This window comes from Oncorhynchus gorbuscha, linkage group LG19 (assembly GCF_021184085.1).
Source record: "Oncorhynchus gorbuscha isolate QuinsamMale2020 ecotype Even-year linkage group LG19, OgorEven_v1.0, whole genome shotgun sequence".
NCBI lineage: Eukaryota > Metazoa > Chordata > Actinopteri > Salmoniformes > Salmonidae > Oncorhynchus > Oncorhynchus gorbuscha.
In genome coordinates, this window is record NC_060191.1 from 25,301,086 (window position 1) to 25,354,182 (window position 53,097).

At 43.7% G+C, this 53,097-nt stretch overlaps 1 protein-coding gene across 2 annotated transcripts; it reads right to left on the bottom strand.

Annotated features, from left to right (window-relative positions):
- Nucleotides 1-760: 760 nt before the first annotated feature.
- Nucleotides 761-19,704, bottom strand: LOC124005492 (protein eva-1 homolog B-like). Of its 2 annotated transcripts, XM_046314804.1 has the most exons (4): nt 19,396-19,704; nt 5,912-6,103; nt 2,911-3,010; nt 761-2,688 (listed from the first exon to the last, which is right to left on the bottom strand). In XM_046314804.1, exons 3-4 carry the CDS (start codon nt 2,975-2,977, stop codon nt 2,258-2,260), a joined length of 498 nt encoding a protein of 165 aa, XP_046170760.1. In that variant the 5' UTR covers nt 2,978-3,010; nt 5,912-6,103; nt 19,396-19,704; the 3' UTR covers nt 761-2,257. The 2 variants fall into 2 exon arrangements, with proteins under 2 accessions (XP_046170760.1, XP_046170759.1); XM_046314803.1 differs by lacking the exon at nt 5,912-6,103 and having other exon boundaries at nt 762-2,688.
- Between the last annotated feature and the right edge of the window lie 33,393 nt (nt 19,705-53,097).

The following is a 53,097-nucleotide window of genomic DNA, read 5'->3' on the forward strand; positions in this document are numbered from 1 at the left end:
TTTGACCATGATAACTTCAAGTTTAGATAGCTAGCTAGACTAACTATAGTAATTTACCAATCGAAAATGTTTTAACTGATATGGGCTAATTGAGTGAGTGTCAGTGAATGACATATAACAAGAGGAAAACTGCTGATGCACAACGAAGTTTTGAAATTGCACCTTGTGTATTCTACTATAACTCTCATCAGCAAGTTGAGAGTTATAGTATTTTTTTTTTAAAATCCAGAGGTCCAGACCTCCATGTCATTATATGTAGCTAGGACCTTGGCCACATAAGGGTTTAGCCCTGACCTCAACAGAGAAAACCTTTCCAAGGCAAACCTGCTACCCTGTCTGCTTTTCCAGCACATTGTGTACTTCGAGGAGGTTTAAGACATGTTTCAGAAGTTCTTGGCTGGTTTCCTTTACAAGCAATGCCTTCCTCCTCGCAACGTTGGCCTGGCCTCTCAATACATTGGTGTCCAGCGCAGTCAGACTCTAGCTCTAAGGCTTCTGGCTGCTAGGTTGGCCAAAAAGTCAAATGGATATAAAGCATACCTACTAATCACACACTGGTTGAATCTATGTTGTGTCGAGATTCAAGTTTTAATGTCACGCGCACGAGTACAGTGAACTGTCTTCCTTGCGAGCTGTAAACCCAACAATGCCGTGATCAATATAAATGACTGCATTGGTTCAACATCATTTAAATTGAATTACGTTGAACCAATGTGGAATTGATGTCTGTGCCCAGTTGGAGGGCCAGGTCTTTATTTGGTTAGTAACCTGTACAGCTAAAGCCCAAGGGAACCAAACTGGATAATGATCATACCAAAGATACAAACGTAGATTGTGTTATTCATGTTCAACATGTTCAACATGAATCTGTTGGCAATCAAATATCCTTTTGTCCTGTGTTTTATTTCAGACAATAAAATAAGCCTTTATTTAGTTTAGATAGAACACTGGGTTTTGCCAAAACATTTAGCAAACAAGTTTTCAAGATATTGTATTATAAAAATCACATCTATTTAACATTTCAAGGCACACATGGTAGCAATTGGTTAAGATGAACAATTAACAATGAGTGACCTTACAATCCATTGTAATTAAATGGCTCAACTGAGGTCTTTCAGTTGTTAAATTTCACCCCTAGACAATCTTTATATTGTACAGAATATTCAAAATACATAGCCCAGGGACATTTTAATAAGAAAGAGTATTGTTTGTCTAAAAGACATTATGTGTAACAGAAACAACCACAAGGCCTTTTGAGTTTAACACTTTAATTATTTAATTTCCCCAAGTGTAATTGGTTCTGAAAACAGCCTAAACTGTGTCCATAAACTGAGCAAACTGAGCAGCCCAATTCCAAAATGACTTGACATCAGGTGAAAAATGGTCCCACTTCTATTTTCTTACTTAGGTGAAGCAATTTCCTCACAGAAGGTTCCAAGACCACTTGAGGATAATTTCCTAATATAATGACAAACAGTTCACGGAGCTGTCCCTCTGTAAACTCACCAATGTGTTGTGGGAAACATGGCCCCATAGCAAACAAAAGGAAGTGACTTCCCATTGCAAAATACTTGGTCCTGACTCCCTACAGTATCTCTGGCTATTTATCAATAGCTGTATTAGTCCTTCCTTACTCCCTTTGTGCTTTTCTAAGGGCAATACTTTATTCAGGCATCTCTTTACACTGTAGACTCCAATTATGATACATGTTCCCATTGAACATGCCTAGATCACAAAGCAGCAGAACTGGTCTCAAAGGTGCCTTGTGGTGTAACTCCATTATGGCAGTGATAGTAGGTGACAAATGTTGATGGGGGAAATACATTCACAAAGCACACCACTATCACATAGTGTTAGAGTCAAGACTTACACTTCAGGGGCCTGCTCAGAGGGATGTCACGTTACAGAGCGTTCAGATAGAAACGTATCGTGTAGAACAGATATGATTGTCTTTCAGGTAGAATAGGGAATTGTGTACGCTCTAATCATTCCTTTTCTATCTGCAACATTCAGAATATTTCACATCACTGAATAAACACCAGATTGAAGTAGCATGCCATTTGTGACCTGCCTGTATGCAACAGCATCAGTAACACCCCTCATGGGTATCGTAAGGTCTCCCTCAGGGAACTGACCCACCCAGAGGTCTGATTCTAAGTCTGTCTTTGGCGGGTGTGGACCACAGTGTACACCCCTGATTCCATAGCACCATAGTTCTATATAGTATGTCCATTCAGTGGTCCCGTAGTACTGGGCGTTAGTAGTAGTGCACCCGACCTATAGTGCCTGTTCCTGAACCCAGGATATCAGGCTGCCCATTCCTCCAGATCTCCCGTATGATTCGCTCCCTCTCCTCCAATCGCTGAGCCCGCTCCAGCTCCTCTGCCGACGTGAAGACGTTAACGCTCAGTGTCCCGTCCGATTGGCTGTGGTTGTGGTGGTTGCCAATGGGAATCTCTGTGGTGGGCAGGGGGGCGGGTGCTTCGACGTCACCCTCCTCTTCCTCATCCTCGCTATCTTCATCACATTCGTCCTCACTGAAATCCTTTAAGTGTTTCTTCTCGGGTGTGGAGGCCGGTATGTTGGTGCGGGGCTTGCAGGAGATACGGATGACCAGGAGGCAGAGGGTGAGGACCAGGCCGAAACAAACCCCGATTACAAAGTACAGCCCAAAGCTCTCCGGGTTCTCTACAGGACAGAAAAAGATAATTGGTAAATTCACCTAGGATTTTAAAAAACACCACAATATGTCAAAAAGTAATTGTGCTTTTCCTATGTGGTAGCCTAAATCAATATTGTTATGTATGACTGGCACATTGGCAATTTTGTTTCATTGATTCATTTTGTGGTACTTTAAAAGCAATGTGACAACTGCTGTTGTTAAAGTGATTGATTGATTGATTGACTGACCTTTGATGTGTGCGTAGGCAGCTAGGCTGTTGCTGAGGAGGTCCATCTCTTTCCTCTTTGCATCCATGCTGACGATATGTCCAGTAGCCCGTTCTTATACCTAATACAAATAAACACAACACACTGCATCAGAATTCCTTGCGATCTCAACTACTATGCCATGCATGCAATGCCAAGTACTGTCTGCATTAATGTATGCATGAATTCAGTTATTCCCACCATGTATCACAGAAACTTCCACACAACCTCAAACAAACTGACACAATGAGGTTTGGCCAAAAGACACATGCTACCCTCATGCACCCCACAGCTACCCTCACGCTACCCTCATGAACCCCACAGCTACCCTCATGCTACCCTCATGCACCCCACAGCTACCCTCATGCACCCCACAGATACCCTCATGCTACCCTCATGCACCCCACAGCTACGCTCATGCACCCCACAGCTACCCTCATGCTACCCTCATGCACCCCACAGCTACCCTCATGCTACCCTCATGCAGCCCACACCTACCCTCATGCTACCCTCATGTTCCACACAGCTACCCTCATGCATGAATTCAGTTATTACCACCATGTATCACAGAAACTTCCACACACCCTCAAACAAACTGACACGATGAGGTTTGGCCAAAAGACACATGCTACCCTCATGCACCCCACAGCTACCCTCATGCTACCCTCATGCACCCCACAGCTACCCTCATGCTACCCTTATGCACCCCATAGCTACCCTCGTGCTACCGTCATGCAGCCCACACCTACCCTCATGCTACCCTCATGTTCCACACAGCTACCCTCATGCACCCCACAGCTACCCTCATGTTACCCTCATGCACCCCACCGAAACACTTCTGCTACCACAAACCCCCATAATTACCCTCCCCTTTACAATGTATTTAAAGTGTTTACGAATGCCTCCAGTGCCACACTAGATGTTTTCTCGTTTGCTATCGCGCCAAACACACTGACCACAGCATTACTCCATAGTAACATTCAAGTGACATTTTCTCAAAATTGGGGTTACAAGTTAATCAACTTTCAAAGCAGAATTACTTTCACATTGTTCATCAACTGTAGTGTATGATATACCATTTTCTAGCTCTAAGTCTACTTTTATCCAATGTAAAAAAACACAATTTCAAATTTTGCTACACTGGACCGAATCGAGCCGGTTGGTCACACATGTCTTTGGGTGGGTGAGGACAAGGCCTACTGGTCCAGCTGTGGCAAACAAAAGCTCCACTGTTTCGTCCTCAAATACCAACAGCGCAAACTGGGATCATGACGCATTTGGCACGTTTCTGCCTGTGAGCTGGGACAGGCCTTTACAGTGAGGGGCCAGGGGTCAACTCTCTCCTCAGAAGCCAATGAACAGCACTTCCTCCAACAAGCCTCCCGGATCAATAGGAGCACGGGCCAAGGACCTCTGTGTTGTTTTTACAGTACCTTGGTTGTTCACCCTTTTAATTTCCCCGACTGACACAAATGGGTGAAGACCTGGAGGACCTGTGTTGCTGTTGTTTAAATATCTATTTTAGTCGCACTTTGACTGTCCCTGACTGAAACAGAGTCACTGGGTTTTCCTTTCTTGATCTTGTTCTGAAGGCAGCTCTGCATGGAGAGCAGAACCAAATGTGAATGATTACATTTAGGCAAGTCATTTGATTGGTTTAAGTTTTGGCCACTGGGCTTATCCCTGGTGACGCTTTCTGGTCGTCTGAGTCTTTTCCTCAGCGTTTCCTGTCGCTCTGTTTGGCTCCATTGTGTTCCTGCAGGCTGTCTCACTGTCCCGGTCATTACTCCCTCGCCTCAGGCTCCCCAGGAAGTCTCAAATTTCCCTCACAGAGAACCTTGCGGCGCCATGCCTCACCACGCAACAACAGTACAACGCCTGGTCCTGCTTCTTTTCCTATGTGGTCAATTACATAGGCTATTACAGAGAGCCCCCCTGCACTTTTGAGAGAGCAAGCGAGAGAGAGAGAGAGAGAGAGAGAGAGAGAGAGAGAGAGAGAGAGAGAGAGAGAGAGAGAGAGAGAGAGAGAGAGAGAGAGAGAGAGAGAGAGAGAGAGAGAGAGAGAGAGAGAGAGAGAGAGAGAGAGAGAGAGAGAGAGAGAGAGAGAGAGAGAGAGAGAGCGAGAGAGAGCGAGAGAGAGAGAGAGAGAGCGAGAGAGAGAGAGAGAGAGAGAGAGAGAGAGAGAGAGAGAGAGAGAGAGAGAGAACCTGTTTCCAATTGAAGTGAGAGGCTGTGTGGATTCTCCCATATGGAACACTCTATCCAAAGGGTCATGTGGCTCCTGCTGGGTCTCTCCCGCATTTCCTGTGCAACCCCCTCTCTTCACCCTCAACCCTTGTCATAGCCCTTTCCTGCTGACTCTGCCCTTTTCTCGTCCGCTCCACTATGACATCATCACTTGGTACATGCAAGGCACATGGCACAGGAAAACCAAGACGTGATAGATAGCGACACAGGGGCCCTGCCAATACGAGTATCCCTGAACCTTTTGATGTGTTAGCACGTTAGCATTAGCCTCCGATCCCTTTCATTCTACACGTGGTTCTGTGTTATGGCTCCCAGGGGAACAAACATGTTGTTCAAGTATGGAAAGATGGCTGACTCTAGCACAGTCACAGACAGTACTAAACCGTGGAATTGCACGTCATAGCACATGGCCTACAGATCATTGACATCAAAAAATGGCACAGTCCACCTGTTTTTGTTTTATGTCACCTCAATTTTTGGGGGGTGATCTCTTCAGTCTATGGATTCTACGCTAATTGGAATCTCGAGGATATTATGCTGTTGTTATCACCCCCATTTGTTGATACAAAAATGCAACAAAAACATGGGTCAACCATGTGCATTGCAGCTGTTCATAGCACATGCCTGACTCTTTATAAAAAAAAGCACAATACCCTTTCTGTTGCTCTACGATATAAAGTTGGGCAATAAGAAGTACAGACAGATGTACACTTTTGTATTGTATCATTAGCCTTACCATAAAATGAAGCTGTAGAGGTAACTCTTTAGTCCCAGCTCATGGTGGAAGTGGAGAGGTTTGCTGAATGATTGAGCCTCTCTCTCTCTCTCTCTCTCTCTCTCTCTCTCTCTCTCTCTCTCTCTCTCTCTCTCTCTCTGGATCTATGCCCGTGCCCTTCGCTCCTCAGGCCGAACAGTTCATTTGGCCACCCTGAGACAAGAGCAAACACACAGACACTCACACAGCCGTCAGCCTACATCAGATCCAAAACTCACTGAGGCGTTTGCAATGCAAACAATGACTGGCCTTTTGCTGTTGCCGAGGGATACACAGTCCGGCAGCAGACAAAATGCAGGCTTAGCTTTCAGTAGTACAACTGTTCATATTTTGGATACGCAAACGCATATATATTAGAAATATTAAACACCGAAACACTGTACATGTACGGAGACTACACAACAATAAATTATGTGCAGGGAGACAGAGACATTTTTTGGGGGGGGGGGGGGGGGGTTGTCCGTGGTGTTTGTCATCAAACATGACAAAGAGTGAATTCTCTCAAGGTTTTTGTCTGTACTCCTAAGCACTGATATGCTGCTTACAAGTGATAAATGAAAGTACATAAAATATCTCTGATACAGTCACAGGCTGATGTTTTCCCGGAACAGTTTAAACATAGAAACTTAAGTCTCTGATACATCAAACCACTGTGAGATCCTCAGAGCACTTTGTCTCCAAGAAGTACAACTCCTCGTCTGTACACCCGACAGCCACAGTATATCTCACAGAAAAAGAGCAGCTCTATACATTTCAGGTGGGGAAAGAGGACCATGAAAAACGCTGCGCTGTGAATTTTTCGCAAACCCTTTTTTTTGTGTTGATTGGGAAAAGCCCAGTGCCAGCTTACGTTGGTTTAGCAGGGCCTCTTTGCTTTCCAGTGCAGGTTTTGATCTTGCTGACTCTTGCCAGACCCTATGTACACTAATGCTGGGCCCGAGAGAGTGTTCGCGGCTAGCAAGGACACAGGGAGCAGTCGCCATGGCAGCATCTCTTCACTCCAGGCCACCGACTCATATGGTCAGCCTTTTGTTTTGGACCACAGAAGCGGGATCCATCCTGTATGTGCTGTATGTATAGCCAACTACAGTCCTCGTAATAATGTATTTATTGAGATTTAAATGTTTTTTTAGAGTGAAGTACATCGAAAAAATCAAGAGAAAACTGCAAGACTCAATAGAAGACAAAACAAGGAACAAACTAAACAAGACAGGCTTTTGAAAAATTAACTATTTTTTTTCATAAAATTGTACAGTTATCTTAGCTAGGTGAATTGCTAGCAGAATTGTTTACTTGTTGCTAAGCAGTTGCTAGGGACTCTCCTGGAAGAAGCTAGCTAGCTTACAAAGAATAACAACAAAAAATATCTAGTTAACAGAAGAAAGGAAGACAAAATAAGGACAAAAGAAGGACAGAAGAAAAAGGAAAAGAAAGAGGACAACAAAGTGAAACAGTCAGCACTTCTATTGCAACTTCGTATTTCGTCGTCTAACGTAGTCTACACTGCTATCTGCCCAGCAGCTAGCCAGCTAGCAAACGTCCACCGTCTACCGAATAGCAGCACTGTAGAAACTATTACACTCAACTGAACGACTTGATTAGTGTAGTGTTAGCTAGCTACATAGTTGTCTTTGCTGTCTTCGTATCCAAGATAATTGTGTAGTTTAGGCGTGTAGTCTTAGAGTGATTATCTTAATTTACCGAGGTTAGCTAGCCAGCTATTTGTCGTCCTTAACGTAGGAGACACTGCTAGCTAGCCAACAGCTAGCCAACGTCTACTGAATAGAACTTCCGCACTCAACAACCCGGTCGCATTCCGCTTCGCTCCACAGGTAGTATCACATTTTCATTTCATTTCATTACAGCACAACGGTTTGATTTGTTTGATCGTAGCTAGCTACATAGCTAGCTACATAGCCGTCTGTGTATCAAAGATAATTGTGTAGTCTAGAGCGATTTTCTAGGTTAGCTAGCCAGCTATTGTCGTTCTTTTAGCAGCGTAACGTAATCAACACTGCTAGCTAGCCAGCTAGCCCCGAATAGCAGCACTGTAGAAACTACTACACTCAACGGAACGACTTGATTAGTGTAGTGTCAACAACGCAGCCACTGTCAGCTAGCCTACAAAGTCAACAACGCAGCCACTGCCAGCTAGCCTACTTCAGCAGTACTGTATCATTTTTAATAATTTTAGTCAATAAGATTCTTGCTACGTAAGCTTAACTTTCTGAACATTCGAGACGTGTAGTCCACTTGTCATTCAATCTCCTTGCATTAGCGTAGCCTCTTCTGTAGCCTGTCAACTATGTGTCTGTCTATCCCTGTTCTCTCCTCTCTGCACAGACCATGCAAACTCTCCACACCGCGTGGCGCTGCCACCTAATCTGGTGGTCCCAGCGCGCACGACCCACGTGGAGTTCAGGTCTCCGGTAGCCTCTGGAACTGCCGATCTGCAGCCAACAAGGCAGAGTTCATCTCAGCCTATGCCTCCCTCCAGTCCCTCGACTTCTTGGCACTGACAGAAACATGGATCACCACAGATAACACTGCTACTCCTACTGCTCTCTCTTCGTCCGCCCACGTGTTCTCGCACACCCGAGAGCTTCTGGTCAGCGGGGTGGTGGCATAGGGATCCTTATCTCTCCCATGTGGTCATTCTCTCTTTCTCCCCTTACCCATCTGTCTATCGCCTCCTTTGAATTTCATGCTGTCACAGTTACCAGCCCTTTCAAGCTTAACATCCTTATCATTTATCGCCCTCCAGGTCCCCTCGGAGAGTTCATCAATGAGCTTGATGCCTTGATAAGCTCCTTTCCTGAGGACGGCTCACCTCTCACAGTTCTGGGCGACTTTAACCTCCCCACGTCTACCTTTGACTCATTCCTCTCTGCCTCCTTCTTTCCACTCCTCTCCTCTTTTGACCTCACCCTCTCACCTTCCCCCTACTCACAAGGCAGGCAATACGCTCGACCTCATCTTTACTAGATGCTGTTCTTCCACTAACCTCATTGCAACTCCCCTCCAAGTCTCCGACCACTACCTTGTATCCTTTTCCCTCTCGCTCTCATCCAACACTTCCCACACTGCCCCTACTCGGATGGTATCGCGCCGTCCCAACCTTCGCTCTCTCTCCCCCGCTACTCTCTCCTCTTCCATCCTATCATCTCTTCCCTCTGCTCAAACCTTCTTCAACCTATCTCCTGATTCTGCCTCCTCAACCCTCCTCTCCTCCCTTTCTGCATCCTTTGACTCTCTATGTCCCCTATCTTCCAGGCCGGCTCGGTCCTCCCCTCCCGCTCCGTGGCTTGACGACTCAATGCGAGCTCACAGAACAGGGCTCCGGAAGGCCGAGCGGAAATGGAGGAAAACTTCGCCTCCCTGCGGACCTGGCATCCTTTCACTCCCTCCTCTCTACATTTTCCTCCTCTGTCTCTGCTGCTAAAGCCACTTTCTACCACTCTAAATTCCAAGCATCTGCCTCTAACCCTAGGAAGCTCTTTGCCACATTCTCCTCCCTCCTGAATCCTCCTCCCCTCCCCCCTCCTCCCTCTCTGCAGATGACTTCGTCAACCATTTTGAAAAGAAGATCGACGACATCCGATCCTCGTTTGCTAAGTCAAACAACACCGCTGGTTCTGCTCACACTGCCCTACCCTGTGCTCTGACCTCTTTCTCCCCTCTCTCTCCAGATGAAATCTCGCGTCTTGTGACGGCCGGCCGCCCAACAACCTGCCCGCTCGACCCTATCCCCTCCTCTCTTCTCCAGACCATTTCCGGAGACCTTCTCCCTTACCTCACCTCGCTCATCAACTTATCCCTGACCGCTGGCTACGTCCCTTCCGTCTTCAAGAGAGCGAGAGTTGCACCCCTTCTGAAAAAACCTACACTCGATCCCTCCGATGTCAACAACTACAGACCAGTATCCCTTCTTTCTTTTCTCTCCAAAACTCTTGAACGTGCCGTCCTTGGTCAGCTCTCCCGCTATCTCTCTCAGAATGACCTTCTTGATCCAAATCAGTCAGGTTTCAAGACTAGTCATTCAACTGAGACTGCTCTTCTCTGTATCACGGAGGCGCTCCGCACCGCTAAAGCTAACTCTCTCTCCTCTGCTCTCATCCTTCTAGACCTATCGGCTGCCTTCGATACTGTGAACCATCAGATCCTCCTCTCCACCCTCTCCGAGTTGGGCATCTCCGGCGCGGCCCACGCTTGGATTGCGTCCTACCTGACAGGTCGCTCCTACCAGGTGGCGTGGCGAGAATCTGTCTCCTCACCACGCGCTCTCACCACTGGTGTCCCCCAGGGCTCTGTTCTAGGCCCTCTCCTATTCTCGCTATACACCAAGTCACTTGGCTCTGTCATAACCTCACATGGTCTCTCCTATCATTGCTATGCAGACGACACACAATTAATCTTCTCCTTTCCCCCTTCTGATGACCAGGTGGCGAATCGCATCTCTGCATGTCTGGCAGACATATCAGTGTGGATGACGGATCACCACCTCAAGCTGAACTTCGGCAAGACGGAGCTGCTCTTCCTCCCGGGAAGGACTGCCCGTTCCATGATCTCGCCATCACGGTTGACAACTCCATTGTGTCCTCCTCCCAGAGCGCTAAGAACCTTGGCGTGATCCTGGACAACAAACTGTCGTTCTCAACTAACATCAAGGCGGTGGCCCGTTCCTGTAGGTTCATGCTCTACAACATCCGCAGAGTACGACCCTGCCTCACACAGGAAGCGGCGCAGGTCCTAATCCAGGCACTTGTCATCTCCCGTCTGGATTACTGCAACTCGCTGTTGGCTGGGCTCCCTGCCTGTGCCATTAAACCCCTACAACTCATCCAGAACGCCGCAGCCCATCTAGTGTTCAACCTTCCCAAGTTCTCTCACGTCACCCCGCTCCTCCGCTCTCTCCACTGGCTTCCAGTTGAAGCTCGCATCCGCTACAAGACCATGGTGCTTGCCTACGGAGCTGTGAGGGGAACGGCACCTCAGTACCTCCAGGCTCTGATCAGGCCCTACACCCAAATAAGGGCACTGCGTTCATCCACCTCTGGCCTGCTCGCCTCCCTACCACTGAGGAAGTACAGTTCCCGCTCAGCTCAGTCAAAACTGTTCGCTGCTCTGGCTCCCCAATGGTGGAACAAACTCCCTCACGACGCCAGGACAGCGGAGTCAATCACCACCTTCCGGAGACACCTGAAACCCCACCTCTTTAAGGAATACCTAGGATAGGATAAAGTAATCCTTCTCACCCCCCTTAAAATACTTAGATGCACTATTGTAAAGTGGTTGTTCCACTGGATGTCATAAGGTGAATGCACCAATTTGTAAGTCGCTCTGGATAAGAGCGTCTGCTAAATGACTTAAATGTAAATGTAATGTAAATGTAATTGCTAAACACAAAACAGATCTCGGACCAGGTCACCTAGGCCTAATCCTTGCTTAGCTATAAGAAACGATTCTTCATCTAGGCAAAGCAGCCAGTATCCACATAGGATACTGTCTAAAGATCTTTCCAATGCAATATTATGCTTTGGTCTCAAGGGCAATAAAGTGTAAGGCCAGAGTGACTTCACCAGTTCGCCAAGGTCATGGCTAATGATTTGACTGCTAACTGCTATTTTCTCAGAGTAGAATGCACCAGAATGAAATTCATCAGAACTCAGGCATCTGAGAACGGTGGTTAAAGACAACCGGGGACTCATTTGAAGCCAATCTAAACAATAATTAACCTGAGCCTGTTGTTTTGTTGTTTTGTTGTGTTTTTGTTTTACCGGGAGGAAATGATGAACAGACGTGCTCTCGACCTCCCTCAACGCACTATCCCATGACTCAACTTTCAGTCATGTTCCTCAAGTGAATTCATTTTCTATTCATTAGCAGATCTTGCCATGTCCCTTGAATGCTGGACAGAAAAACACTGTTTACATATGTTTCAGTATTTCTGCAGTTTTTGGGACCTTGAATGTGTGCTGAAAATGTTCTGGCATATTACTCCCTTCAAGAGCCTCTAAAGAAGTTAAAATGCTGACTGGATCATTTTGCCACTACAAAAAAAAATGTCACAAACAGGTTCTCAAAGGGTTCTTAGTGGTTGTAGAATTCTATATGAAACCAAACTGGGTTCTCCTACACCGACATGCCAAATACCCTTTATGGTACTAGAACCTTTTTTTGGAAATAAATGGAGGTACACTCCAAGCTAATGTTGCGTGAGAAGGCTTCCACTTTCATGGTCTCACTCATAGATTACATCACCTCGCATGTGACCAGATAATGCCTGTCATTCATTCCTAACTGACCTCATAACCTCAGGTCAAACAATTTGAACACACAATCCACTTCCTGTGTCCTTAGTCACTTGGTGGGCATCATCAGTCAATCAATAAGTTCACATTGAAGCCAATCAGTTTTTCCTTAAGAGTGTAAGAAAAGTGTATCCTGACACCACGTCAAGATACAAAAACAATGAAAAGTTCATCCAAGTCTCAAATAACTGTAAGGCCTAAGCACAAATTGTGCTGAGACTGACGCCAATGTAAACAACATGTGGTGTTGTGAGGCCTGGGAAGAGTTCATTCTCTATTTCTGACTAACAGATGTTTACTTTGGTTGGGAGGAAAGAGGAACCAAATGAAGGAAAACCCTGTCCGTTACGTTGTGTGATATTTTTGTTCTTATCAACTTGGAGAAGAGCACAATAGCTTTTCCTTTCCTACCAAGTTTCCTCCCATACATGAAATGTAAACAATTCTAATTCATAGATGGAGGTATGGATACAATGTCTGACTGTCCATGAAGTCAACATAATAGTTTTAAAGTGGGCCTTTAAAGTGAAGGATAACATTGTCTGATTCTCTGAGCTTTGTCAGATTGTCTGAGCTAATCACACTGTTATTGTCTCTGTGGGGAGAAGCTGATTATGCCATCTCACTAGATAAAGGTACTTCCTAAATGATTGACTAGCCACATAGTGACAGGGACCAACCTCAGAAGCAAGAGTTTTTAGCTCCTATTACCAAACAGAAGCCCTTTTGTACACTATAAATCATTCATAAAGTATCTAACCATAGTACTCCTCTGTCACATCTGAGAAATCACATTAACAGCCCGAGTAGGAATTTATCCAGGGAGTGTAGCCATAATTGAATTACAATGAGAAAATACATTACAAACAACTCATCCCACTAGGGAGCGAGTACGCCTGTTTCCTCACCATAATGACACACTTTGAACCGCAGAGCGAAAGGGATATTTTCGATTCCTAGAATGTATGTGCGGCCACAATAGTACCCTGGCACAATGGACGGTCTTTCTGCGGTTTGCCTGGCATAGGTCTTCAGTGAGTTGAAAAAGCCCACATTTGAATTTAATCCCATTTTGTTGTTTTTATGCACATATATAGCCTAGTCCAACAGCTCTGGCATGGGAGATCAGAGACACACTGTAACTGGTGTCACTTTGAGTTTGAGTGTAAAATGAGGACAATTTTATAGCATTCATCAACTTTGCCCCTGACAAAGTTAATTAGTTAGTTCCTTGTTTCTTATATTTTTGTTTCAGCTACTGAGAGAGAAAATATGTCTGGGATTAATGATCCATGGGATCAAATGGACCACTGAGGAGTCATTTATTCATTGTTTTGAGCACATGAAGGCAGTTCTAAGCTCAATATATTCCACTTGACATTTGCAACTTGAATAAATTCTGTATGCTGCAATTGAACAGCCTGTAGAGCTAGTGCTTTGATTTACTTAGTTTCCCTTTTTCACAGAAAGCCATGATGTGAGATTCTGTAATTAGCAGAAAAGCAGGTTAATGGCTGTTCCCCAAGAATGCTCATAAACTGTTGTATCACAGAAGTATCCACTGGACATTTTTTTCCATACCTTTCCTATTTGAACAGCTTTCAGTAAAATAGTTTACCATGTGGCCTCAATCACGCCAGCGTATGGTCTCCCAGGCATTCTCTATACCTAAACCCAGCCAACCAAGATCACCTGACCACCAACCAAGGCAGGACAGCATCCAAGTCCAGAAAAGCCTGATGTAACTTTTCACTAGATGGGATACAGCTTTTGTCAAATGTTATTCTTTGTGAGAGGTTAAGAGAACTTATGCAGAAGGTTAGGAGCAGAGGTTAGGAAAAGAGTTAGGGTTAGCTAAAAATGTACAACAACAAAAAAAAATCGACTTTTGACATTCATTTGACAGAAGCTGTATCCCTTCTATCCCTGACCCTCTCCCAGAGACAGACAGGCAGAGGTGCATGCGATAACGTTCCAACCGATAAAAACTGACACTTTTCCTAAGAGCTAGGGCTCTGTTCGTGCCGGTGCCTGCAAAAGCATTCAGAGGGTAGGCATCTGGGGAAGGCATTTTCTGTCCATCGCGGCTGGTCTTCCTTGACGGCCATGAAGGGTTGTAAGGGCATTTTGGAGAAAAGAGAGTGTCTTCCATTTTTGTTCTCTCTTGACATGGGATCTTGGGGATCAAGCTGTGCTAAGTGTTGGTGCTGTTTTCCATTGCACCGTGCCCTGGCCATGGGCTTGTACTGTGGGGGGGATTGTTTCAGTTCGAGCCCAGTCAGACATGTGTTTGCCATCAGGCTCAGTAACACTGAGCACAAGGTAGAGCTGACCCCAAAGATGGCTGCCAGCTGAGAGTATGGGGAGCTCCACAGAGCTGAAACTCAAACTTAGAAAATCAGCTTTTTCGTTTTTCCAGGATTGCCACCCAGGGAAGGTGGTTTCCAAACAGTAGCCTTGGATTAACTTTAAACTGCCCGCTTGGCACAAACTGGGAGAATCAACCTTTTTTTCCCCCCACCAAACTTTTAACCAAAATGCACTTACATGGCTCAAAGATTGTGTTGATTTAATTTTCAATTCACGTTCATTGACAACGCAATGAAATAGAATTCAAAACTAGACGTTGTACCGACATTTGTGCACAGTGGGTGGACATATTTGAGTTACACATCATTCTCCATTACACACTTTTGCCACTTACTGCCTTGCTGACAGCCAGCCAGATAAGTTGTTGAACTTGACTTTAGACTCAATTAACAACAGCTTTTTAACACTGTAGCTTTCAAGGACCAGAACTTTCTTCTCAGTCAAGGCATTACTAAACATTCTGATCTATTTCACAAGGGCAGGTACTCAATAAGGAGGTTGTTTTGGTTTCTTTATGTCATACTTCTCCACATGAGCCCATGATTTCATTTAAATGGAGAGTGGCAACTTCAACTCCACTCCAACTTGGTTCAGCAGAGAAGCCTGTATGCTTTGCAGTACGTATGTCACTGCAACCCCGTGACAAACCGAAGCAGGTATTTTAGTGACATAAGAAATGATCTAGAGAGCAATCTCTTTACCCCGTGAGGATTGGGCTGGTGGGGGTATGGGGGGGGTAATAGAGATACGGGCCCACGGGGGTGGGGGTTAATAGTGGCCAGATGTGGGGTCTTAGGGGTTTGATGGTAGACAGAGACAAAGTGCTGCTCTCATATGGAAATCCAGAAGAGGAAACACATGCTCTATCTTCATATCGACTTATGTGTTCCATCTCTATCCACTACTGTGCATACAGAGCCCAGGACATTGATGCTCAGAATTGGAACTTAATGAGTTTGTGTGTGTGTGTGTGTGTGTGTGTGTGTGTGTGTGTGTGTGTGTGTGTGTGTGTGTGTGTGTGTGTGTGTGTGTGTGTGTGTGTGTGTGTGTGTGTGTGTGTGTGTGTGTGTGTGTGTGTGTGTGTGTGTGTGTGTGTGTGTGTGTGAGACAGAGCGTGAGAGTGTCTGTCTGTGCATGCAACCATATGTGTTTTCATTTTTGCCCCCTCGCATGCACCCCAGGTGATCCCTAAGCCTCGAGCTCCAAAAATGGAGTTGTGATCTCTGATCGATCTGGGCCAGCATGCAACAGCCGACCACAACCACACACTGTATTCTTAACACAGGACTTGTGATAACCCTATGACACAAAACGTGTTAGCCCTTTCCATGGGTGGCTGGGCAGAGTTAAGTCTCCTGTCCACAAACATGTAGACATAAATGAAGCCTAGTCTTCTGTGAAAGTGAACCGTGGTGTCATTTTTAGTCTGTATGGTATGAATTCTTTAGTTCGTCAGAGTACAGTTTTGTCGGAGCTGGACAAACCAGCTGGTGTAGACCGTGAATATTTGATAACCGACCTTAAACTATGATTCAATTATAAGATTAAGCTTCTGAGTCCAGTGTCTCTTATTTAATGTGTAATCAACTAGAGACACTTTACAAACGTCACTGTACCCGTTTCTGTGTGCTTAACCCTGTCATCTTCTTTAAAAAAAAAAATCTTTCTTCACCATATGGTTTCTCTCTTCCCCCAGATTCCCATGTAAGGTTTAAAAAAATTCAACCTTAAATCCAGGGCTTATTTATGTTCTTGGACATTCACGTGTGTGTACAGAGCGAGAGAGAGAGAGAGAGAGGCTTAGGCAAACCCTAGTGGATTTAGCACGTCAAACATCCCCCTAAGTCTAAGGAGACCAGGGAGAAGCCGCCACCAGAAAGAATGGAGCCTTTATGAGACAGCAGTGGTTTTAGTAGGAGTCTTGCTAAACACAGCTTCAGAGATAAATCCCTCATCAGCCTATTAATTGTCAATGGCGAATGTGAATCGAATACAGTCTTGTTGGCTTTACATCTGATTAGACGAGGCAGTTCATAGCTTCTGCGTCTCCTTCAAAACCGGTTTACAACATCTAATGGCTAGTGGTCTACAAAATATAATATACTGTACGCCCCACTTCGTTTAGATGGCATGTCTCAAACTCTCTCTCATGTTACACAACAAACCAATCATTATACCAACACAAATGGGAGAGTGATGTTTCACTCAACCTAAGAAATTGTCAGATGTGAGTCGCTCTATCAGTATCTGCTAGGAGAGAATAGCAAGACCAAGGCAACGGCTTAAATAGCGTTACCAAGGCCTCATTACAGGATGGTAGTGGTGACGAAGCAAATACACCACTCGTAAAATACACCCCTCGTCTTGATCCTGGGCCACGTGTGTCCGTGAAAGCACCCCGAAACACTGTTGTCTCCTGTGCAGTAGAGGGCCAGGCAAATGGATTAGAGTTTAGACAAGCTTTTCAAGTCAAATATTGACTTGTGACTCCTTAGAGGCCACAGATAAAGCAAAAACCCCAGTGATAAAACATGGGGCAGCGAGATTGAGGAGAACAAGAGGATGGAGGGGAACATAGCTGGGAGAGGTCAGATACAAGTCAACTGTCCCAAAACACGCCTGGGGGTTATAGGCATTCACACTTATCCTCTGTTATCTGTCACTTTATCAGATTGACACAGGGAGGCACAGCAAACAGCCTGCCCACTTAGATATGCTAATTAGAGGGGAACTCTGAGACTGGCTATCTCCTACTGATAAGAGGACCACGAACGGTGTATGTGTGTGAGACAAAACCATTACCCCCCCCCCCCCCCCCCACACACACACACATACGTATGCACACACACAGGACCCCTATATGTTGACGAAACGGTGGGCTGCACATTAGTGATGCGTGAGGCTCTGACCTCGGTTCCCCCTGATCGTATTACGCTGTTGATGCGGCCCTCACCAAAATACAGGATGTTTTGTATTTATTGTGGTCGAAAGTGCAGTCATTTATCACCGCAAGGTTAGCCAGTGTGCAGCTAGCTGCATCAGCCCTGCTCTCTGGCACCGATCCATCAGAAACGTGTTGTAACCACACACACTTCACACTGTAGCTCTTATTGAGACGCTCAAAAAAGGTGAGCATTGCTTCTCTTGATGACAATCCAACAAGAACAGTATACCCCCTATAAATGAGCTTGAATCACGTAAAGATATGAATATAGCTACTGAAGGAAGGAAACAAGGTACAACACACAGCGCTGGAACCTATAGCTGTGTGTTCTATTGATTGTACGGACTGAAAGGGAACCTCTAGTCATCATTAGAGTTTTAAAGTGTTTTTAAAGTGTTCGCAAACTCGTGCAACCAGAAGAGTACTGCTTTGCAGAGTTCTGAAGGAACGTAAAACTGCAAAATATGAAACGGCAGGCACTCATTGAAACTCCACTGTACCTAGACACACACCACACGTCGCACCCCCATAAAAAAATAAATCAGTTTAAGATAGAGATATCAGCATCTGCCTGTGTCGCACTTCCACATCTGCGGTGAAAGGTGAAAGAGCTGTGTTTGTCATACCATGAGACATCACGAAAATCTATCCTCCCAAATTATTATGACCCCTCTATGGAAAGATGAGACTTTCACGAACCCGATGGTGTTCTCTTTTTTGCTCTACGACCCCAATAAGCGTCTTGGGACTTGTCTGAAGTAGGTACAGCCGATCTGTAGAGTCCTAACAGTTTGGGCTACACACTAATATGATATCAGTTGAAAAAATGTATGGAAGTATTTATATATATATATATATATATATATAAATATATAAATATATATATATATATATATATATGAAGACTGTTAAGTGCCAAAAATAACGGTTTAAATACATGTAAAAAAATGTACTACTTGATCTTTCTTATATCTCTCTTATACCTCTCAGGAGTGTCACGCCTGCTCCGCTCTTCCTCCCCCTCCCCCAGCCGGCTTGCCCAGCGCCTATGTCTCGGCCGGTTCGCCCAGGTGGGACGTCGGGTGGTACCCTAGAGGGGGGGGTACTGTCACGCCTGCTCCCGCACTTCCTCCCTCTGGCGCTCGAGGGCGCCAGACTCCCCAACATCACGCACTCAAGTCACCTTTAGTACGCTCACCTACCTTTCCCCGTCACGTTCATCCACGCTCATTGGACTCACATGGACTCAATTACTTGTGAATGTGATTTCCTTCCCTATATCTGTCTGTTTCCCTGCTTCGGGATTGTTTGTCATATGTCCTTGTTGTCCCGTGTGCTGAAGCTGTTCCTGTCGTGTTCTATGTCCGTTCCTGAATAAACGTTTGACTCCCTTTACCTGCTTCTCCTGTACGGCGTCGATCCTCACAACGGCGTCGATCCTCACAAGGAGAAGCATTTCAGAACAAACTTCCTTTTGATATTTTTGGGGGGCTATCTGTTGTTCCATGTGTTTGTATAGGCTAATAGCAGGACAGCCCAATATCATTTTTCATCCCTTTTTTTTATATTTTGGGGGGATACTTCAAGAAGTCTTAAAATGACAAATCAAATAGCAAAATGATCCTTGTTATGAACTTCTTCAAAAATTCCATATAGCTTAGTAGAACCCCCTCCCCCGGCTTAGGCAGGGCTTAGACACTTATGGCTTTTAAGGGAAAAGCAAAAACTTACAGCCTTTACATTGTAAATGCAGTGATATAAATACCTCGTTGAGGTTCATATGTTATTATACATACACAGACTGAGGTTGTCACACTTACCAAGTAAAGTCGTGCTGTCAAGGTGTCTTCTTAGGAAAGTTAATTCCTGTCAAGATAAGGTAAGGCTCAATGCTAGCCTCAGTCAAAACAGTATACTTCTCGCCTCCAGGTTGGGAAAATCAACACAACAAGCAATCCTAACTTTGTCAATCTTGACGATTCCCTGTGACTACTGCTGTTCTCCAGTCCTGGAGCGTGTAGAGAAGCCTATAGGGAAGAGGTGGTAACTTCCTCTGAATAACAGACTTTCCCTCTCCCTCCCAGTCTCCACTCTCTCTGCCAGCAGCAGGAATTGCTGTCATACAATCCCTCTAGGAGAGAGAGAAAAAAGGAGGAACGAGGAACTGCCAAAAATGAGCAGGGTTTGGGAAAGAGGGAGGGAGGAAGGGATTATTGGGAGGGGAGTTATTCCCCCTCGTCCCCTCTGTTAAGATGATGAGCAGGGAAAGCACAACCCCTCGACAAATTGATTTTCCACACCGAGTACAGAATGACAGCAAACACAAACAAAAACAAAACACGAGTCATGACAATGAAGGATTGTTGTTTACCTTTGGAGCCATTAAAAATAACTGTATATCTGAAACAAAATTGTACTGTATTGCAACTTAAGCCGTTTATATGTAAAGATGTATGGGAAAGTGGAACATTTGGGGGGTAGGAAGGACATGTAATCGGAATAGTATGACAACCCCCTCACTGAAAGCTAATTGCTAACAGTTGTGAGCCACACTCAGAAACATATGGCTATCAATATGATTTTAAAATCCATTATAGAGAAGACAAGGAAGATTGAAGAGGTTTGACTGCATAGTAGGAGATACCTATCTTGTAACTATCCTTGCTGAATAACACAATAACACAAAACCACAAAGCCATGTAAGTATCCATACTCTTTTGAACACTTTTGAAAAAATAGCCTACTTTCAGGCTTAGCACTTGGCCCTGACAGCATGACATGGACATAAGTCCTACATTACAGACAGCACACACTGGTCTTGTTTTGTAACCCAGACTTACTAGCAGGGAGGAAACCCCCAACCAACTTAAGAGAGTGAGCAGTAAATACACTGGGCCACCAAGCAAAGCCTTGACCAGATTTAATTAAAGCCAGGCGGAGTGGGTGGGCATGGAGATACAGTATTTCCTATCAACATGGACCGGGTCTCCATGGGAATCCAGGGAGGGGAAGACTTCTCTACAAAGTGCTGTGAAATCAATATTGAAAAGCTGCATTAGAAAGTGCTTCATCAAGTTTCCTTATTTCTCAATGGGGTCAATGTCAGCGCAAAGCTGTTATTTTGATACACCTGCTGAGGTGGAAAGAGAAAGAAACGTGGTATTGGGATCCATCCCAAACAGGACCCTATTCCCAATGTTGTACACTATGGGCCCAGGTCAAAAGTAGTGCACTATAAAGGGATTAGAGTGCCAATTGGAATCCCGTCTTGGTTTCTGTCCACATATTTTACTCATTAACCCACGCTCACTAGAGAGCAGAACTTACCAACCCATGATGGGACACAAGCTCTTTGGATGCTCTGAAGGTGGATTCAGTTCAATTGGACTTCATCATGGAGTGGAGATGGGTAACAACTGCGCATGTGCGCTCTCAGGGGAATCCCTGCCACGTAGAAACTGCACGTTATGCCCTTATTCACAGATGCATGTTTTTTTAGGCAGAGAAGTGGAGACAGTGTTACACATTCGTTATACAAAGTAAAACAGCCTACAAATACTGTATGTCTGGTGACAAAATACTCGCTACGGAAGGGGCACCAATGATGTTGTTGAATCGTACTTATATGAGCCTGAGTATTCGGATGAAGAATTGAGGCAAATTGAGCTTCAGATGGTCGCTGCCGCTCTAGCCACCAAAGCCGCAGCAGTAGCTGAACCAAAGCCCTAACCCATCCCCCGGATCAACACAGACTGGTGGTGCAGTTGTGGCAATTGTGCCCCAATGGCACGAATGAATAATGTTTCCGCTGCAGAGAATTTGCATACGTGATGACAATTCCTACAGAAATAGAGGAACGTAAGGATGATGAGGAGAGGTAAAGGTTGCTTTTGCGACCACAGGGATTTGGCTGCCCACATAAACTCTGGTGTCCTGGAAACAATTGTCCGTATTCCAAAAATGAATTGGTGTCACAACCCTGTTCCAGCTGGGCAAAACGGAGAGTTATTTAATGAGTAGCTAAACTTTACATCATTGAATGATTGCTTATAAATCTCTATGAGCGGGACCATTAGTGGGCTTATGTTTTCACATTTGCCCAAAACACAATATAGCCTATGTTTATTTATCACAATGGTTTTAGGATACTCTATTCTGCAATGTAAGGTGACATAATATCTATTGTCTCTCACCCCTTGTCATAAATACATAGGGCACATATGCTAACCTGTAGAGCACCTTTGCATTTTGGCACTGCGCCAGATCCAGTCCATGGGAATAAAGCAGCAATGGTCGTATCTATTACTATCCTTCGGTTTTCTTTCTCCATCATTTCAGATGACATATCTCAATCATATGCATTGTCGCTGAAGTGCTTACTACGCACACACGGCGACGCAAGGTTTGGCTGTGGGGGTATTTACATATTGTTTCGGAAAACAGTGAAATTCGGTACCTTCTTCCCTTGATTTCCTGCATAAAGTGCAGCCTGGGACCGAACACTAGCTTGCTCTTGCTGCCATCTCTGTTTCCACTTTGTGTAACTGACTTTACCTGCAATATGCCTAACTCCATCAACTTTTGCACAAACTCCTTCTCCTCTCCCAAAAACTTGAATCAATCAACCAAATGGTGGCTAGGGAAAACTCCCTAGAACGCTTTAAAAATGATGAATTTGTCCACAGTTCGTGGATATCAGAATCATGAATTCACTGGCAATGGATCAGAGAAAGGGCCGCATCCAGCAATGTCAGTCAGTTTCAGTCAGTGTCAAGCCAAGTGGACTCTTTTGTTTGGTGCGCGTGACCTGGAGCCCGCTCCACTTTGATATTATCCGCTATTGAACATAGTATATTCCATCTGAAATTGTATCAATTATTTTAGGATACCTAAAAGTGGATTAGGAACGTTGTTTGAAATGTTTGGACCAGGTTTACAGGTAACTTATTAGATCATTTGTAGTCATGTTGGGCGAGTTGGAACCAGTGTATTTCTAAATCAAACGCACCAAATAAATGGACATTTTGGGGATATAAAAGGACTTTATCGAACAAAATGACCATTTGGGATGTTTCTGGGACATATTGGAGTGCCAACAGAAGAAGATGTTCAAAGGTAAGGCATTAATTATATTGTTATTTCTGACTTTCGTGTCGCACCTGCTTTGTTGAAATATGATTTCCATGTGTTTGTATGATGGGACGCTGTCCTCAGATAATCGCATGGTTTGCTTTTGCCTTAAAGCCTTTTTGGTTTGCTTTTGCCTTAAAGCCTTTTTGAAATCTGACACAGTGGCTGGATTAACAAGAAGTTAAGTTTTCTTTTGTTGGGATTTGGGATTTATGATTTTTTTTTATTTTTTATAATTTAATTTGAATTTCACGCTCTGCAATTTCACCGGATGTTGTCGAAACGTTAGCGGAACGTCTAGCCGTAACAGGTTTAAGGTAAGGGTTAAGGTTTGGGATAGGGTTCGAACAAAAGACTAAAACCAAATGTCCACCACTGGGACCAAACACACAACTTTCTGATGCAGAGTCATGGGATAGCAAAAACCAAGCCTACTTGGAGCCAACAGATAGGGCTGCCGTGCGTCTAGCTCTTAGGAAACTTTGCAGTATTAATTTTTTTGTATGTGTTATTTCTTACATTTTTAGCCCAGACATGTTTTAGTGTTATTACATACAGCTGGGAATAACTTTTGGATATCATAGCGGCAGTAACTCACCAGCTTTACCAGCATTACCACCAGGAATATGACTTTCCTGAAGCGGATCCTTTGTTTGTACCCCTAGGGCAATTGAACTAATTCCAGAGGCTGACCCTAAACACCGCCCAAAGGAGAGTCAGAGGAGAGGTTCTCAAAGTGGACATCTTGTCCAACTCAGGAGGCGCACACACCATCCACAGCTTTCAACTATATTACTCACTAATGTTCAGTCTCTGGATAATAAAGTTGATGAGCTCAAGGCGAGGATTTCTTTCCAGAGAGACACCAGGAATTGTAACATACTCTGCTTCACGGAAACATGGCCCTTTCGGGATATACTGTTTGAGTCCGTACAGCCAGTTGGTTTCTAAGTTCATCGGGCAGACAGAAATACATTTCTGTCTGGGAAGAAGAAGAAGGGGATGCATGTTTCATGATTAACTACTAATGGGTTGATTATGAGAAAATACAGGAACTCAAGTCCTTTTGTTCACTCGACCTAGAACACCTCACAATCAAATATTTCTAAGGTCTTCGAAAGCCAAGTCAACAAACAGATTACCGACCATTTCGAATCTCACCATATCTACTCTGCTATGCAATCTGCAATCTGGTTTCAGAGCTGGTCATGGGTGCACCTCAGCCATGCTCAAGGTCCTAAACGATGTCTTAACCGCCATCGATAAGAAGCATTACTGTGCAGCCGTATTCATTGATCTGGCCAAGGCTTTCGACTCTGTCAATCACCACATCCTCATCGGCAGACTCGACAGCCTTGGTTTCTCAAATGATTGCCTCGCCTGGTTCACAAACTACTTCTATGATAGAGTTCAGTGTGTCAAATCGGAGGGTCTGCTGTCCGGACCTCTGGCAGTCTCTATGGGGGTGCCACAGGGTTCAATTCTTGGACCGACTCTCTTCTCTGTATACATCAATGAGGTCGCTCTTGCTGCTGGTGAGTCTCTGATCCACCTCTACGCAGACGACACCATTATGTATACTTCTGGCCCTTCTTTGGACACTGTGTTAACAACCCTCCAGGCAAGCTTCAATGCCATACAACTCTCCTTCTGTGGCCTCCAATTGCTCTTAAAAACAAGTAAAACTAAATGCATGCTCTTCAACCGATCGCTACCTGCACCTACCCGCCTGTCCAACATCACTACTCTGGACGGCTCTGACTTAGAATACGTAGACAACTACAAATACTTAGGTGTCTGCTTAGACTGTAAACTATCCTTCCAGACCCATATCAAACATCTCCAATCCAAAGTTAAATCTAGAATTGCCTTCGTATTTCGCAACAAAGCATCCTTCACTCATGCTGCCAAACATACCCATGTAAAACTGACCATCCTACCAATCCTCGACTTTGGCGATGTCATTTACAAAATAGCCTCCAATACCCTACTCAACAAATTGGATGCAGTGTATCACAGTGCAATCCGTTTTGTCACCAAAGCCCCATATACTACCCACCATTGCGACCTGTACGCTCTCGTTGGCTGGCCCTCGCTTCATACTCGTCGCCAAACCCACTGGCTCCATGTCATCTACAAGACCCTGCTAGGTAAAGTCCCCCCTTATCTCAGCTCGCTGGTCACCATAGCATCTCCCACCTCCAGCAGGTATATCTCTCTAGTCACCCCAAAACCAATTATTTCTTTGGCCGCCTCTCCTTCCAGTTCTCTGCTGCCAATGACTGGAACGAACTACAAAAATCTCTGAAACTGGAAACACTTCTCCCTCACTAGCTTTAAGCACCAACTGTCAGAGCAGCTCACAGATTACTGCACCTGTACATAGCCCACCTATAATTTAGCCCAAACAACTACCTCTTCCCCAACTGTATTTTATTTATTTATTTATTTTGCTCCTTTGCACCCCATTATTTTTATTTCTACTTTGCACATTCTTCCATTGCAAAACTACCATTCCAATGTTTTACTTGCTATATTGTATTTACTTCGCCACCATGGCCTTTTTTGCCTTTACCTCCCTTCTCACCTCATTTGCTCGCATTGTATATAGACTTGTTTATACTGTATTATTGACTGTATGTTTGTTTTACTCCATGTGTAACTCTGTCGTTGTATCTGTCGAACTGCTTTGCTTTATCTTGGCCAGGTCGCAATTGTAAATGAGAACTTGTTCTCAACTTGCCTACCTGATTAAATAAAGGTGAAATAAATACATTTTAAAAATGTCACCGTATTACCTCCCAGGATAATTATCTTCAATTATAATCACAGCCGTGTATATTCCCCTCAAGCAGTTACCATGACGGTTCTCAAAGAACTTCACTGTGTTTACGGACATATTCAATCTCTCCCTATCTCAGTCTGCTGTCCCCACATGCTTTAAGATGTCCAACATTGTTCCTGTACCCAAGAAAGTAAAGGTAACTAAACAAAATGATCGCCTCAAAGCACTAATTTCTGTCATCATGAAGTGCTTTAAGAGACTAGTCAAGGATCATATCACCTCTACCTTACCTGACACCCGAGACCCACTTCAATTTGCTTACCTCCCCAATAGAGCAACAAATGTTGCAATCGCCATCGTACTGCACACTGCCCTATCCCATCTGGACAAGAGGAGTATCTACTGTATGTAAGAATGCTGTTCGCTGACTATAGCTCACCATTCAACACCATAGTACACTCCAACCTCATCATTAAGCTCAAGGACCTGGGTCTGAACCTCGCCCTGTGCAACTGGGTCCTGGACTTTGATGGGCCGCCCCCAGGTGGTGAAGGTAGGAAATAACACCTCCACTTCGCTGATCCTCAACACTAGGGCCCCACAAGGATGCATGCTCAGCCCCCTCCTGTACTCCCTGTTCACTCAAGACTGCATGGCCACGAACACCTCCAAATCAATCATCAAGTTTGCAGATGACACAACAGCAGTAGGCCTGATAACCAACACTGATGAGACAGCCTACAGGGAGGAGGTGAGGGCCCTGGTGTGTGGTGCCAGGAAAATACCCTCTCACCCAACATCAACAAAACAAAGGAGCTGATCGTGGACTTCAGGAAAAAGCAGAGAGAGCACCCCCCTATCCACATTGACGGGTCCCCAGTGGAAAAGGTGGAAAGCTTCAAGTTCCTAGGCGTACACATCACTGGCAAACTGAAATGGTCCACCCACACAGACAGTGTGGTGAAGAAGGTGCAAAAGTGCCTCTTCAACCTCAGGACAATTGAGAGCATCCTGCACAATTGAGAGCATCCTGTCAGGCTCTATCACCGCCTAGTACAGCAACTGGACACCTAAAGCACTGTCACAGGAAGGCCAAAAATAAAATCAAGGGCAACAACCGCCCAAGCCACTGCCTGTTCACCGCTCTATCATTCAGAAGGCGAGGTCAGTACAGGTGCATCAAAGCTGGGACTGAGGGACTGAAAAACAGCTTCTATCTCAAGGCCATCGTGCTATTAAATATCCATCACTAGCATATTCGAGGCTGCTGCCCTATATAGACTTAAAATCACTGGCCACTTTAGTAATGGAACACTATTCACTTTAAATAATGTTTACATATTTTGCATGTGTCATATATGGATATACTGTATTCTATCATATTTTATGGTATCTTAGTCCACGCCACATTGCTGCCCCATATATTTATATATTCTTAATTCCATTCCTTTACTTTATATTTGTGTGTATTTTTGTGAAATTTTTAGATATTACTTGTTAGATATTACTGCACTTTTGGAGCTGGAAACACAAGCACTTTGCTCTACCCGCAATAACATCTGCTAAACACGTGCATGTGACAAATCGCACTCACTATTGCCAAATGACTGTATATATGAATGGACAAAGCCATCGATCATGTGACACCATTCATTCCTATGTGAATTGCAAATTAAATCGGTTAAGACGGTGACTCATGGAGACATAACATGTGACATTTTAGCTACTCCAGGAATTACGTTGCAGGCTAGGTCAGTGCTGTCCCCTCTCGTTAAACTTCTTATGTCTGGGGGCAGTATTGAGTAGCTTGGATTAATAAGGTGCCCAGAGTAAACTGCCTGCTACTCAGTCCCAGTTGCTAATATATGCATATTATATAGTATATTTGGATAGAAAACACTCTGAAGTTTCTTAAACTGTTTGAATGATGTCTGTGAGTATAACAGAACTCATATGGCAGGCAAAACCCTGAGAAAAAAAATCCAATCAGGAAGTGGGAAATCTGAGGTTGGTCGTTTTTCAACTCATTCCCTATTGAAGATGCAGTGGGATATTGGTCATGTTGCACTTCCTACGGCTTCCACTAGATTTCAACAGTCTTTAGAACCTTGTTTGATGTTTCTACTGTGAAGAGGGGGCGAATGAGAGGGGAAGGAGTCAGAGGTCTGCCAGAAGGCCTTGTGATGCTCGTTCACGTGAGAGTGAGCTCTGTTCCAATGCTTTTCTACAGACAAAGGAATTCTCTGGTTGGAACATTTTTGAAGATTTATATTAAAAATATCCTAAAGATTGATTCTATACTTCGTTTGACATGTTTATACGGACTGTAACGGAACTTGACATTTCGTCTGCTCCTAGTGAACACGCTTCGTGAGTTTGGATTTGTTTACCAATTGCGCTAACAAAAGGAGCTATTTGGACATAAATGATGGACATCATCGAACAAAACAAACATTTATTGTGGAACTGGGATTTCTGGGAGTGCATTCTGATGAAGATCATCAAAGGTAAGTGAATGTTTATAATGTTATTTCTGATTTCTGTTGACTGCACAATATGGCGGATATCTTTTTGGCTTGTTTGGGCTCTGAGCGCCGTACTCAGATTATTGCATGGTTTGCTTTTTCCGTAAAGATTTAAATCTGACACAGCGGTTGCATTAAGGAGAAGTGAATCTAAAGTTCAATGTATATCACTTTTTTAAACACTATTTTCATCAACATTTATGATGAGTATTTCTGTAAATTGATGTGGCTCTCTGCAAAATCTGCAAAATCACTGGATGTTTTTTAAGTAACTCAAGTTGAATGCCAACCAGGGTACTGCAGGTTTCCATTAGCAACTGAATTATCCTCATAACTTCTCTGTGTGCTATTTTAAAATAATTGGTTCAAGGACATACATTATTGGTACCATGATTGCCTTCGATTTTATACATTTTTTCCCATGAAGATTGACCATGAAGATGAAAAAGGATTAATTCAGTTTACTGGGGGGGTTTCTTGGTTTCTGCTAATACCTGCAATGCTGCGGTCGGCCTTGGACTACTGGGGCTTCAACGAGAGGGGGCAGTCGTTCTCCCTTGCTTTTGCCCCTAGTGGCTGGTTTTGAAGGAATTTCCCAACGTCCTCAAGACATGGACAGAGGTCCAATTTATAATTCACTCTTCGCTAGAGCCTCCTAGCCCCCTACGTTTGCAATTCGTAACATATCATATTAATTGTTATTCGTAACATATCATATGAAATGGATGGACATCCACAAATTAATACATACCATATGAAATGTAACATATCATAAAATAGAGGGAGACAGACATTTACTATGTTACGTCTACCCCCGAGTCCAGGTTGACTATAAATGTTAAGCAGGTTTTGGAAGAACAAAGACCATGAAAGTATAGCCTCTAGCTCAGATGAATCCTCATAGAACAGTGTTTGAGAGAAGGGAATAAGGGTGCGCCCACGGGATCCAAAAGATTTCCTTTAAACTCCTTTGTTAATGCTTTGTATTGTGTGGATGTGTGAATGGTACTGGGGAACACTGGTCATGAAGACTGGTGATGAAGGTCTGGGTTGCTTTACAGACACATTCACACAAAGACAGAAAACGCCTGGCAAACACTTGGTGCCAACCTTATACATATCTAAATAATCTAGGCTACACATGCTTAGCAAAATGACCCTTATCCCACATGTAAGCACTTGTTACACTTTAACTGTGAACAGAACAGGGCATTAAAATTGACAGGGTTAGCTGTTATGCTAGCTAGCAGTTAGCTTCAAGATGAGGAGCATAGACTGTAATAAACAACGCCATGATTTTTCAACACAGCCACTAACCTGATAATTGACTATGATAATTTCATCAGTCAAGCTTCAATGGCAACTGAAAAGCCCAGACAAAAGTGAGACAGTTAAATCCATGGGATGAACACACCTCATACCACTGTAATAGTCATCTGTAGAAGTGCAGTACGCTGGAAATGAATATCATGGGAGAGCTCCCAAAGGGAATTAGCATACTTTGTTTTTAATCAGAAACAGAGTCAATATTTTCAAACTCCAAACACATGTTGCTCAGCCTCGGCTTGTGCTGTGATTGCTTACCTCGACTGACACTGAAATTAAAGAAATCTTAAAAAGTGAACAAGATGGAAGGAATGGAGGGAGGAGAAAGGAAAAAGCATGTACTTTTTCCAATTTACATGTCAGACATGCCAAGATGAAAATAGCACGCCAAGACACAACAAAATGCCTTGGCACCTCACAACCATTCAATTACCTAAAGACGGCTCCCTTGACAAATCTACTGGATTATTGGTTCAGTTTTCCCTGCAGGTAGAGCCCACACCTACACCCTCCACCCAGTACATAATAACACATCTTTGTCTTTTGGCCCCAAAGGCCCCTCGTAAAACTAACTGGAGGCATTAGCCAGGAGACACTTTATGACACACATGTGATTCCATGGCAGTGCCTCCACGTTCCTTACGTTTTGTGATCAGGGGATTCCACTTCCCCCTACATCAACTACTCCTATACACACACAGGCATGCATGCCAGCTAACATGCACAAACAAACAAACACACGCAGAACCCACAAAGAACACACACACACACACAGAATCCACTCTATACCGCTCCACTCCCTGCTGAGCCACTGCTTACCTTGTGATTCTAGAGTTGTGATGACAGCCAGCTCCGTACTCCTTTCCCCTGCCTCTACTGCTAAGTGAGAAGCCTCACAGAATCCTGAATTCCTCTATTACAGCCAGTTCTAACCCCTTGTTAACTGACCATATCATGGAATATCAGGGACACTGTGGTGTTAACCAGCGATTGGGGTTTTACAGCCCAATATGTTTCCGGGGAGGGACTGCAGCCATTGTGAAATGGGCACGATCTGTGAAGGTTCTGGCACACCCATGCAGCATGCAAGGAAGGAGAAAATGCTACAGTAAGCTTCAGGACTGAAGAAATGGTCTATTAGGCGGGAAAGGCTGGGTAAGCTGGTACAGGAAATGGCTCAGGGAAGACTGGGGAGGGAGGCCCCTGCACGACAGTGGGCAGTGGTCCCATCATGCAGACCTTGGGCTGAGGGTCGAATATAAGGCCCCTGTGTTCCCCTCTCCTCAGAGGGGGTGACAGAGTTTGAACTGGTGCAAGCCAGGCTCAGAACTGAGGGAGAGACGGTAGAGGGGAAGGTCTGTGTTACCCTTGGGAGAGAGGGTGGAGGGGAAGGAGAGGGGGTGGTGTGGGATTACATAAATAGTTCCACACCCTGGCAGCCAGGCATCTTGACTTCCATCTACCTCTTCCCATCTCTCCCATCCCTCCCTCCCTTCCTCTCTCTCTCCCTCCTTGACAGCCCTGTGCCAAGCCCCCAGGGCTGTAGGCCCCTGTAAGGTTGCAGCAGGTATGTTGGAAGCACTCCTCACATTCCTGTGCTTCAGCTTGTCCAGATGATACGCTAATGTTAGACTAGTTGGTATTAACTGTTTCTTTCAACAGAGTGGATTGTTGGCATGACATGTATTCTTTGTGGGGTGAAATGGTCCCTAAAAGCAGTCATAATGCATTGTCATGCGTATGTTCTATTTATTTTCTACAGAATGAACTCAAGAGACTGGACACAACTCAGTCATCACTCGTCTTTTTTTTGTGGAGGGACTAAACTCATGACAATTTGAAACATATACCTGCATATGGTCAAAATGTTGTTTTCCAAAGACCTAGATTTGCACACAAAAATAGTTCAGTGTGCGTGTGTGTGTGTTGTGTGTTGTGAGGAAATAGTGTGATGGGACTACTTCCCTGGTCAGCCTTGAGGCAGTGGGTTTGGACCCATGTATGTGCCGTTATCAATATTTAATGGGGACCGGCTTCAAACACTCACAAGGCAAAAACATTTATTATGCCTGCAGAATGGAATTCCACTCAGGGATACTACGTCATGTTCATTAGGCACCAAATGAAAGAAAACAGATTGAAACAGTGAAGGATTCACAGTAAAAGCGCAAGAGTTAAAAACCACTCTGGGTTTGTTGTTAAAATGACATTAAATGCCATTCCACACTTGTCCATGTCGTTTTTAAATAACTCCCTTGTCATTTTATACTTTTCTGTGTTGTTTTGAATGAACTCACTGAACTGGTGTCTAAATAACCTGTTTGAAAGTGTTGAAAATAAACTTGGTTTCAGATGTTAATAAAGTAAATGGGGATAAGATTGATGTTGTATGCTGAATGACTGTGATGTTACTAGCTATGCCTGTCATGGGCCGTTCGGTCACACGGTTGTTGATTAAAACCATTCTAGAACCCACTTCCTGAAAGGAGTTCAACAACTAGTTACTGATTTACTGTAGGCCGGGACACGGACAGGGTTAGAACGTTCGGAACCATGTTTGAAACACTTAACATTGTTATAAAATGGCAGTTGACAGGGCTTAAAAGGAAGGTATTATATGTTGTCATTCAGGCTTCCAAGTCTTCGATGCGGTTGGAATTTTGAAGTAGCTGAACCATTCGTTTTCACTGAAAGTGTAACTTTTACCCCTGTAGCATTTGTGCTTAAGAGAGGGAGGGATATGAAACACTTCTGTGCAGTATTGTGCAACTTGAACATTCTGTTTGACTTGAGCTTGATTAAACTTTAGTTACACAGATTTTCTGTTTTCAACTATTTTCTGGAAAACCCAGAGTTAACCACATGTTACCTTATATCTGAACCTACCAGCCAGTGCTATATTAGCTCATAACTATTTGGGACAAAAATTGAAATGAGATGCTGATGTTGACATAACATGTGGTCCTTTGCATAGCTGTGGGAAGAGTGCATCGCTGTGAGTTAGGGGTGCTAGACAGGAGGACAATTAAAAAAAAAGCAATATTTAGAAAAGCATTGCATGAATCTATAATCACATTCTATCTGAGCACACACATTTTTAGGATTTCCATGCATGGGGATTTTCATGGATTTTTTTGAAAGCAGGGTAAGGAACAAATGGGCCTTTTATAAACACAATTCATGAACTCTATGTCATTTACATGATAGAAGACATTATCAGAATCTTTCTTAAAACCACACATATGGCCGAATGCAAGCTACTGCGCAATTCACTATTCAGGTAGGATGCAGTTTTGGAACTGAATCATTTTTTCTTAGTATTTATAATAATTTGTTTTATCATTATTATTATTATTGTATATCATGGTTATTATTGTATGCCTAGTTATTGTAAAACATGCCTTGTTTCATTCTGCTGCGACATTTTCTTTGGCTAAATTATGTTTGAATCTGTCTTTTGAATTTTGTGTTCTGTATTTAGTTTAGGATAGGTTTTAAGTAGGCCTGTCGTAAAATAAATATCTTTAGCCTATTGTCGTCATGTGTTGGGTACGGTAGGCACTAGCCTTTATTGGTAATTGCGGCAATATATTGTAGCCTGTTCAAAACCAGTTCGCAAGTGTTTTATTTCATTATGTTGAGCCATTTTCCTTGGCCAAATGAAGTTCCAACTGTAATGTGCTGGTTGCTTAGATATAATATCCTGCTCGTATTTTCCCTATAAACAATGGATTGATATACTTTTGATATTACCTTAATAACGTTGAAAAACCTTTGTGAAGGTTTAGTGGGTGTGGCCATTAGCCTGTTAAACTGCATGTCTATGATATGAAAGCAGTGCACACTGGCACTCCAACTGACTCTGACAGTTAAACTTGAGGAACAATGTTTTAGGCCTACCAGGTTTACGCCTATAATCTAACAATATAATGCTTATCTTTACAATTTTTTTTTTACGAATTTGCCTCCTTCTGTATGCCTATAACTGTATAGCAGCCGCCGTGTCGGCATCGAGTAATTGTCTCTGGCCCCCTCCCAGTTAGGGGGAAGTGATGAGCTCTACAACAAAGTCTCACAACTCAATCGCTGGTTGAAAACTGTTTTCTGCCCCTCAAATAGAATTTGTAGATAATTGGCCCTCTTTCTGGGACTCACCCACAAACAGGACAAACAGGACTCCATCCTAGCTGGAGGGATGCTCTCATCTTATCTACCAACACAGACAGGGCTCTAACTCCTCTAGAGCCACAATGAAATAGGGTGCAGGCCAGGCAGCAGGCTGTTAGCCAGCCTGCCAGCTTAGTGGAGTCTGCCACAAGCACAGTCAGTGTAGTCAGCTCAGCTATCCCCATTGAGACCGTGTCTGTGCCTCGACCTAGGTTGGACAAAACTTAACATGGAGGTGTTCGCCTTAGCAATCTCGCTAGGATAAAGACCTCCTCCATTCCTGCCATTATTGAAAGAGAATAGGGCTACTTAATGTTAGATCCCTCACTTCAAAGGCAGTTATAGTCAATGAACGAATCACTGATCATAATCTTGATGTGATTGGCCTGACTGAAACATGGCTTAAGTCTGATTAATTTACTGTGTTAAATGGGGCATCACCTCCTGGTTACACTAGTGACCATATCCCCCGTGCATCCATCAAAGGCGGAGGTGTTGCTAACATTTACGATAGCAAATTTCAATTTACAAAAAAGTTTTTTAAATCTTTTGAGCTTCTAGTCGTGAAATCTATGCAACCTACTCAATCACTTTTTATAGCTACTGATTACAGGCCTCCTGGGCCATATACAGCGTTCCTCACTGAGTTCCCTGAATTCCTATCGGACCTTGTAGTCATAGCAGATAATATTCTAATGTTTGTGGATTTTAATATTCACATGGAAAAGTCCACAGACCCACTCCAAAAGGCTTTCGGAGCCATCATCGACTCAGTGGGTTTTGTCCAACATGTCTCTGGACCTACTCACTGTCAAGGTCATACTCTGGACCTTAATGTTTTTCCTCATAATCCTGGACTATCGGACCACCATTTTATTACGTTTGCAATCGCAACAAATAATCTGCTCAGACCCCAACCAAGGAGTATCAAAAATCATGCTATAAATTCTCAGACAACCCAAAGATTCCTTGAGGCCCTTCCAGACTCCCTCTGCCTACCCAAGTACGTCAGAGGACAAAAATCAGTTAACCACCAACTCAGGAAGTCAATTTAACCTTGCGCAATACCCAAGATGCAGTTGCTCCCTGGTATACAGAAAATACCCAAGCTCTGAAGCAAGCTTCCAGAAAATTGGAACAGAAATGGTTCCACACCAAACTGGAAGTCTTCCGACTAGCTTGGAAAGACAGTACCGTGCAGTATTGAAGAGCCCTCACTGCTGCTCAATCATCCAATTTTTTCAACTTAATTGAGGAAAATAAGAACAATCTGAAATTTATTTCAGATACTGTCGCAAAGCTAACTGAAAAGCAGCATTCCCCAAGAGAGGATGGCTTTCACTTGAGCAGTCATAAATTCATGAACTTCTTTGAGGAAAAGATCATGATCATTAGAAAGCAAATCACGGACTCCTCTTTGATTCTGCGTATTCCTCCAAAGCTCAGTTGTCCTGAGTCTGCACAACTCTGCCAGGACCTAGGATCAAGAGAGACGCTCAAGTGTTTTAGTACTATATCTCTTGACACAACAATGAAAATAATCATGGCCTCTAAACCTTCAAGCTGCATACTGGACCCTATTCCAACTGAACTACTGAAAGAGCTGCTTCCTGTGCTTGACCCTCCTATGTTGAACATAATAAACGGCTCTCTATCCACCGGGTGTGTACCAAACTCACTAAAAGTGGCAGTAATAAAGCCTCTCTTGAAAAAGCCAAACCTTGACCCAGAAAATATAAAAAACGATCGGCATTTATCGAATCTTCCATTACTCTCAAAAATTGTAGGAAAAGCTGTTGCAACTCACTTCTTTCCTGAAGACAAACAATGTATATGAAATGCTTCAGTTTGGTTTTAGACCCCATCATAGCACTGAGACTGCACTTGTGGAGGTGGTAAATTACCTTTTAATGGCGTCAGACCGAGGCTCTGCATCTGTCCTCGTGCTCCTAGACCTTCGTGCTGCTTTTGATACCATCGATCACCACATTCTTTTGAAGAGATTGGAAACCCAAATTGGTCTACATGGACAAGTTCTGGCCTGGTTTAGATCTTATCTGTCAAAAATATATCAGTTTGTCTCTGTGAATGGTTTGTCCTCTGTCAAATCAACTGTAAATGTTGGTGTTCCCTAAGGTTCCGTTTTAGGACCACTATTGTTTTCACTATATACTGTATTTTACCTCTTGGGGATGTCATTCGAAAAACATAAATGTAAACTTTCCCTGCAGATGACACACAGCTGAACATTTCAATGAAACATGGTGAAGCCCCAAAATTGCCCTCACTAGAAGCCTGTGTTTCAGACATAAGGAACTGGATGTTGTGTTGTTATGTGTTAATAACATTTAGACTACGTTACCCAGCAGGCTATGCGGGAGGCGGAGGGTTAAAGAATGCCTTGCATGGCTAAACATGGAGTTTTCTAGCTGAAGTATATGTTCATTAAAAGTAGTTAAACCTACGCCCCAGTTTGTCATTGTATAAGGAACAAACATAACTTGGTGTCAGATTGGTAGGCGCTATGACGAGACAGAGAAAAGAAAGGAGTAACTGCAAATTTCCACGACAAAAATTGAACATTCTACTACAAGTCAAGTGACATGAGTAGTCGAAGATGCTAGCTTGCAAGAGCGAGGGCAACGAGCCGCGAGTTGATGAACAGCATACTGAAGTAAGTGAAATTGACACTGTTCCTGTTCTCCGTCATGGATAGGTTTAGTCCTCCTACTCCTATGCAGTTAAAAGGCAATTTAGCTGACAATTGGAAACGTTTCAAACAGAGATTCAATATCTACCTAGCAGCCAGTGGTGCAGGGGGAGATGATGACAAATTGAAAGCTTCCATTTTTCTGCATGTTATTGGAGAGGATGCATTGGACATTTACAATAGCTTTCAGCAAGATGAGGCAAGATGAGGCAAACTTGACATTGACGGTGCTAATGGCTAAATTTGAGGAGTACTTTGTACCAAGCCAGAACGTCACGTTTCAGAGGTACACGTTTTTCTCACATGATCAGAAACAGGAAATCAGTTTTGACCAGTATTTGGCTGAGCTGAACACACTGAGCAAAACGTGTGAATTTGAAAATCTGAAAGACTCACTAGTGAAAGACAGGATAGTCTGTGGCATACTTGATGATGGACTCAAGCGGAGATTGCTGCGTGAGAAAGATTTAACTTTGGACAAAGCAGTGAATATGTGTCGAGCAGCTGAAACCACCAGAGCACAAGCTAAAGTGCAGGGAAAGAGACATCAGTGTATGCAATAGAAAGAGAGGAGCAATACACACAACGCCTTACAAAACAAAACAAGCAAAAGAGAGAAATCATAACATTACATGTGGAAAATGTGGATTTATCCACAAGCCAAAAAAATGCCCTGCATATGGCAAATCGTGTAACAACTGTGGGAAAAATAATCATTTCTCAAAATGCTGCAAAGCTGAGGCTACAAAGAAAAAGGTTCACACAGTGGAGGAGATGGAATAATTCTTTGTTGATTCTGTGGAAATATTCATTGCAGTAAATCATGAATGGATTGTGCCATTGACTGTGAATGAAACTATAATACTATTCAAGCTTGATACTGGAGCACAGGTAAACCTGTTATCGCTGGATGACTACAAAACACTGAAGGTGAAGAGCAAAATACACCCGGTGAAAATGAAGGTTACTGGTTATACTGGGGAGAACGTACCAGTCAAAAGGTAGCTGCATAGTAACTTTACAGCACAAAGGAAAACAGTTCAGAGCACAGCTGCTGATTGTGGAAAAGAGTGTACAGCCTATTCTAGGAATCAATGCATGTGAAAAGCTCGATTTGTTGAAAAGAGTGTATGTAGTGACATCACAGACTGAAAATGACCAAGAATCACAACTGGCACGGAAAGTAAACCTAAAACTAAACAAGGACAAATGCGAGTTTGGTGTGAAAACACCTTCGTGGGAGACGTACTTTCAGAGGACGGAGTCAAACCAGACCCGAAGAAAACATCAGCCATCAACAACATGGAGCACCTGAAGAACAAGGACGATGTGAGATGTTCATGGGCATGATCACCTACCTTGCAAAGTTCATACCACAACTGTCAGCACAGTCCGCCCCACTCAGATGTCTTCTGGAACAGGAAAATGAATGGGAATGGTCCCATGAACAGGAAAACTGCTTCAAAAACCTAAAGAAGACAATCACAGAAGAGCCAGTGGTTCTATTGATCAGGTTCTATGATCCAGAGAAAAGCTCAAGGATTTCTGCAGACGCGTCACAGTTTGGCCTGGGAGCAGTTCTTCTGGAACAGCATGACGACACATGGCAACCCGTCGCTTATGCGTCCAGAGCCTTGACAGGCCCAGAGACAAGGTATGCACAAATATTAGAAAGAACTACTGGCAAGCACATACGCGTGCGAAAGGTTTCACCAATACGTCTACGGATGAGACTTCAAAGTAGAAACCGACCACAAACCATTGGTGTCAATCATGTGTAAGTCACTGAATGATTGTCCAAGGAGAATCCAGAGAATGTTGATCAGACTGCAAAAGTATGATGTGAAGTTGATCTATACCCCGGGAAAGTTAATGTTCGCCGCCGACACTCTTTCTCAAGCAGTCGACAAGAAGGAGAGCTTCGACACACAGAAAAACACTGAGATTCAGGCCTACGTCTGTCACGCCTTGGTCATTGTATTTTGTGTTTTTGTTATATGGTTGGGTAGGCCAGGGTGTGACATGGGTTTATATGTTGTGTTTCGTATTGGGGTTTGTATTATTTGGGATCGCGGCTGATTAGGGGTGTGGTATAGGCTTGGCTGCCTGAGGCGATTCTCAATTAGAGTCAGGTGCTTATCGTTGTCTCTGATTGAGAACCGTATTTAGACAGCCTGACTTTCGCTTTGTATTTCGTGGGTGTTTGTTCCTGTCTTTGTGTAGTATTCACCAGATAGGCTGTAATAAGTTTCACGTTCCGTTCTGTTGTTTTGTATTTAGTATTCAGTTATTTCATGTACCGCGATTCAGTTCATTAAAGTCATGAGTAACCAACACGCTGCATTTCGGTCCGACTCTCTTTCTTCAACAGACGAATGCCGTTACAACGTCGACATGATCGTAGCATCACTTCCTGTGTCTTCTGAGAGAATGGAGCAGATCAAAAGAGAGACTGAAGCTGACCAAACAATGACAGAGTTGAAAGAAACAACACTGATAGGGTGGCCTGCACAGAAAAACAACTGGCCAAGGAGATTACAGGATTACTGGATGTGCAGAACAGAGCTCACCGTTGTGGAGGACATAGTGTTCAAAGGCAACAAGATTGTCATTCCCATGACACTACGCAAACAAATGCTACAGAAAATACACGAGGGCCACTTGGGTGAAGAAAAATGCAAACGACGAGCACGAGAAGTAATGTACTGGCCAAGAATGAACCAGGAAATCAGCCAGACCACTGCTTCATGTGAACTGTGTTTGACCTACAGGCCAACGCAGTAAGCAGAGAAAGCTAATGCCTCATCCAATACCCAGCAGACCCTACTACAAAGTTGGAGTTGACCTTTTCGACTGCAATGGCAAAAGTCACATTGTTGTTACCGACTTCTACTCAAACTACCCTGAAGTAGCAACACTGCCAACTACCTCCAGCAAAGCTGTAATCACCTACCTGAAATCAGTCTTTGCAAGACATGTGGTTGTGTCTGAACTGTACTCGGACAAAGGCCCGCAGTTCTCAAGTTCCGAATTCCGATTGTTCGCTAACGACTGGGGATTCCGACACAACACCTCCAGCCCCAACTACCCAAGGTCCAATGGCTTGGCAGAGAGTTCAGTCAAAATTGTCAGAGGTCTGATGAAAAAGGCACAAGATGGAAAGGAGGATTTCCTGAAAAATCTGATGATCTACCGCAGCGCACCACTGCAGAATGGACTTTCACCTGCACAAATGTTGATGGGACTTCGCATCAGAACCAACCTACCAATCCATGAGGACTTGCTAACACCCAGAGGTGCTCAAAGTCAAACTCGCAAACAGAAAGACAAACAAAACAGCAACACGACAAAAGTGCAAGACACTTACCTGAACTGAAACCTGGAGACCATGTACGACTCTGAGACATTACATTTACATTTTACATTTACATTTAAGTCATTTAGCAGACGCTCTTATCCAGAGCGACTTACAAATTGGTGCATTCACCTTATGACATCCAGTGGAACAGTCACTTTACAATAGTGCATCTAAATCTTAAAGGGGGGAGGGTGAGAGGGATTACTTATCCTATCCTAGGTATTCCTTAAAGAGGTGGGGTTTCAGGTGTCTCCGGAAGGTGGTGATTGACTCCGCTGTCCTGGCGTCGTGAGGGAGTTTGTTCCACCATTGGGGGGCCAGAGCAGCGAACAGTTTTGACTGGAGAACGGAGGAGCGGGGTGACGTGAGAGAACTTGGGAAGGTTGAACACCAGACGGGCTGCGGCGTTCTGGATGAGTTGAAGGGGTTTAATGGCACAGGCAGGGAGCCCAGCCAACAGCGAGTTGCAGTAATCCAGACGGGAGATGACAAGTGCCTGGATTAGGACCTGCGCCGCTTCCTGTGTGAGGCAGGGTCGTACTCTGCGGATGTTGTAGAGCATGAACCTACAGGAACGGGCCACAGCCTTGATGTTGGTTGAGAACGACAGGGTGTTGTCCAGGATCACGCCAAGGTTCTTGGCGCTCTGGGAGGAGGACACAATGGAGTTGTCAACCGTGATGGCGAGATCATGGAACGGGCAGTCCTTCCCCGGGAGGAAGAGCAGCTCCGTCTTGCCGAGGTTCAGCTTGAGGTGGTGATCCGTCATCCACACTGATATGTCTGCCAGACATGCAGAGATGCGATTCGCCACCTGGTCATCAGAAGGGGGAAAGGAGAAGATTAATTGTGTGTCGTCTGCATAGCAATGATAGGAGAGACCATGTGAGGTTATGACAGAGCCAAGTGACTTGGCATACAGGAACCTGTATGCAGCACGGGTGTGTGCAGAGAGAAGTTGCACCGCGATCCTATGAGATCCAAACAGAGCATGGATCACAAACAGAGTCACAGACGAAACAGAGTGGATCTAGGCTTCAGTCATTCACTCAAGGGACTGAGGATCATCAGGAGGATACTGCTGAAGCGTCAAATGCCTTTAGAAATGGACAATTCAGTCAGAACACTGAAAATGAACGCTGTCCAACTATTTCAGGAAGCACTTCAGCAGAACGACCAAAAAGGACTGTCAGAGCCCCTGCAAGGCTTATTGAGAATTGCTAAAAAAATATTTAAAAAAGGGGCACCTGGACTGAATTTTTTGTTAATTTGAAAAGTTATAGGGCCACAATTGAGTTTTGTTGGACAGACCATGTTTAGTTGAAAAAAATATTTTATTTTTAAGGAAAAACAATTTGGGGAAAGACGTGTGTTATTGAAAATTGCATGTTATAGCTGGTTGAGTAAACAAATGTGATGTGACATGTGTAGTTACATAGAAAGGCAGTTTTCTTTTAAAGGAAAGAAGATGTTGTTATGTGTTGTTATGTGTTAATAACATTTAGACTATGTTAACCAGCAGGCTATGTGGAAGGAGAAGGGTTAAGGAATGCCTTGCATGGCTAAACATGGAGTTTTCTAGCTGAAGTATATGTTCATTAAAAGTAGTTAAACCTACGCCCCAGTTTGTCATTATATAAGGAACAAACATAACAGATGGCTGCAAACTTTCTACTTTTAAACTCGGACAAAACAGAGATGCTTGTTCTAGGTCCCAAGAAACAAAGAGATCTTCTGTTGAATCTGACAATTAATCTTGATGGTTGTACAGTCGTCTCAAATAAAACTGTGAAGGACCTCAGCGTTACTCTGGACCTTGATCTCTCTTTTGATGAACATATCAAGACTGTTTCAAGGACAGTTTTTTTCCATCTACGTAACATTGCAAAAATCAGAAGCTTTCTGTCCAAAAATGATGCAGAAATATAAATCCATGTTTTTGTTACTTCTAGGTCAGACTACTGCAATGCTCTACTTTCCGCCTACCCAGATAAAGCACTAAATAAACTTCAGTTAGTGCGAAATACAGCTGCTAGAATCCTGACTAGAACCAAGAAATTTGATCATATTACTCCAGTGCTAGCCTCCCAACACTGGCTTCCTGTTAAGGCAAGGGCTGATTAAGGTTTTACTGCTAACCTACAAAGCATTACATGGGCTTGCTCCTACCTATCTCTCTGATTTGGTCCTGCCGTACATACCTACACGTACGCTACGGTCACAAGACGCGGCCTCCTAATTGTCCCTAGAATTTCTAAGCAAACAGCTGGAGGCAGGGCTTTCTCCTATAGAGCTCCATTTTTATGGAATGGTCTGCCTACCCATGTGAGAGATGCAGACTCGGTCTCATCCTTTAATTCTTTACTGGAGACTCATCTCTTCAGTGGGTCCTATGATTGAGTGTAGTCTGGCCCAGGAGTGTGAAGGTGAACAGAAAGGCTCTGGAGCAACGAACCGCCCTTGCTGTCTCTGCCTGGCCGGGAACCAGTCAACATTTGTTTTCACATCAATATTAAAGTGTCTACTTAAACAATATTTATAACAATGACCAGACAAACATAACCCTACATTGCAGTAGATGCTTAGAGAGGGGGACCCTCTCTCCACTGGGATGATCTGCCTCTAACCCTATTACAGGGGCTGAGTCACTGGCTTACTGGTGCTCTTCCATGCGGTCCCTAGGAGGGGTCCGTCACTTGAGTGGGTTGAGTCACTGAAGTGATCTTCCTGTCTGGGTTGGCGCCCTCGCTTGGGTTGTGCCGTGGCGGGGATCTTTGTGGGCTATACTCGGCCTTGTCTCAGGATGGTAAGTTAGTGGTTGAAGGTATCCCTCTTGTGGTGTGGGGGCTGTGCTTTGGCATAGAGGGTGGGGTTATATCCTGCCTGTTTGGCCCTGTCTGGGGGTATCATCAGATGGGGCCACAGTGTCTCCTGACCCCGCCTGTCTCAGCCTCCAGTATGTCTGCTGCAGTAGTTTATGTGTCGGGGGGCTCGGGTCAGTTTGTTTTATCTGGAGTACTTCTCCTGTATTATCCGGTGACCTGTGTGAATTTAAGGATGCTCTCTCTAATTCTCTCTTTCTCTTTCTCTCTCTCTCGGAGGACCTGAGCCCTAGGACCATGCCTCAGGACTACCTGGCATGATGACTCCTTGCTGTCCCCAGTCCACCTAGCCGTGCTGCTGCTCCAGTTTCAACTGTTCTGCCTGCGGCTATGGAACCCTGACCTGTTCACCGGACGTGCTACCTGTCCCAGACCTGCTGTTTTCAACTCTAGAGACAGCAGGAGCGGTAGAGATACTCTTAATGATCGGCTATGAAAAGCCAACTGACACTTTTAGCAAAGCTCAGTTGGTAGAGCATGGGTGTAACGCCAGGGTAGTGGGTTGACCCTACGTAGAATGTATGCACACACATGACTGTAAGTTTTTCCCTCAAAACTCTGCTAAATGGCATATATTATTATTTATTCCTGAGGTGCTGACTTGCTGCACCCTCAACAACTACTGTGATTATTGTTATTTGACCATGCTGGTCATTTAGGAACATTTGAACATCTTGGCCATGTTTTGTTATAATCTCCACCCGGCACAGCCAGAAGAGGACTGGCCACCCCTCATAGCCTGGTTCCTCTCTATGTTTCTTCCTAGGTTTTGGCCTTTCTAGGGAGTTTTTCCTAGCCACCGTGCTTCTACACCTGCATTGCTTGCTGTTTGGGGTTTTAGGCTGGGTTTCTGTACAGCACTTTGAGATATCAGATGATGTAAGAAGGGCTATATAAATTGATTTGATGGCAGACTTCAGTGTGTCACACACTACTTTGCAATGAGCTGGAGGCAGCATGCATTTTGAAAACAAATTTGAATCCTGAATGTTTTACTACCTATTACGAGGTATGTTTTACCTCGCTTCAAAGGTGCCTTGGCAAAGTATCCGTGGAGGCAAATATTTTCTAAAGACTTCCAATTTCTATTGAAACCAGTAGCCTATTTCTCTCATGTTCTATTGGTTTTCAACCTTCTTTCATTGTCCGGTAGCCAAATGCACAATCCTATTAGTCATATTAGCAACCCATAGTTGTTGCATTATTAGATTTCCCCTCTCTAAATTTCTAAAGGACATTTTCATCTGTCACTTTGACTATGGTGTTTTCCATTAATTGTATTATGAAACCAACATTTGTGCGTAGCCTATGGCCTTGTGCGCATTGCTAAGCTTATAATTTTAAGCTAAACGTTCTGATCTGTTGCATCAGTCTCGTTGCTCTTTTTAAATGTAGCCTAGGCCCACTGGTTGTATGAATTTGGGATCTACCGTCCCACAATTGTCCCAGGGTCTGTTTGAAATAGGATGTTCCTTTCTCAACAAGCTGAACAATAGTATATTGACATTGGTTACGAACAGCAGAATCACTAGCCTGCCTTGTTGGCTTAGGAAAAGTAAGTGTAGTCTAACATTTTCAAAGTGCACATCAAAATTCAGTAAGAAGGACACACTTCACTGCATCCTCACTTGCATGTTCTGTTAGGATGAATGCTATAATCTAAATGTGATTTCTGTCATTCTGAGAACCAAGTCCTAATCAGGTTAAGCACTCAATGGATGGTCCAGTAAATTTCTCAGATGTCTGGTAAGTGAATATGCTGCCTGTCCCCGGTCCGGAGCCATGTGAATACAGTACACTGTCAAAATATACAGTGCCTTCGGAAAGTATTCAGACCCCTTCACTTTTTCCACATTTTGTTACATTACAGCCTTATTCTAAAATGTATTAAATAAAAACAATTCCTCAGCAATTTTACACACCCCATAATATAGAATTTGTCATGCCCTGACCTTAGAGAGCCTGTTAATTTCTGTATTTGGTTAGGTCAGGGTGTGATTCTAGTTTTGGGGTATTCCAGTTTTCTATTTCTTTGTTGGCCGGGAATGGTTCCCAATCAGAGGCAGCTGTCTATCGTTGTCTCTGATTGGGAATCATACTTAGGCAGCCTGTTTATCTTTTGTTGTTTTTTGGTGTTCATCTAAAATAAAGAAAGATGTACACTTGGTCTCATTCCGACGACGTACGTAACAGAACTTAATGTTTTAAATATGAATATCTGACCTGATAGGAGTACTGTCACTTGTTCAGCACAGTCTCAAAAGTGCAAACTATCACATTAGGTCCTTTGTACTGGGTAAGCTAAGTCAAGCTCACTTGAGTATTTGAGTTAGGCCTACATTCAATCAGATCCACCTTAGCCTGAGGTAACCAATAAAATGCATAGCATATTTTAGTTTTTGACAATGTCAGAGGTGAAACTGCGTTAAACTGTCAAATCGGTAAGTGGCTGTTTTTCACAGCAACCTAGGGTGTTGTGGATGGGCTTGAGGAAGGAGTAAATCGTGAGCTACGGCTTCAAACAGCTCCAGTTCAATCCCAGTACTAGTTCATATTTGGGTGTTTAGAAGTTTGAAATCGGGGAGTCTGGAGCTTGTGTTGTGCATTAAAGTATAACATTGGAGTGTTAACAGAGAAATGTTTGCAAATTCAGGTGGAATTGAATGTGAAGAATCTAACAACAGCAATGAAGATCTTCACTTAACTATGCAAGTCAGTTAAGAACAAATTCTTATCTACAATGTCGGCCTACAGCAGCCAAACCCGGACAACTCTGGGCCAATTGTGCACCACCCTATGGGACTCCCATAGGGAGGGTAGTGATGCCTCTAGAAGTGAAACACAGTGCCTTAGACCGCTGCGCCACTCGGGAAGATGATGGATATTGATGACAACATGTATGCCATCAAGCCCAGGAAAAATTATGAAGTTGGTTTTAAATGTTCAGGTATCACTGCAAATCCATACACACACACACTTTTAATAACAGGTGAGAGTACTGTGGTACATGTTATTTTTAATGATCAATTGAGAAAGTGATGAAAGAGTTGTTGGGGCTGGGGCTGCTGTGTGTTTTCCTACTGGCTGGGATCATAGGCCTGTGTGTCTACTGTAAGTTTAGAATGTTGACTGACACTTTTGTAATCTTCAGTGCTGTGATCGCGAAAAGTTAATCAAACACATGTAACTTTTACAGAAGGAATCATTGGACATCACGAATCAACCGAGAGAGATCAAAAGGCCAGTTGCAGCATTCTGACTAAAGGAGAGCGGCAACCGACCAGTTATAATAAACTGACTAAAGAGCGAGACCAGCTACAGACCAGTTATCACAGCCTGACTAAAGAGAGACCAGCTACGGACCAAAAATGCCAACCTGACAAAAGGTGTAACCCAGCTAGAGACCGATTAGAACACCATGACTAAAGAGAGAGACCAGTAACAGACCAGTTAGAACAATCTGACTAAAAAGAGAAACCAGATACAGAATAGTCTCAACACAAGAAGTAGGGAGAGAGACCAGCAACAGAATTGTCTAAGTACCAGGACTACAGAGAGGGACCAGTTACAGAATAGTTTCAACTCAAGGACCACAGAGAGAGATCAATCAAATACTAGTGTGACAGCCCCGGACTAAGGAGAGAGACGAGTTGCAGAATAATCTCACCACTAAAACTAGAAAGAGAGACCAGCTACAGAATAGTCTAAATAATAGGACCATGAGAGAGACCAACTACAGAATAGCCTCAACTCAAGGACTCGGGAGAAAGACCAGTTGCTGAATAGTCTCAATATCAGGACCACAGTAAGAGACCAGTTGCAGAATATACTCAATACCCAGACTAGGCAGAGAGACCAGTTGCAGAATAGTCTCAATATCAGTACCACAGTAAGAGACCAGTTGCAGAATAGACTCAATACCCAGACTAGGCAGAGAGACCAGTTGCAGAATAGTTTCAACACCCAGACTAGGGAGAGAGACCAGCTAGAGTGAGACAGGAAGTCTTTATTGGTCAAAGGTGTCTCTGTATCTGTTTACATGTCATGTACAAATGGCTAATTTAAAATACACTGAAGAAAGTAACCAAAAACATACATTCTTAAGTTATTAGTTCTCTGTCTGGGATAACTTGATACTTTATTGCTTTCTTGATAGTTCTAGTATCAAAAGATTGTGCCTAAAAGAAGGAAATGTAAAATCTTGTATGTGCTGTATTCTGTCTGTGTGAGTAATGGCTAAATGTTACAAATTCCCAAGTATTTGTTTTCTGTTTTGTACATTTCTTGTATCCTGTTTAGGGCTGTTGTGGTGAACGTATTACCGCCACACTGCCGGTCACGAGTCATGAAGGCAGTCAAATTCCACATGACGTTTAGTCAATCATGAAGGCAGTCAAATTTCACATCAAAGTTTAGCCAAGTAATTAGGCTTCTCCAAGCTCTGATGCTGCTGCTGGTCATTAGTAGCCTATCAAACTTGCTAACTGCCTGGTACTCGCAGTCTATTGTCCCTCTAATCACTCTGACAATGCACATTTATTAAACAAATCAAATCAAACACTTCATGAGAGACCATGAGCTCATGTTGCGCAACATTTCTATAGGCTATGCAGTTGCGGTAGAAAACAGAGCGATGGCCGTTAATAAAAAGAGGATGATCCCATCAGCTTTCTATAGGCTAGGGGTAGGCCTACTATATTGATTTCTCAACGTTCCTAACATTACGTAAATTGCTTATATTTGCAACAGGAGTATAGGCTACCTGGCAGACATGAAAATACATCACAGGGAAAAGTGTCCTTCATTCGATATTTAAGTGTATAGATGACATGTATTCTTTCCTGCTGCCCCTGTTTCGATACAGGTGCATGACAATGGTCCATTCTAAGTCAAAACAAATGTAACATAATAATTAGTATATGTTAACAAGATTAAATCAAGAATAGTCTGATGGGTGACAATAGTAGCCTATCACTTTATGATATATTTTCACTTGTGAATGATGCCCAGCATAAGAAACAATGCCTTTTTTTGTGACTAGTCGCACACCTCATTGAGCCTAGACCATAGGCCTGTATGTTAATAATAAGGTTTGTATCACAACTAACATGGCCAAATAACTTTTTTTTAAATGAATCACATTAATTAAGGGGTGTAAAGTCTAACTGGCATATATAAGCAGCGCGTGAGTTTCAAGTTTGGGAAAGATCATTTTATGATGTGAAGAAATAGCCTTCCGCCACATTTTTTAAACATGTTTTTTGATGCTAGTGGTTGTATTCATTTGGGATCTACCGCATTCCTCAACTGTCCCAGACTGTTTAGAATTTATAGGTTGACTTTTGTACTATGGGGGACAGTAGACATAGGCTAGTGCTTTTGTTGTTAGTTAAGTCTACTCATCTCGTTAACTGACGAAATGTAAACGTGGTCAGTTCCTCCAATATGCACCTTGGAATTGGAGGTGCATATTGTTGCGTGCCCGATATATCTGTCTTAACTTGTAGCCCTTGTGAGTGGGAGAAGCAATCTGCAGCACACTCAGGGAGAAGGGCACAATGCAGCACTCTGGGCTGCAAAAGGCATGTTTTTTTTTAGGGTGCTTTACGGCCACAAAGGGGATGCCACCGTGAAATTTGAGGCATTATCAAATGCTGGTCAAATTGTGAATGAGAGACAACTTGGAGCATTTACAGCCAGCACGAAAAAAAAGAGCTCATGCCTTTCATCATGCTGCCTTACAATGTATAACAAATGTAAACATATAGCCCATTTGTAGAACAACTAAAGTTACATCAATAGTGTGCACATACGGCTATTCTGTGTTGAGCGGTTAACAAAGCAATTGGTACTCCAATAAGCTTATTAATTACATACATTTTTTTATTTCACCATTATTTAACCAGGTAGGCCAGTTGAGAACAAGTTCTTATTTACAACTGCAACCTGGCCAAGATAAAGCAAAGCGACAAAAAACAATGACACACGTGGGATGTACAGTCAATAACAAAATAGAAAAATATATATACAGTATGTGCAAATGGAGTAAGGAGGTAGGCAATAAATAGGCCATAGTAGAGGAAGTAATTACAATTTAGTGAATTAACACTGGAGTGATAGATGTTCAAGTAGAAATACTGGTGTGCAAAAGAGCCAAAAAAAGTAAATAAAAAACAATGTGGGGAAGAGGTAGGTAGTTCGATGGGCTATTTATAGATGGGCTGTGTACAGGTGCATGCGATCGATAAGTTGCCCTGAGAGCTGATGCTTAAAGTTAGTGAGGGAGCTATAAGTCTCCAACTTCAGCGATTTTTGCAATTCGTTCCAGTCATTGGCAGAGAACTGGAAGGAAAGGCGGACAAATAGGCGTTGGCTTTGGGGATGACCAGTGAGACATACCTGCTGGAGCGTGTGCTATGGGTGGGTGTTGCTATAGTGACAAGTGAGCTGAGATAAGAGCATGCATTTAAGAGTAGTTGGAGGCCACGGAAGGAGTGTTGTATGGCATTGAAGCTTGTTTGAAGGTTAGTTAACTTCTTGACGCACCCATCCCGTTAGCGGGATCATTTGTCAACATCCGCTGAATTGCAGAGTGCCAAATTCAAATTAAATTACTAAAAATATTTAGTTTTCATAAAATCTCAAGTGTGATATAGCAAAACACAGCTGAGCTTGTTGTTAATGCAGCTGGCGTGTCAGATTTTTAAAAAAGCTTTTAGGCGAAAACATACCAAGCGTTTATGTAAGGACATCTCTCAGCAGACAAAACATTACGCACCTCTAGCAGCAAAGTAGATTGGTCACAAGTAATAAAATGAATCACATACCTTTGATGATCTTCAGATGTTTTCCCTCACGAGACTCCCAGTTACACAATAAATGTTCCTTTTATTCCATAAAGATTATTTTTATATCCAAAACACCTCCATTTGGTTGGCGCGTTATGTTCAGTAATCTACAGGCTCGAGCGGTCATTACGGGGCAGACAAATTTCAAATATTATCCGTAAAGTTCGTAGAAACATGTAAAACGTTTTTTTATAATCAATCCTCAGGTTGTTTTTACAATATATAGTCGATAATATTTCAACCAGACGATAGCTTCTTCTACAGGAGAGAGAGAGAGAAAAAATGTCTGCTCCACTCTGTTGGTGCATGCAAAACGCTGCTGGCACCCAGCCATCCACTGACGCGATGGGATGTTTCTCACTCATTTTTCTGAAAAAAGGCTGAAACTATGTCTAAAGACTGTTCACACCATGTGGAAGCCATATTGGGGCCCATATTGGGGCGACAGCGTAGCCTAGTGGTTAGAGCGTTGGACTAGTAACCGGAAGGTTGTGAGTTCAAACCCCCGAGCTGACAAGGTCGTTCTGTCGTTCTGCCCCTGAACAGGCAGTTAACCCACTGTTCCTAGGCAGTCATTGAAAATAAGAATATGTTCTTAACTGACCTGCCTGGTTAAAAAGGTTAAAAATAAAAAGGAAACACATTTGGATGAAAAAGGGTTGAGAGCTTTCAGGAAAAACAGCACTTCCTGGTTGGATTTTCAAATGCAATCAGTTCTGTTATACTCAGACAATATTTTGACAGTTTTGGAAACTTTAGAGTGTTCTCTATCCTAATCTGACAATTATATGCATATTCTAGATTTTGGGCCTGAGAAATAGGCAGTTTCATTTGTAGATCCCCCATTGGACTGAGGTTGATACCCATAAGGGAGGCTGACCGTGACCCCAAGCTTCTCCAAGAAGGCCCTCCAAACTTGTGATGTGAATTTGGGGTCACGGTTGTAGACGCTGTCCTCCGTCATAATGCCGGAACACTTCTGGAAGAATGCCTCAGCGACCTGGAGAGCAGTGGAGAGACCAGGAAGAGGGATTTAGCGACAGGACTTGGAAAATCTATCCACTACCAACAGATTGGTGGTGAAACCATCAGAGGGGGGAAGACTGGTTACAAAGTCAATGGATAGATGTGACCAAGGTCGCTGAGGCACGGGAAGTGGCAGGAGCTTCCCTGCTGGAGCATTCTGGGGAAACTTGGTTTGAGCACATACGGAACAGGAGTTGACATACCGAGTGACATCCTGCACCAAGGTGGGCCACCAGTACTTCTCAGCGATGGAGTGGATGGTGCGAGAAATACTTGAATGTCCAGCGACGACGGCTGTGTGCACAGGTCAGCAGACGATCCCTTTAACCCTTTGGTAACATAGATGCACTCAGGATGACTATTCCGGGGTGCGGATTTCCCTCTAGAGCTTGGCAGATGTCCACATCTATGTCCCAAACCACTGGACCCACGACACAGGAGGATGGGAGCATCGGCCTTGATGTTTTAGAACATGGGCGATAGGTCAGCATGAAGTCTAACCTGGTGAAGAAAAGTGCCCACCTGGTTTGGAGCAGATTCAGTCTCGTCGCTGTCGATATGTAGGTTCCGATGGTCGGTGAGAAAAACAAATGGTTCCTTGGTGCCCTCCAGCCACTCCTCGAATGCCAACTTCACCGCCAGGAACTCCTGATCGCCGATGTCGTAATTCCTCTCTGCGGAAGACAGTTTATTGGAGAAAAAAAAGCACAAGGATACAATTTCAATGGGTTACCCTTTCTTTGTGACAATCTGCCCCCACGCCCACCTCAGATACGTCTACCTCAAAACGTAGTGTGAGATCTGGGTGTTTTAGCAAGGAGGAGGAGGTGAAACGCCCCTTGAGGAGACGAAAGGCCTCATCAGCTGCTGGAGACCACACCAGCCTACGAGGCCCACCCGTGAGGAGGGAGTTGAGAGGAGCGGTGACTGCGCTGAAGTTCCTGATGAAGTCGGCAAGCAGGTGCAGGCGAAACGTTAAAAAAAACAGTATAACCAGAAACGAGACAGTTCCATGTGGCTATACGCCGGTAAACAAGCAGAACACCAACTGGTGAGAAAACATAAGAAAGTGACATATAAAGGGGAGGAAATGATGAGGGTAATGAAGTCCAGGTGTGAATTCTAATGATTAACAGGTGTGCGTAATAATGAGTGCCAGGTGTGCTTCACAATGAATCCCAGGACCGGTGGTTAGTGTTCTGGCGAGGTCGTATGCTGGAGGGGAGGAGCAGGAGAAGATGTAACTACCACATAAGATTGGTCCTTTCACAGATATCTTATAATTGACCAATATGAAAGGTTCCACCGTATTATATTTTTTATGAGATGTAAAAAATGATAGAACATATAAGAATAAACATGTCCAATAATACTTGTATACCAAATGTATTGTTTGAGGTTAATACTAAAAATGGCAAGCGTGGTGGTTTGGGTTTGATAAAGCACCAGGCCTGCAAGCTGGAGCCAGTTAACTGTCCTACCCACCTTCCCCCTACCCCACACTGGCGACTTCATAATGACAGAGTTCGTCTGTAGTTGCCCCACCTAAAACATTCTGCTACTTTGGCCTCAGTCCGACCTCTTCCTCCCCAAACCATCTCCCTGAACTGTCATACTTGCCTCCTCTTCGACCCTCAAAAGTCTTGACAGATGCGTTCTTTCCCGTTTAAAAAAAGAGACTACGATGAATCTCTGTGTTCAACTCACAAGGGGAACAGATAAAGAGGCAGAGATGGAGACAGAGAGAGAGAGAGATGGGGAGAGAAAGACAGGGAGGGAGTTGGAGAGAGAGTGGGAGAGACGAGGGAGAGGGAGAGACCAGGCCTCACATGCCTGTGTTGACCTGTGTTTTGAACTCTGGCGCCTTGACCATTTAACTCACTTAATTTTACAAGACAGGGACATGAAAGATCATTAGCCTGGGAATATAGAATCAAAACAGTTACTATCTCAAACTGTTCAGACTTTACAGATGTTTTCATGAGAAGACCTGTTTCCGGGATGTCTCCTCATCTCACAAACTCTGCTGTATGTCAGCTGTTTTCCACCGCAGAACCAAATGGCCGACAATGGCGGATGGAGTGGATTCAGACTTAACCCATGCAAAAACCTGAAGTCTCTAGCTTATATTATATTATATTAAATATTATACTCATTTAATTTCTGTGCGGATGCGGATATAAATAGGAAGTACCTTTGGCAGCCATTACAGATGTGTTATCATTTTCATTAAGATTCTAGCAACTCAACAACTCTTAGGGCAACATATGGGGGCAAAAAAGTATTTAGTCAGCCACCAATTGTGCAAGTTCTCCCACTTAAAAAGATGAGAGGCCTGTAATTTTCATCATAGGTACACTTCAACTATGACAGACAAAATGAGAAGAAAAAATTCCAGAAAATCACATTGTAGGATTTTTTATGAATTTATTTGCAAATGATGGTGGAAAATAAGTATTTGGTCACCTACAAACAAGCAAGATTTCTGGCTCTCACAGACCTGTAACTTCTTCTTTAAGAGGCTCCTCTGTCCTCCACTCAATACCTGTATTAATGGCACCTGTTTGAACTTGTTATCAATATAAAATACACCTGTCCACAACCTCAAACAGTCACACTCCAAACTCCACTATGGCCAAGACCAAAGAGCTGTCAAAGGACACCAGAAACAAAATTGTAGACCTGCACCATGCTGGGAAGACTGAATCTGCAATAGGTAAGCAGCTTGGTTTGAAGAAATCCACTTTGGGAGCAATTATTAGGAA

Bases quoted from the DNA above. Each gene is read 5' to 3' on its own strand.
- LOC124005492 (XM_046314804.1), bottom strand. From the start codon at position 2,977: ATGGATGCAAAGAGGAAAGAGATGGACCTCCTCAGCAACAGCCTAGCT. The intron at 2,689-2,910 runs GTCAGTCAATCA...TCTGTCCTGTAG, and splicing joins TGCCTACGCACACATCAAAG to AGAACCCGGAGAGCTTTGGG.